Raw genomic sequence first — 72,089 nt, forward strand, 5'->3', positions numbered from 1 at the left:
TTTTTCCTTCAATTCCTGTTCCATACTGCTGATGCAAAGAGATCTCAAATAACAGTTTGATTATCTCATGCTCCTGTTCAACATTCTTCAGTGTCCATTAGTTCAACATTCAAATTCTTTAAACTATCATATTAAGATCCTGCATGAATTACCTTTTATCTAATTTTTCTCTTGCTACTAGCCTTCGGATTGCCATGTTCTAATCCCATTAGAATGCATAGAGTTTAGTAAACAAGATTTGTTTTACTTTTTAGGGGTTAGCTTATGCCTGATAATCCAACTCCCATCTTACTCAGCTTAATGCACCTAAATTTTTTTGGCTCTTAGGTAATTGCTTCTCTTAAAGCCTTCTCTGAAGGAAAAAAAAGCATCATACTTTCTTTATAGTAGTCACGCAGTAATTATTTTGAAAAGTGGGTGGATGGTTGAGTGGATGAATGAATGAATTTCACAGTTATTCTCTAAGCTTGTGGAAATGGGCGCTCATTCTACTCTATGCCCGTAGAATAAAATAGGCACTCATTTACTAAATAACTGTTCAATGAATAAATGAGTATTTTCCTGCAGGTATGAAAGACCATGGGCTAGAATAATGCCTTCTAAGACCAATATTTTTATGGTTCTTGTTTGAGGAATCAAGTAGATGATATTTGATAGTTTCTTCTTTAATAAGAATAACTCAGAGTTATTCTTTTTGCTGAAAGTTTGTGTTTGACATCCAAAGTAGACAACTTCTGCCAAAGTCAGTCTTTGGCCACTTCTCCCTCCTTCGAAGGAGTATATCTATCATATGTTTTTTTTCGTTTCATCATGGAAAAACAATATATTGAGTTAAATAAGCTCTAGGCAAAGAATTCCACAATGTAGACTACTTAGGCTTTTAAATCCTGCCTTTTTATATGTCTTGGAGCTGAGATTTACTTTACCTATAAGCAACTTCTGTCTAATGATGATAATTTTGCTTCTAAATCCAAGCTAAATGTTCTCCTAGGAGACAAAAGCTTTCTTCTTAGCCTCAGGTAATCTGCAGCAAACATTAAAGTGTGAGGGGGTAGAGAGGATGAAATCTAAGAAAGACAATAAACTGGCCCCCTCTGCGAAATCCAGTTTGAATCCGGAGAATCCTCGGTCAGATTCTCACAGTGAGCCACATATATATGAAAACCAAATTGTTATACTTATACTAATTAAACTCTTCTCAGGAATTCAAATTGTGCTTATTTAGTAGATTCTGGAAATTCCAAATAATATGCCAATCATTTTGCCTCTCATCTCTGCCTTCGAGGTATTTTAAAAGAGATTATCTCTTGTGAAACATGTTGGCACTCATATCGGAAAATATTTTGTATAAGTACATGGCGAGAGTTCGTTCAGAAGGAGAGATGGAAAAAAAGCCATCTGGGTGCAATTCTGAAAAGATCTTGCAAAATGTCTCCCTGTGTTCAGGTTCCCAAAGGCATAATTCTCTTCCCTGTCTTCACTTTTTGGATATATAACTCATGAAAGAAAATGAAATGTCTTCATTTTCAAATGAGTACATCCCCATTCTCCATATTTTTTGTCAAGATTTTGTTTTTAGCAGAAATTACAAGAAAAGTCAAAGTTAACCCAGCTGCAGGTGTGCATAGATAATCCTTTCACCATTTTGCTTGAAGACAAAGAAAAATGTGGTCCTTTTCAGTCAGTTAATGACTAGGCACTGCTTTATCTCTCCTTGAAGGGCTTTGGAAGAGAAGGGCTGCCATGGAGAGAATGTTGGTTTTGTTGGTTTCGTGGCTGGGCGGCTTATACTATGGCTGATTGGAAAATCTGTTCTTTCTTTTTCCTTTCATGTATCTCTGCATCAATAGTAATATGCAACTAATAAAGTAAATAGGACAGAGCAGAATGAAGATTAGAACAAGCCCCAAACAAGCTTTATAACTAATTCATCCTAATTAAAAGTTGGCCGTATTTGTACCACATGTGAAAATGCTGGTAATGAAAACAAATACATTTGCTACTCAGATATTGAGTTATTGTTTTACATTAGTTTTCTTTGACCAATGAATCTGTAGTATTTGGGAGGTTTTATTTTTAATTTTATTTTACTTCATTATTTTTCTTTTGGGTCATCTACAGCATAAATTTGTCAACCTACTATTGTGTGAGGGCTAAAACTACCAATTTTTTTTTTTAACTTCTTTCTCTTCCGTTGTTTCTTAGTTGTTTTCAACCCCTCTGTAGCACACAAAAACAAAAATAAAAGAAGGACTGAAGGGATATAAAGACAAATTAGTCAAATTTGTTATGTTTTTGCCTTGATGAAAGGAGTTTAGAGAAGGAAACTAATGAGAAGTTATCCCTTATTCATGCTTTTGCATTATTTACGTTATCATTTTCCTCCCTCACTTCTCTATTATTCCAGACCAAGTCCATTTCTATGTTGATTCCATATTATAAGTTTGGAAAGAAAAACAATTACTTTTCAATATGAGCTCTTCATTTTTGTGATTTAAATAAAATACACACAAACATAACTAAATATGTGTGACTTTTTTGGCTAGTTACAATCTGCCACATCTTTTGTTAATAGTCCCAGCCAACCTACCATCTGAATGCAGAGGCAAGAATGAGCCCACATAAGATTAGCCAAGACTAGCCCAGATCACCAGAAGCACACAGCTGACTCAAACGTTTGTGAAATAATAAACGGTTGTTGTTTTAAGCACTAATTTTAGGAAGTGGTTTGCTATGCAACATTATAGAGGCAAAAGATAAGTGATCTATATACCAACTAAGAGACTTCCATAGTGTAGGTTAACTAAATCCTTTTAATGTGGCATAGCAAAAATCGGTATCATGACTAACTGGCTTCATTTTCATATATAGAAATTGTTAAGATGTATAATTTCCTCCAAAGCAGAAAGAAATAACTATGTCTCCACAAGATATAATGCCAAAATATCTTCAAAAAGGGAGAGATGAGTAGAGGCTGAGATGATCAAGAAATATTTCATGAAATAGAATATATTTGGAAATCTTGTATTGATTAAAATTACCTTGATCAAATTTTTGAAAATTCATTTTGTATGCATGCAACACATCCTGACTCTTTGCTATTGGCATTTTTTTTTATATCTTCTAAATTAAATATCAGTATAAAGTCTGTTGGGTATAAAATGCTAATGAAAATGATAGCCGGATAGTTCACTCTGTTTATTTCTTCACTGGGACACACTTTTTAACATAGTATACTCTGAGAAGGACCAACAGCGGATTTCAAAGATATATGAAATATAACAGGTGATCTGAAATTAGTAGTAAATAAGAAAGAAAGAAAAAATAAGGATAGTGAATGAAACAGGAGATAGAAATGAAACAGACATTTAAAAATAGTACTAGTATATTCTTTACAGTTAATAAGAAGGGACCACAAGTTTAAATTTAAGCCTTTTTTAGCACCCAATTGAAACAGTCAAACCTGAACCAGTTACACAATTCACCACAACCATAGCTTAGCAGACATAGAATTATTCATCTATGGGACAGAATATTTAAATCTAAAAAAAAGGAAAAAAACCTGGTATATGTGGCATGTTTACTTGTTGAAAATATTAGAAGAAAGCAAAATGTAATATATGACTGCCTGAGAAAGATAATATTTTTACTGAAAAAAAAACAAGGAAAAAGGAAATGAAGTGCTGAAGAAAGAATTTCCAGAAAATAAGAAAGTGATCTTAGAAATTAAAAATGTGACTCTTCAAAGGAAAAGAAAAAATAATTCCCTAGAAGAAATGAAAAATAAACTTGAGCAAGTCTTCCAGTGTGTGTGTGTGTGTGTGTGTGTGTATGTGTATGTGTGTGTATGTGTATGTGTGTATGAGAGAGAGATAGAGAGGGAGAATATGACAAAAAGAGACAAAAATATGACATATCTAGGTGTTCTAACATGTGATAAAAGGAATCTCTGAAAAAGAAGATAGAACACAACATGGAGATGAAACAATAATTATCAAGAAAATTATTTTTAAAAACTAATCTGTCTAGAGCTAAATAACTGAATGGTATAAGCCTTAAGATTTAAGGTGCCTATGAACTGCTAAACAAAATATATATATTTTAAAATGCTTTATATAATTTATGAGTTTGGAGAACACCAAGGATAAGCAGAAGCTATTAAAATTTCCAGAAAGAAAGTAGTGACTTCTTATAAAGAAACAATAATCAGACTGAAACCATAATTGACTAGCAATTCTAGATCTCGGAAAGAAATGTTTCACTAGTCTTAGAAAAAAAGAAAATATTTTAATCTAAATTCTACAACCAGCCAAAGTGTCAATCAGGGCAAAATTAAAGAGATTTCTAGATATTCATGGACTCAGAAAGCATTACCTCCCATGCTCTCTGTTACATTCTGCATGTACCTGCCAGTAATAAAAGATGAAGAAAAAATGCACGCTAAAATGGGTTAATTTTTCCTGCCTTCTAAGTCTAACCTAACCTGATGCTTTTAGATTTACAGAAAAATACCCCAAACTTTCCATGTGGATTCATGAACATGGGTGATTTTATGTATCTGACATAATACTTCAGAATTCATAACATCTGGGGGAGAAATGTACTTTTTAAAGGAAATCTTGGTTTAAATAAGATTTGGAGGGCAGAAAAGGAGTGTTTAACTTACCTAATAAATGGCTGTTCTTAAGCACTTTTAAAACCAACTCAGCTGTACCATCAATAATTAACAGAGTTGTAAGCAAGTATTCTCCGCTCATTATAGTGGGCTCAGCAGGACCCCTGCGTAGGCACACTGTTGTGTAAGGGGGTTCCCATTACTGCCCCAGTTGAAAGTAAACATATAGCGCCTCTTTTAACATTTGTTTTGTTTCCAGATTCAAGCCAATCCTCCTTCTAATTATTTTGAATTGGTGGAATTGTAGTCCATTTGTTTCTTGAGTGTTTTATTAATTTTTTTCCTTATGGAAAATATTGTGACTGCACATATCCTGGGAGTAAAAATTCAAGGAAATAATCTCATCTAAGTTATTTCTGATGTCAAATCACACAATCCAGAAGTCGGGCTATAGTAAAACATAAAAAGAATAAGCTTTATTAAAAGCCACTCTAAGTTACAGGAAATTGCAATTAGGTGGGTGTATTACTAGACATTTCATAAGACATTTCCATGAGATGTAAAGGCAGATTTCCGGCCTTTTTATGAACCCAAGTACACTCTGAATACACTATATCTTAGTTAACAGATTTAAAGTTAAAATATGTTAATAGCAAATGTTATTAAAGTGTGTCCAGCCTGTTTTTACAGAAAATGATGAAGCAAAGCAGAGTGGAACGAAATCATGGGTCTGCCTTGGCCGATGGCTGGAGAAAAAAACATTGCACTACACAAGTGATGGCAAGAATCTGTCAATAAAATCTGTTAAAAGAATTAAGTGGCTTTGCAATGTCAAGGGTAAGGCAAAAAATATTTCTCTGAATTAATGTAACATTGCCTTTTGTAAAAATTCAAAGTAATTTGCAGCTAGAAGGAAGAACAGGGCACAATTCATTGTACATATGGTATGAATATAGGAAGGGTGTGCTATATATATTACATATACATGTATAATATAGACAGCATTTGTATGCCTATCCATGTGTGCATATGATAGCACGTACTTTCTATAATCATGTTGCATGTGTAGTAAATACAAACATATGCTCCCCCAGCCACATGCCTATTGTCCAGAAAAAAGTTAAAGCAACTGGAGGTTTTTCATATTTTTTTAATAGTTTGTTTGTGTGTTTTTATGACCATGCCAATAAACTAACAACAAACTGACAAAAATACAGAGACTAATATTGTCAACACCCTAAACCTACCACCCAGATTTCACAAATGGTGTTGACATTTGGCCATATTTGCTTGCACATCATCTTCTCTTCTCTTAAATAAATACAATGTGGCAGATACAGTTGATGCCACCCTCTCTCCATGTCTTTCCTGACTTTACTTTTACACTGAAATTTGTGAATATCAATTCCATCTAGCATTTTATACTTTACTACCTACATATGGTCTGTAAACAGTGGTATTTTCCACGTGTTTTTTATTTCAATATATGTTAGCATCCTTATGTATTCTTGTGCAACTCATTTTATTCACTCAATATTCCATTGCTCCATGGTATTCCATTATATAAGCAGAGTACAATTTATTCATCCATTGAATTACTGCTGGCATTAAGGTTGTTAGCAATTCTTTGGTCTTTTAAATAGTGATATAATGCATACCTTTAAAAAAGGCCTTCTAGGGGCCGGCCCGGTGGTGCAAGCAGTTAAGTGCATGCGCTCCACTGTGGTGGCCCAGGGTTCACTGGTTCAGACCCCAGGCGCTCACCGACACACTGCTTGGCAAGCCATGCTGTGGTGGCGTCCCATATAAAGTGGAGGAAGATGGGCACAGATGTTAGCACAGGGCCAGTCTTCCTCAACAAAAAAAAGAGGAGGATTGGCAGATATTAGCACAGGGCTGATCTTCTCACAAAAAAAGAAAAGAAAAAAAAAAGGGCCTTCTTGGGCACACGTTTGTTTTTCTACAACGCATAACGCAAAGTGAAATTTTGGCATCATGGGCTGTAAACATCTTTGTATTTTTTTAGAAATTGCCATACTCCTTTCCAAATAGTTATAACTATTTATATTCCCACAGAAAGAAAATATGAATGTTGCCATTTCTCCACATCTTCACCAACACTTGCTATTGGCGTTCCCAGTATATATAGAACAAATATAGGAAGAATATTATTTCTATCTCTCTCTCTCTTCGTGCGTGTGTGTGTGTGTGTGTGTGTGTGTGTAAATACGTACAGATATGCTTTTAAGTTTTGGGCAGTTGGATGGGTATAATACAAAAAGTTTTCACAAGAGAAAGAAAGAGAATTTAACAAGTATGAAATATGAGTCAACATTTGCACGCTCTATCAAATTTTATTCTCTATCTAGATTTTGAAAAGGTTTCATTACAACTGTTTATCAGTAAATAAATAAAATTTTAAGAAAAGTAAGAGATTTATCCAGGCTACACTGTTTTATGAGTATATTTGGGTCAGAATCTGTTTTAAGATCTCCTTTGTTTCCCACTATCTTAGTATGCGTGTCACACTTTAGTTTATGAAACGCTTTCACATATCATATTTACCTTGCGGGGAAGACATTCTACTTAGATTTAAATTATGTTTCTAGTATAAGGTTTACACATGTTATCTTTTAACCTAATTTTTCAGAATCTTAAGTATATAGTTATACATCACTTAATAATGGGGATACGTTCTTACAAATGTGTCGTTAGGCAATTTCGTCATTGCGTGAACACAATAGAGTGTATTTACACAAACCTAGATGGTACAGCTTACTACACACCTAGGTTATATGGTACTAATATTACGGGACCACCATGATCCATGCAGTTCGTCATTGACAGAAATGTTATGTGGTATATGACTGTATTAACTCATTTTTAAAAATTAGGAAAACAAAACTCAGAGATATGAAGTTACTGTGAAACATAATTGGAGAAACATAAGTGATGATACAAGATTTGAACATAGTTGTGCTTCCAAGTCTATTGCTGTGGGCTTTTAGCTCATTTGTTGGTTTTGTTTTGTTTTGACTGAGAAAACTAAGAGTAATCAGTAGCGACTTGTTACATCAGGGGAACATTGGTTAAAGGTGAGTTTAGGTTACTTTCTGAAAGGAAAGAGGACAGAGAATTATTGGCTTTCTAAGTCAGTGGCCGAGAAAAGTTGGGCCAGAGCTTCCGACTGGCCAAAAAATTCATAAGAGGCCCTATGGAACTGAAGAGTATGAGGAGGGAAACATAGCTCAAGGCATATTTCTGAGGTTAAAAGAAAAGGGCATTTGCTTATCTGGACATGATATCAGGAATTTTCCCAGATGAACAAAAGAAAAAGCAAGGCACTGTTTTTTCCTCATGAAAATCATTAGAAAATCATCCCAGTCACTAGCCACTATGGTAAATTTCCATGTGGCAATTAGCAATTAATTCTTCACTCTGAGTTACTGGAATTTTTCCCACATGCAATTTGCTTTGCCATTTAATGTTTGGCTATTCACTGCAGAAGTCTCCAAGAGTCTGTGTTTCTGCTCATTTTTTGATACTTGTGAGAACATGAGGTCTTAACTACGGCTTGGGTAAATAATTGCAAATGCACACGAACAGTAATATTACACAAGTGCTGGTTCTGGAATCCAAGTCCTGGGTGCAATTCTGGCTCCAATACTTACAAGCATAGAGACCCTGAACTATTTACTTAGACTCTCAGCTTTGGTTTCCCCATTTGTAAAATGAAGATTTTTGGTGGTTCATATTTCATGAAGATTAAAGAAAATTAAGCAGATAACGTAATTAGCAAAATGCCTGGCACCTAATAAGCATCTGACATGTTAAACATTATTATTATCATCATTTAGAACTACATATATACCTTGTGCAGCTTTAAGTAATAATCTAGTAGGCATACACACAGATGCAAATAGCTGCTAGAGTGCATGAAATCGCTACAGAGGGTAGAGCATGCAGAATTATGAACTGCACCTTGGCAAAACCCAGATGGCAGGTGCCTGGAGAAAGAGGACTGGGGGATGTGTCAAAAGTTTTCAGTGTCAAAGGAAGTCAAGAGGAAAGAGTTTCCAATAACAGTGAATTTTTTTGGAGCAAGATCATAAATTATGTCTCCTTACTCTCTCCCCATACTATTGAAATGACAGAAAAAAATGTAGAAGGGAAAATAAGTGAATAATAGGAATGGAAAAGAAAAAGGATACCTTCATTAGACCAGCAATTTTTTAGAAATTTCAAGTAGATGGAGGATGGCTTGAGAATGAAGGAAACAACCAAACAGGGAAAACACCCAAAATATAGGGAGTAGAGGTTTTTGAGGCAGTGAGAAGAGTTCTTGCTAACAAAGCCTCAGAGGAACCGGTAAAATTCAACAGGAACCAGAGGAGCCCAGGGGTAATCATCAAGAGAGTAATTAAAGGCTGAATTTGAAAGAGGTGTCTCTTTCTACTTAAACCAAGAAAGAGTGTTTAGAGGCAGCACTCTTTTCCCTCAGTACAAAGTCCCTCCTAAACAAGGATAAGAATCAGCCTAAGGCAGGCCTTCATCATGATTTTAGGGGCTGAAGTGCAGAGCAGAGCATGGAATAAATTACAGACTTCTTTCTTCCTTCAGAATATAGCTCTTCCTACCACTCTTTTTATATGATGGATCTGACCCAGAAGACTTACAGAGTGGGTGTTGGACTAGAGAGTAATTAATGTACAGCCATAGGGAAGGGTCAAGAGCGCCCACACCTAGAAACAAAGCTTCCTGCACCTAGTGTTCTACGGCAGGTCCTGCCTGTCCTGCATGAGCCCTGCTGAAATGAGAACCTGAATCCACCAACACACAGATAGGGACACTCATAGGGTTGAGAAAGAACAACCCTGCTACTTGTTTCATTTTAATCTTCAAACAGATATATGATCATATATCCAAGAATCACTAAACCTTAGAAGAAAACAAAGATACCATCCAAGAAAGGTATCAAATTCAAATAAGTTCACTACAAATTAGACTTCAGAGTTATTTAAAAGACTATTGCGTCCATTAATAGCAGATGAATGACGACAAAGAAAGAAACCATCAGCATTCTTAGACATACATATATTATTACAGAATAATCTATGGAGTGAGTTGCAGAAATGACAGCGGGTAGATCAGGAGGGGTATTCTTAAGGAGTGAAGTATGAAATTAAAAAAAATAGACTTTATGAGATAGAGTTAACAAACATGAAGAATAAGATCTTCCAACATCTATGGAGCAGAAAATTATTATTTTTAATAGGAAACAATTGCCAAGAGCTAAAGAAACATATCTCCAGATCAAATCTTTAGATTATAAGCATCTATCAAAACTGAAACAGAATAAATGGAGAAGAAGTGAAACTCTCACTGAAAACCATCCTATCGCAATAATTCTTGTCATGTGAGAAAAATAAAAACCTGATTTGTTTGAACCAATTTTTGACATTTGTTCCTAGCAGCCTCATGTAATTCCTATTACATACAAAGTCCAAGATATGTCAGTAATGACAATAAATGTGTGGGTTTTACCTAGCCAAGACAGGACTCCAAACTAAGCAAAACATCCCTCCAAATAAACAAGCAAGTAAAATATCTAAAAGTATCTATAGCTGTTGACAAGAAGCACATCTCAAAACTGAACACATGGATGAAGATATGCTAGTGAAAGCCTTTAAAAAAAGGTAATAGTGGTAATAGTAAGAAAATGAAATGGAAAGTTATTAAATAGGCTAAAAATGATATAATATAAGATACAAGTGAAATTAATATATTTACAACAGAAGAGCATATAATCCAAATTTTGAAAATCGAGATATTGATTTTTATGAAAAATATGTCACCCAAATGTACTCAAGAAGGAATAGAAAACATGAATAGAACACAGGAGGAGTTGCAAAAGTTGCCAAAGAGATATAAGGAGATTTGTACAAAGATTTCCATTACTGCTCTATGTGTAGTAGTAAAATATTGGTCCCTTAGGAAAATTGGGTAAATACACTTTGATACATTTAAATAATACCAATATGAATAGACAATAGATAAATGTATCACATGGATATGTGTGATGAAATATATTTCAGTAGAAGTAGCATACACATGATGTCATTTGTATAAAATGTCATAATGTATAAACAATTACACACATATCTGTACATTTTTTGCAATTATAACTCCCAATTTCTTGATAATGAATACTATCGACAAAGTGATGTAATTTAATTTTGATACACATGGGGCTTCACAACAATATTTTCTTTAAAAAAAATCTAAAGCAAAAGGATACAATGTTAAGATTGTATGAAGCTAATTAATAGACATTTTTATGTTATTTTCTATTAATTTTTGTATGTTTAAAATATTTCAAAATAAATAATATCTATCCAAAGGGCATCAGTTATAAATTATTAGAAGTAACAAGTAATTTAGTAAAGTGACCATACACACAACATACACACAAAATTAACAGCTTTCCCAGTAAGCAGAAACGATTAGAGAATGTAGTGAAAAAATAAATCCATTTGCAATGGAAAGAAAAACTTGAATTACTAGTAATTACTCAAACAGAAATTTACAACTAATAGGAAAAAATCTACATAGTTTTATGAAAAAACTTTTATTTCAAGATGGGAAAAAATTATATTGTAAAATCTTCAATTTTCATCCAAATAAATCTTTGAAAACAATGTAGCTGCAAAAGTTTTTTGTTTGTTTTTGTGAAATTCAGTATATTTTTCTAAAGTAAATAAAGAAAAGTAATGTGCAAGAATAAAAATCATATTTTCAAAAGAGTTTTATCCTTTTAGTATAATTGATAATCTCATTCCAAATTTAATCTAGAGGAAAAATATGCAATAACAAAGATATTTTTGATAAACATGCACAGTATAAGACCTGACTTACAATAAAAGGTATGCATTTTTAAAAACAACAGTAATTGAAAGAATGTTTATTGGAACACATAATAAGAATAGAATGCTGAAAAAAAGTAGCATCCAAAAAAGACCTACATACTTATTGGAAAGTTGCCTTTACCGTGGGAAAATAAATATCTCTTCTTGACACTATACTTAAAAATAAATTCCTAAGAGAGTAACTGTGGGAGCAAAATCTTTTGAGTAGATGAGAGAGGATATATGATATACAGTAAATGTGCAAGGATTCACCTTTGATTTTACAAGGTACCTTTCCATTGTAATGAGAGAAAAGAATAAGTTGCAAGAAAAATTTTAGATTTGGTGGTAGTGAAATGAAAAATCAAGCGGGCCCATTTTAAGCACAAATGTCCTCCTTTCCCTAATACCATATTGTATCTGGCCTCAAAGTTAGGAAACACATTAGGTCAAGATTCACAACTTTTCTCCTCAGTCATGTGCAGGTGACATAAGTCTGCACTACCATGGACCAAAGGTTAGAAGCCAAGGATATTGTTGATCCACAAGTTCATTTGTCAGCTCTAGAAGAACTAGTAGTTGACTACCTGTGACTCACAAGTTAATACCTGAATTGTGGTATCTTTTATTTTCCTTTTAGCCAAGTTTTCGTTTTGTTTTGTTCTCTCTCTCTCTCTCCTCCTCTTTCTTCTTTCTCAAGAGTAAAGTTTTTAGTTCATAGGCTTTGGCCTTGTAAGCTTGGTTAAAAATTATAACTGGTCTGAAAATTACTTCAAATCTGAATCTAAATCTTTTTTTTTAGGTTCAAATAAGTTCAATTGTGCTTCTTTGTTTAATTGAATGCCTTGGCATGTGGTGGTTTCAGCCTGGGACAGAAGCAGGGCTATCCAAATATGTGACGAGAGCTTGTTCCCTTGTTGTTTATGGCTGATGATGCTTTGGAAGGGCGAGGAGCCTTGCAGGAGAGTGGGATCGTGTGTGACTTTCAGACAGAGAGGTTTGGACACTTTTCAGAGAAGTATTCAAACCTTGTGATGTTTATCTGTCTTCATGGGTCAACCTTCATAGATCCATTCATCTGCAACGATGGCATTCATCCAACCCAGTTGCTCTATGGGATTTCTATGGAATAAGTTGTTCTCGGTAACATTTCTGAAATAAATACTCTGTGAATAAATATTTAGACAAAATCAAGGGTTAGGATTACATCAAAGAATTTTAAGGGAAGTTAGAAATATTTAAGAAAGAGGCCACCATCTTTTGAAACCATCAGGTTGATTTGCTAACATGATTGTATCAGTACCGCTGATGTCTAGCCATTTGCAAGCCCAGATACTGGATAGCAGATGGTCCAATCCAGTGGTTACTATATCTCTCTCCACTTTATGCGGATTGTGCTAAAGTGGTTTAGGCATATCATAAGTTATTTACTCCTACAGCTAACCCAGTGATGGGTTTTGATTTAGTCTTTTGGCTACTTTTCACTTTGAGTTCTATACTTTTCAAAGAACCAAGAGAACCAGACAAGTGATAACTTCCATGATCAAGAACGGAAAGTTAAAAGAAGCATCATTGGTTGAGGCATTTTGAAGACAAAATTCTAGAGATGTCAATCCAGGGAGTCATTTTATGAACTATCCAAGTAATATGTGATTTGAAAACTTCTGCTCTTCAGTCACAACAAAATAATGCAGCCAAAAGTTTCTGTAATGAATTAATATTTTCTTTTTTTTTGTGAGGATGATTAGCCCTGAGTTAACACCTGTTGCCAATCTTCCTCTCTTTGCTTGAGGAAGAGTGGCCCTGAGCTAAAATCTGGGCCAATCTTCCTCTATTTTGTGTGTGGGTTGCTGCCACAACATGGCTTGATGAATGGTGTAGGTCCACCTCTGGGATCTAGACCCATGAACCTAGGCCGCTGAAGTGGAGTGCACCAAACTTAACCACTATGCCACTGGGCTGGCCCAAAATTAATATTTTCTTTTTAATCAATTTAGTTCTGATAAATACTTGGGCAAAATAATACAGAAATATCCCATCACCAACAATCACAATAGAGTTTGAAATTATTGCTTTAAAAATTCTTATGATTACTAAGACACATTTAGTTCTCAAATTAGTTCCTTGAAAATTGTTTAATTTGAACCTCAAATTCATATCTTCTTCTCTGCTTTTCAAAATCCTACCTACTCTTAAAGGCAGAATTCATGATCTGTCTTTTCCATTGAATCCTGTCTAACTTCTTAAATCTACCGTAATTTCTCTCTTCTTTGAACTGTTAAAATGCCTTTTATTTTACTCTGCAAAGAATGTATTCAAGTACAATTTTCCTCATTTTTTTTTTTTTTGTGAGGCAGACTAGCCCTGAGCTAACATCCGATGCCAATCCTCCCCTTTTTTCCTGAGGAAGACTGGCCCTGGGCTAACATCAGTGCCCATCTGCCTCTACTTTATATGGGATGGCGCCACAGCATGGCTTAACAAGCGGTGCGCTGGTGCACGCCCCGGATCTGAACCTGCAAACCCCGGACCGCCGCAGCAGAGTGCCCGCACTTAACCACTGTGCCACTGGGCGGCCCCCTCATTATTTTTAGATAACCTTCCTCCAGAAGAATACTCCAGGAATAATTCTCCTTTTTCACCGAAAGAGCATCCTGGACAAAATCTGTGAAAACACATCTTTCTTCGTTGATTTCTGAGTAAATCTTCAAAACTTGACTTTAGAATTAGAATGCAAAATAGAAAATACTCTTTTCCCTTAGCAAATAGATATCAAATGATGCCCAAGGACATCTCAGTAATGCTCTGTCAATCCCTACATACAAAAAATTAGATGAATTCCACACCCTGCCTTGTGATTAAGTTATTAATTGGCTTCTAGTAATTAGTCCCCAACTAAAAGCAGACTCTGTTCTAAATGTTCATGTATGTATTCATTGTTTGACAATGGAAAATACTTTTTTCTTCTCTTCTGAAGAAATAATAGAAAATGCAATTAGGTTTTCTGCAGCCTTTAAAACTCTTAATTAGACCCTGTGTGTGTGTTGCATTTGCTGGATCAGTGTCCATCCCTCACCCATGAGGACAATGATGTCCTGTGGGGAACAACACTTCTTCCACCCTAAGACCACTTCAAGAAGAGACAATTGGTTGGATCTCCCTGACCACAGTGATTAATTCCTAAATTGACACATGATTCATTTTCAATAATTAGTGAAAATACCATGACTTTTTTTGGAAATATCAGGAAAGAGGCACTCCCTTTCCTTTGAGGTTACCAAGCAGGCAGGATACAAGCTCATTATTGTCTTGCCAAAACATCGGAAGCAACTGCTTGGAAACGAAGCCAACACGGAAGAAAGAGAACTGAGAAACAAAGATGGAGAGACACTGTGTCCTGAAAATACATAATCTCCTGGATCTAGATGTACCTGAAGTCAGTCCCAAGGCTTTGCCATTATGTGAACCAATGTTGTACCTTTTCTCCTTTAAGACTGAATGGGTTTGGTTTCCGTCACTTGAAACTAAAATTGTCTTAAGTTATAGAGATCATAGAGATATGAAATACTGAAACAATGTCAACTCTCAAGCTCTGGGTTGACATAGAGGATGCTCCCTCAGAAATCCTCATATTTCAAGGGGTGGAGACTTCAGCTTTGAATATTAAAAGACAGAATGATTCTGGAAATCTGGAGGACTTGGTGATGATTGTGGTGGGGAAGGCAACAGTTTGGCTAAAACCTAAACTTCTCTGTTTTCTTAATCTGGGTAACCCATGAAGGGTAGCACAATATGCCACCCTAAATATGCCAGTTTGGCATATGGATTATTTGGAGTTGAAGACGATTGAGAAGCAGCAAATATAAGAAAAGTTCTCTGCCCTCCTCCTATTTGCCTAAAAGCAAAATATAAATTTTTAAAGATGTCCTCCCTCTCCTCTCTATCAGGAAGGGCAAAAGTTAATCACTGGAGACAATTCCAGACTCTTATCAGTCCTGAGATGGCACCAGAGGAATTGGTGTAACAAACCTTGCTAAAACAACTCTATCTTCCATTACTTTCCCTACATATTTACCTTCTTACAGTTTTCTACCCCTAGATGCTCAAAGTCCTTTTCCTTTGTCTTGTCAGTTCTCTACAAATTATTCTTTGCTAAGATGGTATATGAGCTCAAGTTCTAACCACCTCTTTGAGTTATTCATCGAGTACTCCCATATTTATACATGATGCACATTTTAATAAACTTCTGTTTATTTTTCTCTTGTTAATCTGTCTTTTGTCAGTCTAACCTACAGGGCCCAAGCTGAAGAAAAAATATGGTTTCCTCACCTACATCCCCAAAGCAAGACTGAGATGAGCATTCTTATGCAAGTAGTTTATTTGAGAGTGATCTCAGGAAACCATGGCAAGGAGAGGGGAAGAGTGAGACAGAAAGGGAAGAAGACTAGTAAAGGGTGTGTTAATGAGCAGCCTGCCACCATGGACAACTGGGGATTGGTCCCTCTGAGGACCCTTTGAGAGAGACTGTAGAACACAGTCCCACAGAGATTCAGGAATCTAGGGAGCCTCCACCCCTTGTTGATGGAGGGCATCTCTTTGGGACATTAATGTCTTGCACTTTGGGTCCAGCACATGTGGGTCAGGCATGCTCCTGATGCCAGAAGCAGCCTTCAGGCAGAGATTCAAGCACTTAAAGGAAAACAAAAAAAAACTGGCCTCTGAGGGAATTGTTTACAACCTCCAGGAGCTCCAGGGGGCCGAGGAACATGCGGTAGAGGGCCATCAACAATATCTTTTCTGTCTGTTAATATTTCAAAATCATCAAAGAAATATTTTTTTCTATCATATATTTGTATTTGTAGAAATACTTAGCAGATAAAGGAGAAAATAATAGAAGAGCATGTGTGAACATTCAGAAGAAAACGTCTGTGTCACTCAGTGATTTTAGAAGGTAATGACAATCAACTTGGGGATTCTTCACAGCAACCTGCTTCTACGGACCTTCTCTTCGTTTTAGTTTAAAAAAAAATGTGTATAAGAGGCCGGCCCGGTAGCGTAGCGGTTATGTGCGCGCGCTCCACTGCAGCGGCCTGGGGTTCGCAGGTTTGGATCCCGGGTGTGCACCGATGAACTGCTTGTCAGGCCATGCTGTGGCGGCGTCCCATATAAAGTAGAGAAAGATGGATGCAGATGCTAGCCCAGGGCGAATCTTCCTCTGTTAAAAGAGGAGGATTGGCATGGGATATTAGCTCAGGGCTGATCTTCCTCACAAAAAAGAAAAAAAATGTGTATGAAGTATTAATTTAATTAAGAATTAAGAAACGTTTCAAATATACAGACAAGTGTAGTGAATATCCATAATACTGTCACCCAGATTTAACATTCTTTTCCAAAGAAACATGATAGTAGCATGTGTAGAATTACTTTAGTGTGTAGAGTAACAGTACATGGAGAATATGAACACGCTTATGCATTGCTACTAAGAGTGAATTTATACTTTTTAAAGAAAACTTGGGCAAGATCTAGTGAAGTGAAAGACCCATATGAAACTACTACCCAGCAATTGCATTTCCAGGTGTGTATCTTAGAGAAATTCTTGCAAATGCCTCTAAGGAAACACTTGAATGCACTTTTTGTAACAACAATAATGTGCAAAGTAATACAGCTGTCTCTCCACTGGTTAACAGATAAGTAAATTATTTTATTCATATAGTGGAAATTAAATAGCGCTTAAAGTGCTTGCACTAGCCTGTGGTATTATTCTCAAATGTTTGCTGTCAGTCCCTACAAGAGGTTCACGCTCCCTTATCCAGTGGCTACATGGATAAAATCCCTGTAATTTTACAGTGCCCTTCCCTATGGGGAGACTAAAACTCCCCATCCCACCGAAGTCAATTAAATTGATGAAAGACAGTGGCAACATTACTTGCTTTGGCCAATGAAATGTGGGCAGGAGTGATTTTGCCACTTCCAAGCAGTGGGGTGAAAATCCATTGTGTGATTCCCCCATTACCTGTTCTCTTGGCCATGAGCACAATGCCTTAGATAGAGGCTGATCATTCTTCCCAGGCCCAAAATAAAGAAAAATGAAACAGACTTACAGCTCACATGGCTTGTGAGTGAGACTTAAACTTGTTTATTTTGAGGCACTAAGATCCTCAGTATTTTTGTAGCATAATTCCAGAAATAATGGTTTCTCACTAGATGATTGGATACTTAGGGCTATGTGCAGATGGTAATAAGGGGGAAGGGGATGAATTATACATTTCATAATGGGAAATAGTGTAGTTCTCTATAATGAGGCCACAAAAGCTAAAGGATCAGGCTTTCTTCATTAGGATTGTAGTTATAGCAACTTCTTTTTCAGTCATCTCAACTTCTTATGGTAATATTGTCCATCTCCAGCTGATGGAAAATTAAATGTCTCTGATTAATAAACATGGGAAAATAGTTCCTTCCAGTAAATAAATGTAGGTTATCTATAAGTGTTTTATAAGATGTGGGCTTTGGAATCAGATCTGGGTATGGATACGAGGCCTGCCACTCAAGGCTCTGTTTCCTTGGGCTGAACCTCGCTGACCCTGAAATGACTCTGACATAGAGGAAGCTCTCAATGTTTTGTAGCTATTATTAAATAAAAGATATCAAACCATCAAGTCCTTGGTGTGGATGCTAAATCAATGAGCTTGAAAAAAATAGAAATAAAGATATTGTTCAATGCATACAATACTAAGAACCACAGACACATATGATGTTAAACCAGGCTCTGGACCTATATGTGTGCATCACTCCACAGTTATGCTTTTTAAAAAAATTGAAGTGTAGCACACATATAAAAAAGGAAATATTTGAGTTTGACGGTTTTTTACAAATTGAACCAGAGCAAGCATAGAGAAACAAAACATCACCAGCTCTCCAGAACTCCACCGTGTGCCTCCATCTATGCTTGACTATGCTTGACCCAGGGTCACTCACTATCTGACTTCTAGCAGCACACATTATTTCTGCCAGTTTTTGTACTTTATAGAAGTGGAAAAATATGGTATGCTCTCTGTGGCTGGTTTCTTTTCAACAACATCATGTTTGTGAGATTCATCCATATTGTTGTGAGTAATTGTAGATCATTCATTCCCATTGTAGTGTAATAATTCATTGATGGAATTTTTGTAATTTAGTTATCTATGCCATTGTTGTTGAATTTCGGGGTATTGTTCAGCTTTTGGCTATTACGAATAGCAGCTATTCTAATACGTGTCTTTTATTAAACACATGTACACATTTCTGTTGTGTGCACCCCTAGGAGTGCAATAGCTGCATCTGTCATACGGGACGCATATGCTCAGTACTAGTAACAGCCAAACAGTTTTCAAATGCAGCCGTGCCAATTTGCACTTCCAGCAGCTGTGTATGAAAGTTCTGATTGCTCTACATCCTAGCCAAAACTTGGTGTTTTTTATATTCTATTTTTAATTTATCTATTGTGGTGGATTTGTAGCGGCATCTCATTGTGGTTTGAATTTTATTTTCTGATGACTAATGAAGTTTCAATATTTAGTCTTTCTCAATCAGGATATGTCTTGATTTGTTTGTCAGGTATTTCTTAGCACTAACAAGTTAGTAGATATGGAAAAGTATCTAAAATCCCATGTGGAATAACATAAATTTTTTTCCAGGTGAAATGCAAAGGTTAAGGAAAATTTAAAATGTTTGACATGGTCACATAATCTTGGCATTATTTTCCAAAGACAAACATAAACAGCAGAACTATTATACACCAGGCACTTTTCTGGGAGTTAGGAATAAATAACTGAGTAATGCACAATATTTGTCCTCTGGCATCTCAGAGTATAGTTGGGAGATAATCAAGTAAAACCCAGTTATTGACTGTCTTAGTTCCAGCTACTATAACAAATTACTGTAGACTGGGTGGCTTAAACAACAAACATTTATTTCCTACGGTTCTGGAGGCTTGGGTAGTCCAAGATCAAGGTGCTGGCAGATCTGATGTTTGGTGAGGGCCACCTTCCTGATGTAGGGGAGGAAGAAATATTCATCTACCCTCTAGGTTCTTCTGCCTGGTCTAAGAATTAAATTGACATGGGACAGAATAACAAGAGAAAAATCAAACAAATTTAATAACACGCATACATGGGAAAAACCCAGGAAAACTGAGTAACTCACCATAATGGCCAAAGCCACCACCTTAAATACCATCTTCAGCTAAAGACAAAGGAAGATGTTGGGGGTACTACTTTGGGACTTCAAAGGGGAGGAAGACAATTCCTTTGGAGATGGAAAAGCAAACATTTGGGAAACAAATGTTTGCCATGCCTTGCAGAAACAATGGGACATGGAGAGGACTTGGATCAAATGGGCCTTGCGAGGTTCTTCCCTGCCTACCACACCTAGTTTATTATATTATAGTTATCTTATAGTATTAGCTCCTTCCTGGAACAGGCCTTCTATCTTCAATTCTTTTAGGCAGTTCGGGGGAAGGTCAAAGTTTCTTTCTGAGTCTTTTTTTAAAAAAATCAAGCCAAAGAGACACATTTGGGAATGGCAAATTCTGACCCCCCATACTACCATTTCTTGGTTGATCTACTCTACACTTTAGCTGTAGTCTCTCTCCTGTAAAGGATCATGATCTCATCTCTGTCTCCCAGCTTTGGTAGTTATTTCTGTTTGCTTGTTTTTTTTCAGTTGGTTACCCTTGGAACCTATAACTACACATTACTGTACCTGAAAAAAAAAAAGAGTTGAGAAGCTTTACCTTTATGGCCAATTTATTTTTCCAAGTCCTAACAATGTCTTTTCAATCTGTTGAAAATATCCCTCTCCATAACTGATATCTCTGAAGAAAATCTTTTCCATCATATAAAAAGGTGACCTGATCTGCCTTAATTATCATTTTCTATTTTTCTCCTCAAAACACTTCTCATCTACTATTTGTGAAGGAAAAACTGCATTCCTTAAAGTTATTTATCATATACCACAGAATAATTAAAACTAGTATACTTTTCCTTTTCATTCAACTAATATTTCTCAGCTACTTACTATGGAATATGCAGAAAATATTAAAATAAAATGAGCCTTTTAAAATAGAAATCAGAGTACAATGTGACAATGCCATAAGTACAAAGATAAATGCAAGTATGAAGTGTTGTGTGTGCACAGAAAAGAAAGCAATGAATTTTATCTGAGCAATAAAGTCAGGAAAGCAAGCCTTCACAGAAGAATTGATATTTATATTGTTTGTCAAACTAGCTAAGCAGAGTGGAGGTAGGATCTCCCAGGCAGGAAAAGCAGCAAGAGCAAAGTCAAGTCAACATGTGATTCCTCAGCAATTGTAATGAGCCCAGCGTGGGGTGTCTAAGGGAGCTAGAAAACTCTAGCAGGACGCTAGGACTGTGGTTACAGAAGGCTCTATTTGCATCTCTAAGAAATTAATGCTTTCTCTTGTAGGCAAAGGGAAATTCTCAAAGATTTTAAATAACAGAATTACATAGTAAGATATATATTTTTAGAAAGATAGCTTTAGTGACAGTATAAAGATAGAAAGGAAGATTTGGGGAAAGCTACTAGGGTGAAGGCAATTATGGTCAAAGAGAGGTAATGAGGCCACTGAACACGTGAGGGAAATTTTAGTAGTTTGAGGTAGCACACACTCCTCATTTCTTTCTTCTTTTTCCTGCCTGGTGTGTAGCTAGAAAGTCTCCATTGAGCTTCCATCATGCAATTATGCAGTAATATGAGAACAAAAGTAACAATTAAATTTGAGCAGAAAGATTGAAAGGGCCTGAGGCATTGATGACATCAGACAACTGCCCAGCCCTGGACTCTCTAAGAAAATTAAACTGTGATCTGATTTCACTATGTTAGCTGGATGGTTGTTATATGTAGCCAAACGCAACTGTTACAACACATAAGCCTCTCTTTAAGAAATCTTGTTTCAAAAAATGACAAGAGAATTATATCAAGGCCCAGACAAGACAAGTGGGAACATAACGCAAAATCAAATCGGCAATGAAGAGGGTAGTTGAATGCAATCAAGTGAAAGAGGTAGTTAGCAGCAATCTGGGAGATGAAACATTGAATTAGGATGTTCAATTAAAGATGTCCAAGTCATGAGGGAGGCAAACACAATCCTAGTGGAAGCACATGGACCTTGGGGGTTGTATTCATGGTAAGAGAAGGAAATTAACCAGAAGAAAGGGAATAGTATGTTTACCTGTGGCTCCTGTTAATTCATCCTGAAAGTGAGTAATTCCTGGGTCCTGTATCCTGGTCTGGAATCTCTTATCGATTAGCTACTGTCTCATTGTCTTAATATTTTACTCAATAACCTCAGAGATGGTAAAATTACGCCTCTTAATTATTTGAGTACATCACTTTACAATCACTTGGAATATTTAAAATTAAATAACAAGGTAATGAAATTAATCAGATTCTTATATTAAACTTTCTTGTTAAGTTTAGGGATGATGTGTGTGTCATAAAGGGGTTTGCAATTTTAAGAGAATCTCGCATATTAGAGCACTTGGCAGATTAACTTTACGATTTCAACATGAAATGAATAATTGATGTTAGGATTATAATTTTAAATTTAAAGGTGTAATAAAATTTAATTGTTTGTAAACCATAACAGAATGTTTAAGAGAACCTAATTTACCATATTTACAAATTTGAGCTCATAGATTCCAAAGAGTTACTTCAGAACTTAGAGCATTTTACTTTAGGTAGGCAAGTTTGTCCTGACATGTGTTAGAAGTGCTTAATTAAATTAAATGTCTTTAATTGAAGGCTGATTATAGTTTAAAATTTTGAAGGACATTTAATTAAATGAGGCTAATTATTATAGATATTTAATGTGATAAACTTTAGTTAATTGAATACTTGTAAATTAACAAGTGCAGACGATTGAATTTTTCACAAAAATAGCTTTATGAAAAAAATAAGCTTTGAAAGTTGAATTTGACATTTTAAAAATAATGTAGCTTTTAAATTTGCAACCTTAGTTAACGGACTATTATTTAGACCAAAATAATTATAATAAGCTATTTCCACACACAATAGGCTTCCCTCAAACTTAAAACAACTCCATTAACATTTTTCAATGAAGATACAGAGATAGACCAGAAGTCTCAGAACAGGGTTCAGGAGAGAAGTATTTTATTTTATCTTATTCTATTCTATTTTAATAGGATGGAGGCCACATAAACATATTTAAAGAAAGAAGGGAACAAAAAAAATGACAGAGAAAAAGAATTTGAAGCCACACACACACACACGCACACACCCTGTTTTCTTTCCTATATGATAAAAATATAAATTTTGAACCAAAAATCATTGTGTCTGCATATAACTTTTGAGGAAACATTGATCTATCTCTAACAGGAGGTGGCAACTTAAGTTTAAGTTCTGACTATTGTGTTTTTATGGCTGGAGCTTACTATACTGGATGCTGAAAAACAGTCAAATAGCTTTGATGCTCTGAGATGTTGCAGTATCTCAGGGTGAACATTCTGAGTCATTTCTTATATATTCTAGAGGTATAGAAGTATTAGGACAGATAATTTAACATTTATAGAGCAAGAATATAACTTCTAATAAAAATAAAAACGAATCTCTAATATCATCTTGATTATTATCACTCATTAAGTACAAAACATAGCAAAATTTATTTTACTGATTTTTGTTTATATAGAGGTATGTTTTCCCCATATGTGATATATCTGCTAAAAATAAAAAGATGTTAAATTAGATGGACTATATAATCTAATATCTCATCACATGGTGAGATCATATCTAAAAAGTAATTTTTTTTAATTGTCTATACTTCTTTTTTTTACTGGCCCTATCCCTTCCTTAGTCAGATGAAACCACACTATCTAAAGGAGGGTTAGGATTGTTTAAAAAAAGGAAAAAAGAGAAAGACTAAATTGTTTTGACTTCCAGTCTGGGCCCTGAAGCTTCCGTAGAGAAGGTCCTGGCAGGAACTGAGTATGGAAAATACAGAGAAGGAGAAGCTGAGAACCTGCTCCTAGTCCTTCCCCCAAACCCAGTCCACGGGGTTACTTGGGCTGACAGAAGGTCATGCATGATCTTAAGATGGTGGCGCTTTAGCATGTGCTAGAATTGTTTGGATGACTTGCCAAAACACAGACAGCTTGGACCCACCTCTAGAGGTTCTGAAGTGAATCTGGGGTAAGGCTTAAGAATTTGCATTTCTAACTAGTTCCCAGCTGATGCTGATGCTGCTAGTCTGCAGACCGGAGAACCAGCACCTAAGGAAATGGAGGAACAGCCGAGAGACAAGGGGATTTGATAAATCAGCTTCCAGATGAACCTTTCCTCATGGCTAGCTCTGGAAAGCCGCATGGAAATGCAGCCAATACATGCAGATCGTCCCACAGCCAATCAAATAAGAACTTCCATCATCCGGCCAGTGAAGATATTCTCCAGGTCCCTGGGAGTGAGGGCCCATCAAAGTTGCCAACTGCTAGTCTATGCTTCTTTTAGCAAAAGCACTTGGCCCTGTTCTAAATTTTGCCGAAACCCATGCAAACAGCCTCTTGGGAGCCCACTGTTTTTAAGGCCCAGTCATTTGTAAATACCTGAAAGCAGCAGATGGGGCTCCTGATGAAAAGAGTTGTTGATACTCATGTGGAAAAGAAAGTCTTAGCATGATACTCAGACGGGTCCAGGGATGGCAAATCCACTCCCATTACACTCAAAGACTCCTTCCATGTTTTAGATCCTATGATTCTATTTCTTATTTATAAATGCTCCAATTTTCTTCTTTTCCTCACTGATGTTTTTCCTTATGGTCTCTCCTGGGGCTTTTATGAGAACCACCCTCTCTGATATTAACCAGAACCATCCAAATATCCTTTGGGTGGAGGGTATTTAGCAGTGATTACTTCTAAAAATCATTGCCATTTTTTCCCACAAATACGTTTCTAGACTTCTCTGTATCCTACTGCATCTTCCTCTTCCATGATTGTGTTAGCATAGAGAGGATGCCCCTAAATATTTTTCAAGTCTAAGATATCCAAAATAGTCCTTTGATTTTTATCCAAACATCCTCACCAGTCTTGATCTCCAGGGAAGAGACAATCAACTCACTGCTGCTCCACAGATGTGAAAGAAGTTATGCCAGAGAAATCTCCATGCTGGTCCATATGGAGCTAAATGTAAACACAAAATCTATGTTTTATAACATCTCCTTCCAATCACATGACAACTTGGGTCTGGATGTAATATGTGGACGTCAGGCACTGAACAAATCCTGATGGCCTATTTGGCAATCTTCAGTCTGGATAAAGACTGGGAGGAAAAATAGGCCATGAGGAAGCTGTACTATGTCAGAGCTTAGCCACCCCTTAACCAAGGCCCTAGCTGTGCAACACAACCTGCATTCAAAGAGAGAGCCTTGTCCTGCAAAGAAACTGGGATGCCTTGATTTGTAAATGTATTTGCACCTTCTACACTGGGTAGGTTATCATTGATATGACTGAAAGTGAAACCATTTTGGAGGTGAGATAAGCCCTAAGATTTGCAATCCTCACACAGGCTTTTGGGGTCACTGACTGCAATCACCATATTAGCTGATCAGACCATACAACTGACAATGAGTCAAAGAAATGGGGCAATGTATAAGCTTTGAAATAGCTTTCTTTTGTGGAAGTGTAAGAAATATTGTAAGAATGAAAACCTCCTACATAGTAAATGTCAGCCATCTCCCTGTAAACACATTTTGTGTGTATATGTGTGTGTTTTACAGAAAAGGACTCTTCTGGCTAGTGTTGCTGCATAACAGACCACCCAAGAAAACAATAACCATATCTTTATACTCATGGATTCTGTGAGTCAGAAATTTGGAAAGAGCACACAGGGTACTGTGTTTCTGCTCTGTGATATCTGGGACCTCAATTGGGATCTTTAAAGGCTGGTGGTGACTTGATGGCTGGAGGCTTGATCATCTAAAGGTTTACTTATTCGCCTGCCTGGTGGCTAATGTGGTGAGTTTTCGGGTGGGGTTATCAACCTGAGCACCTACACAGGTGCTCTTCATGTGGCTACTTGGGTTTTCTCACATGGTGGTTGTGTTCCAAGAATAGATGCCCCAAAAGAACAAGGCAGGAGCTGTATCACCCCCTTTAAACTAGCATTGGAAGTCATATGGCTTCATTTTGGTCAAAGTCACAAGACACCCACATTCAAGAAGAAGGAACATAGAATTCCACCTCTCAGTGGAAGAGTGTTGAAGTCTCACTGTAAGAATGTGTGAAAGGGGAAATATTTTTCTGTGATCTTTGGAAAATACAGTCAGTTGTATTCTCTTCCCTGAATCAGATTTTTGCCATTTGGTTGATTTACTTCTTTTGTCTCAGAAGATTGGGACTGCCTTATGGCAGCATGACATGTCCCGCTCTGAAAATAGGATCCTTACGTCTGTGGGTTAAATTGCTTTGGAGGACACAGTTAAAATTCCACACGATACGCCCTGCATGTTGGAGGATGGATAATAATAGAAGAAGAGAAAAGCCTATTTTGAGTAGAAATAAAGGGGAAATTGACTCACTTCTGTGGCTCAAAAATGGAAAACCTGCATGATTTCTGTGGACCTGTAGCCTATCCACTTTACCTTAGGCTAGCTGGAAAAGTGTGGTTAACATAAAGAGGTCAAGTTTAAAATTGCTTTGACTGCTGCTAATGGTAGAAGGAAGACTATTTTATGATCAAAGCAGTTATAAAACTAGAAATGGATCCATTTCTGCCCAAGTCTGTACCATTATCCAATAAGACTGTGTATCTCATGGAAACTGAACAAATTGTCCATAAGAGGTTGCCTACTGCCTCTGGTGACCCTGGGTCAATCCACGGCTGTTCCCCATATGAAAAATACTCCTCAAAACCCCAAAGTTCTGACGACTTTGAACCTGGGGTTCCTGGGTACAGGCTTTGGGCCCAATTGCATCTCTGTCTCTTCCCCAACTCTGTGAATGATTCTAAGGCTCCTGACCTTTCTGTGAACTTTATTAAAATGAATGTGCGGGAGTGAGCTGGGTCCCTGTCCTGAGTAGCCCTCTCCTCTTTCAGCAGCCTTGGGGATGAGGCAATGGGTTAATTGAGGTAGCTACCTGCATTTGGGCTCTGCAAGAACCTATCTCTCTGTTGTTTTTGGACTATAGTCTAAGTAAACTGCCTCAAAAATATTTTTTCAGAAACTTTTTGCCAGTATTGCAATTTTCCACCAAAGCTTTTGAGGAAAAAGACCCCTTCAGTGGGTTGTTCATAAAAAAGCATAACTAATGTGCCAGGCCCTTTATATGTATTTTATAATATATTTATATTATGTTATATATAGTATTTATAATATTATACATGTAATATTTATAAATATGTTATACTTTTTCTCTTGTTCCATTAAGATACACCTTCTAATAGCCACTGTGTATTTTGTGGAATCTTAACTGTGTCCTCCAAAGCAATTTAACCAAGAAGTAATAGTTCTATCTTCATAGCGGGACATGTCATGCTACAATAAGTCAGGCCTAGTCTTTATATATATAAACATATATACATGCCATGAGGTGAGGTGAATAACACCCTCCTCTATGATGGGATTAAAGTCAATTCAAGAAGAGGCTCTGCAGTGAGAAAAACTGATTTCTTCCTTGCCCTGCAAAACAGCAATTTCAGAAGCATATATACATTAGACCTGAGATCTTTGCCTTCTTTCACATTTAGTAAAGGGTGAACATTTGGTTTGGGGTACTGAGGACATAAATGCTTCTCCCATCTAGAGCAGAGGTTTTCAAACTTGGGTGCATCAGAATCACCCCAGAGATTATTAAAATGCATATTTCTTCTGAGGACCCCACTTTCAGAACCACTGATCTGCAGTCTTACTACTCAAAGTGTGGTCTGCAGACCTGTAGTATTGGTAATCACCTGGGAACTAGAAGTAGAAGCACTGTTCCAGAATAGCAGTTTGTAGCCATTCTCTGCTGCTGCTATTTACAAGTGTAATATGCACCCTCAGTCATACCTAATGTTTTTAAGCAATTTCCAGGCAATTTCAACTGCAACCCTCTTAAAGAGGCAAAGACAGAATATCCTATAGCTAGGGATTTAGTGACATTATTATTAGGATAACTACTCTAATTTACAAAATTAGTTGTTTTAATATTAATAACGTATCCCACAATCATTTCCAATATCACAGTCAAAACCTATAAAAGGTCTGAGGCTTTCTTTTTTCCCCAGACAAGAATTGGAAAATGGTGTTGGACAGCACTGGTTCATAAGTTCTGCTCAGAATAAGAATTTACAAAAATAAGTGATTGATTAGGAAATTGCAGAAATGTCTGGACCAAAGAGTATGAATTCTATCTAGACCACATCAATCAAATCATGAAGAAAATGAGCATCATTGTCCCCATTCCATTAGATGGAATGTCCAACAATGTCACATGGCTACCTTACCTGAATGTACCAAAAAAAAAAAAAAAAAATCAAACTTTAGTTTACTGAGATAATTTGAAATATACAGTTAAAAATATAAAAGCTTTTTAAGGTGAAACTTCTTTTGCCTGAATATGTTTTCCATTTTTAAGGAGAGTTTCCATATAAATTCAACACAACTGACATTTTATAAATTTATGTAATAATGTGAGTTGATAGGATAACATATAATTCTAAATATTTTGCTTTGCTAACAAAAAATAACATTTGATTTCATCGACTTTTCTACTTGATTTTTTAAAAAAATGTGTTTAGAAGATTTCTGATTCCAGATGCTGCGGAGCTCCCATGCATAATAGTCTTTCTTTCACAAGTCCCATTAATATTATAGGGGAAAAAAAGCATAAATTAAAGTAAAGGTCTGGGAAACAGAGATTGTGAAATATTTAAGAAGTTGAGAAAATTTTATAACATACAGTACAGTTAAAATCAGGTTAGGAGCACAATCTCATAGAACTAAAAACTCTGCAATCCCATAGAGATTTAAAATGTGAGTTTCTCAGAAAAAGCTTTTGAAGGACATTCAAGAATAGGTCTAAGATATCAGGGAGTAGAGCAGAAGAGAAAGTGGTAGGGAACTATTGGACCACTGTGCCATTCTGCTATGGAAGGTATTTTTCTCCAAGAGAAAATTAAAAGAACTGTTCTCTAAGTCAAGTTTCTCTGTACTAATGTTTCTCAAGTTCTTTCTTAATTTTTTTTTTTTGAGGAAGATTGGCCCTGAGCTAACATCTATTGCCAATCTTCCTCTTTTTCTTTTTTCTCCCCAAAGCCCCAGTACATAGTTGTATATCCTAGTTGTAGGTCCTTCTAGTTCTTCTATGTGGGTTGTGGCCACAACATGGCTTGATGAGCAGTGAGTATGTCTGCGCCCAGGATCCGAACTGGCGAACCCCAGGCCGCCCAAGTGGAACGTGCAAACTTAACTGCTACTCCACTGGGCCAGCCCCTTGTTTCTCAACTTTTATGTCCATGTGACCCATCTGAGGATCTTGTTGAAAGAGAAATTCTGATTGACCAGATCTGAGGTGATGCCTAAGACTGACACTTTCTAACAATCTCCTTAGTGATGCCAATGCTGCTGGGCCCTGGACTGCAAAGGTCTACGCCAGCAATAACCAACTAGAAATTATAATGGCAATAACATCCTGTGCACAATAACAACAAAACCTCAGAGTATCTAGAATAAGTCTAAAAATAGAATTCACAAAAATAAAAATGTGAAATTTTATTTAATATTATAAAAGAAAATTTGAATAAATGGAGAGCAAACCATGTTGATGTGTGAGACAAGGAAAAAATGCTAATTTCATTGATAAGGCCCTTATACCCCATATTCAATGCCTTCAATTACTTGTTGGGGTTGAAAAATATTCTGGTTCTTTCTTTGGTCCTCACTAATAAAACAAAGAAATAGAAAGTTCTTAAGAGAAGAGTCACCAGGGAAAATGTAAATAATCATTTCCTCATAATTTTTGATTAGAATATAATTTCTTCCAGGCTGTGAGTTATGGGACATGATTGTGTTCTGTAAAACTCAGCCATTTTTACCCAAGATGTAGCTTTTTTTTTTTTTCTGAGGAAGATTCGCCCTGAGTTAACATCTGCTGCCAAGCAATCTTCCTCTTTTTGTATGTGAGTCACTGCCACAGCATGGCTGCTGACAGATGAGTGGTGTAGGTCCATGCCCGGGCTGAACCCAGGCTGCCCACGCAGAGCATGCTCAAGTAACCCACCAGGCCACTGGGGCTGGCCCAAGATGTAGCTTTTTTGATGCTAATTATCAGCAATCAATAGATATCTTAAGAACGTAGACCTGGTGCTTAGTAATATGGAAAAACATGTCAAAGGATGTCAAAAACATAGTTCAAAGGATGAATATTTGTAGAATTCATGAAATATTTTTGAAAGGGCTCTCATTCTTCTACTCAGGAACCTGTCCACATCTATCATTGAAGACTGCAAAGATTGATTCTACAAGTCCAGAAAGTCAAATAGTTTTCAAGTGCTCTTAATAAAAATGTGGAAAGTCAAGCAGAAGAGGGTAATTTAAGAAAAGAAGCATGACCAAGGCCTGTGAAAACCTTCTACAATATTATGTTATGTTTGTGTCCCCCCAAAATTCATATGTTGAAATCCTAACCCCCAGTGTGTTGGTATTAGAGGTGGGGCCTGTGGGAGATAGGTCATGAGAGTGGAGCCCCCATGCATGGAATTAGTGCCTTTATAAAAGGGACCCCAGAGAGCTCTCTTGTCCTCTTTCCACTCTTTCCAAAATGTGAGGATCTGATGAGAAGTTGGCAGTCTGCAACCTGGCAGAGGGCTCTCACCAGAACCTGACTGTTCTGGCACCCTCATCTTGGACTTCCAGCCTCCAGAACTGTGAGAAATACATTTCTGTTGTTTATAAGGCACTCAGTTTAGGTATTTTGTTATAGCAGCCCAAACTACTAGGAAACATGCAGTCCTACCTGCTTTTTCCCTGACAGGCTACAAAGAAATCAGCACCTTTTATTTGGATCCCCCTTATCTTTGTATCCGTAAGTTTCATATAAAGCAAAGGATTCACCATGAATGGAAATTCTGTTTGTTTGGAGGGACTCCACTGTGAAATCAAAATGGTGTCATTATCACTAGTCCTCTACTAGTCTTTACCTTCAGTTTATTATAAATCTAAAACTCAAAAGAAGTTGCCTCCAATCTAGTTACTGTGATCTCAGTAAGCCTTTAGAATGGTATATATAATTTGCAAAGCACTCATGTGTACATATATATTTTTCATTTGGTCAATAAATACAAAGTTTTTGGAGTTATATTATGAGGTACTGAGGAGAGGAAGTGAGACACTGAAATAGTGACTCAGTTCTTGTTTTCAAGGGCTTGTTCATTGCAGTAAGAAAGGCAAGTATTATTGTTTAGTGTCTTTGGCAGGGATTTCCGCTCCTACCATTCTTCTGAGATGGCTCTTGCAACTGAACTGGTCTCTCCACTGCATTTGCATTATTTGCTACCGCCACTCCTCCCACCCCCTGTTGCTGAACTTCTCTCCTCCAAGGGCTCCTACCTCAGTTCTCTCTCCTGACACCCATCCTATATGTGGATTTGCATGGGTGACTCACTTTTCTTTGCCCTGAATATAAATGTTTGTGTTTCCCAGGTCATCAAAGAAATTTGTCATGATCCAGTATTACAAAGACTGGTCAAGTTAAAGATTAAAAAATTAAAGATTTTATGTTTTAAATTCACAAAAATGCATTTTGACGCTTGGAAAAAAAGTGGTTACTAATATGTTGACTTGGGCCTCAAATGCCTCAAATAGGGATGCAAATAATATTGCTTACTTCATTTGAATGTTATGAGGATTGTAGAAGTTGGTATTTACTAGACACTTAAAAGAGTTCATGGCGTGTAAAAAGTGTGAGCAAGTGATCACAATTATTGTAAAGCATAACAGACCAGATTCAGCAGAGCGTACAGGCAGAATAGGTCAGCTGGAACTTTCAGACTCACAATGAGAGAAGAAAAAACATTGAATCTAATGCAAGCAAAAGTCACTCCCAATTCCAGGACAGATCATGGACACAGAATTTTAGCAATACAAATAAGAGAGTGAGCTTATCTGCCACTTCATTGGTATGGGGACTTATACTTCTGACTGTGTCCCTTTAACCAAGAACATACTGTCATACACATCCAGCTTATAAAAATCCATAAATAAGAACCCTTATAAGCTTATTCATGCCTGAAGGTTTTCCACTGACAATCTTGTTGTTTCTCTAGAATTGCCAGGAATATATCTTTCAAAGCAAATTTCCAGCTCCTACTAATAATTTTATGGTCTCTGGACTATATCCTCTGAAAGAAAATACAACACCTTGGGCTTAGTATCAGCTGTTACACAAATGTTCTCTTCACGTCCCAAGGACAGATTACTACACCTTGTCCCAGCAGATAATACACAGCTGTTGCGTGACTAGATGTGTGAATTCCTAACGGGAAGCTGAGAACAAGGACATGAGGTGTTGTGTAATAATAGCAGGTAGACGAGACACCTTAAGGGCAAATCATTGAAGAAAATTATTTTGAGGATATCTAAAATTAGGTTATATTGTAACATGCCATACTTATGTGTCTCGTTCCCTTCACCAAAATTCATTATGGCAGTGATGCTAAGCATGAAGATATATGAAGCATTCTCCTCCGATATTTGCATTATAATATATTGGAAATAACAGGTCATCTATGTGGGGAAGTAGGTATAACAAGTAAATTATTTTCTCTTTGGCTTGATGACCACATATCAAAATGCTAAAAAGACTTTTTGATTTGTGTGTAATTAAGAAAAAGTTCATAGGGCAGCTAGTCTAAGTTAGAAAGTCTTATAAATTTAATGAGTATATTTGTAAAATGTGCATACTGGGACAATCTTTTGTGGGAACGAGGACCCATCAAATAGTGGCCCCATGCAGACATGAAGAACAATGGGGTTTGAGAATCTGCTCCCACACCTGCTCAGGACCAAACCAAGGCCACAGGACATCTGTTTTATTTCCAGGACTGCACAGGTAACCTTCTTTTCGTGTAAGTGAGCTTTCTAAGAGCCAGCATATATTTGCTTTTTTATTTACCTTTTCCTTTTTCAAGTTGACTTGATTGTCAGCCTTCCTCTGATTTTATCTCATTATTATTAGGCTTATAAAGGAAAAAAAGATCTTTCAAAAAAATCCATCTGATATACACTCACTTTACCAAGAGAATATTTGGGATCAGGCATTTTATAAATGCTTGTCAATTCTTGTGGAAATAACATTTCAGAATTAGTTAGGAGACAATATAAAGGGAACCAAATAACAGATTTGAGCTGTATATTTGACAAAATGGGCACACAGCACACCTCTTCATAGGTGAGGCGTTCCCCATACATTATCTAAAAGGCTCACCGTACAAGCCAGAAATCAGGCCAGAGAATGTGGTTACAAGAAAAATAGATGAGAAAATGTCAGTGGATTTGTGGCACCAAGCTCCTTATCTAAGGGAGAAAAAAAATCAAAATAAAACCTTGAAATTGCATATCATGCTGCCGTTGTGTCAGGGGTAATGTTTATACATGATACACAGCCACAGGTAAACTACAGCAGGCAATAATGAAAACTAATAGGTCTCCCAAATTAAAAAAATAATCATCTCTATTACAGTTTCAACAGCTACTGACATTTCTGATTCTAAAATGAACAGGAATAATGCTTAGACTATTCGTATTTCATGAGCTGAGTTACAGATATATTATTCCTTTAGATTTCTGTGTGATATTTTCTAAAGAACTAGTTCAGAGAAAATAATTTTATCAACACTATTGTGTTTATACCAATTAAACCATGTACATATTTTAGTCATTCCTATTGGGAGAGGAAATGATAGAACCAACCAAAACCTGAAGGAGGCATTTCCAAGGGAACTTATTCTATCTACATTTGAAATGGATTTTGGGGAACATGAGCTATGAACAAACCAGATAGTCCATTCAAAAGTCTTTCAGTTTACCTCTTTCTCTGAGCCAGATGCTCTGTCCTCACCTAATCAAACTATATAAAGAAAAACAAAAGAGAATTCCCTCAGAGACCACCAGGTGAAGGCCCATTGGTTCCACCTTGAGTGTGGTTGCTGTAAACCTCCTGAGACATTGTCAGTCTTCCAGCGACATACTTAACCCTTGCTGGAGATTTTTCCTGACCTTATTCTAGGTTATTTACTAGAAATACTCTGGTTTTGTTCTTTGGACAAGTCAGTAAATCTCAGATTATATCATGGGACTCAGATTCACAAATTTCTCTAACACTTTGGTTATACAACTGTATGTCAAAGGGAAGCATTCTTCCATCTTTGGGGTTATTCTCCTTTCTGTTGTCTCAGAGATTTATTCTGCATGTACCATCTATCAAAGAACTTGACTGTTTTAAAATTATCAGGGACAAAAGAACTTAGACTTGGAAAGAACCATTCACTTCGGTTCAATTTATCTAAACAAATAATTTTTGTGTACCACATGTATGCCAAAAAAATCTAGGTTCTTGAGATCTAAGAGTGATCAAGCAGACGTGATCCTTCATAGATTTTAAAATGTGCTCAACTTAAATACGATCTTCAACATTATCATTATTTAGAGAAAAGACTAGAATTCAGAGCTTAATGACTATCTTTTTTTTTTTAATTCTCAACCATCAGGTACTTTTATTGCATATCATTAGAAAATAATTGTCTTAAGTAGGAAAGAATAGCAGAAATCAAAACCAGCCAATCAGAGATCCAGCTATACTGCATGGTAAAACATGAAACCAGACTCTATTTCCAGCCCTACTACTAACCATCCCATTTATCTTTTACAGCTTCACTTTCTTTTCTAGAAAATTGGTATAATAAAGTTTCATCTCTATATATCTTTCACAATGTTGTCGAAGGAAGATCATCATGACCTATGGTTGATCAAAACTATTAGACCTCTTAGATGAAAGATAACTTGTATAATTTTAAAGAAGAAATATTAGCTGTTATTTTACCATGTGTAGTGAGCACAAGATTGCATCATTTTCAATCTAAAATGATTTAGCACATAGGACATAGTTTATAGCTTCCCATTCTCTCCAAAGAATAAATAAGCAATTATTTAAATGTTATTGAAAGATTTTTCTGGGGGGTAAAATAAATAAAGTACTCTGCAACCATTCAGAATTTTTATACTCCACAAGAATGAATGACATGTTATAATTAATTCTTGCAGTGTACTTTCTAAAACTAGAAAGATTTTGGATTTTGGTTTAAAAGAAAAGAAAAATATGGTAGGAGAAATGACAGGAAAGGCAATACAGTGGACATATGTGGATAACTATATACTTTTAGATAAGCCTTGATTGTACTGGTATCTGATAATATCCTCGAGTAGCCACATACAGATACAGGTATCTTTGCTGCCCTGATATGTAGTCTATGTGGCTCTAGACCTAGAAGTAACTAGGAAAGGCCTAAGGATGTCTGGTGCCTCTGCCAAATGCCTCTGACTAAAATTTCCTTAGACCTAGAAGGAAGATAGCCATGCACAATTTCTTTGTAACTTCACTGTTCTGTCAAAGGTTGATTTTTACTATGCCTGAGGTCGTCAGTCAAGCTTTGTGCCTTGACTGTGTCCTCTTTTCTTCACTAATAATTGGCAATGACAGAAGAGGAAGCAAGTATCTGCCTTCCATCTAGGCTAGATCAATTCTGTCCTCTGCCAAATGTCTTCATCACCCTCCATCTAGTGTGAAGGTGTACTCTTCCTTTTTATTACTGGTTATAGATTTTTGCTTTTCGTTAGCACAGTAAACATTCTTTATTCTAATTTAATTACAAACCAGTGAGGCAGGTAAGACAATTAGTTGACTTCTCTCTTTATGGATGTGGAAACTAAAAGTCAGAGAGATTACCTGATATCTTTGAGGTCACTCCATCAGTTAGCAGTGTGTCTGATTTAGAACGCATACCTCTCTGTGCCTATCTTAATGCTTATTTTTCTCAACCAAGAATTGAGAATGCTCAACTGCAATTTCTCAATGTGTGGTCCCCAGACTGGCAGCATCAGCACCGCCTGGGAGCTTGTTAGATCCCACCCTCTGGTAGATAGGCTAATGGCCTCACAAAAATACCCACATCCTAATCCTATGAACCAGTGAATATGTTAATTTACATGACAAAAGGGACTTTGCAGATGTGATTAAATTAAAGATCTTGAGATGGGGAGATTATCCTGGGTTATCTGGGTTGTCCTAATGTAATCACAAGGGTCCTAATAAGAGGGAGGCAGGAGGATTATAGTGAGAGGAGATATGATGACAGAAGTTGGGGTCAGAATGATGCAAGAGATACAGGTTTCCTCTAGAAGATGGAAAAGTCAAGAAAACAGATTCTCACCTGGAGCCTCCAGAAAGAATACAGCCCTGCTGACCCACTTTGGACGTCTCACCTCCATAATGGTAAAATAATGCATTTATGTTGCTGTAAGCCACTAAATTTGTGGTCATTTCTTATAGAAGCAGTAGGAAATCAATACGCATGAGGGTGAGGCCCAGAATCCTGTGTTTTAATAAGCTTTATAGGTAATTCTGATGCATGGTAAAGTTTGAGAACCACTGTTCTAAACCATTCAGTAAAAATTTTAATGTGCCAATAAGGTTCATATTCCATTGAAAGAGTTTTACATTGGAATTACTACATGGTAAAAAAAAAAAAAGTGTAAATAGAAGTCTACAGAGGTCCAAGGGCAGTGAGAAGAGACTAGGAGCCCATTTAGCGAATAGAGACGGAATCCCAGTAGACGTGGAAGTGAAGAAAGTTGTGTGTGTCAATGCAGTGGTGGGATGCAGGAGAAATGGACTGAGTGAGGACAATTGTCTCTACTTAGTTGTGTGACCCTGCACACTTACTATGGGTCTTTATTTTGCCATCTGAAAGATGAAAGAAACCAAACTCATGGCCTCTAAGATCTCTAGTAGTCAAATGACTACTATTTCTTACTGGAAGTCCATGGAAAGAGGTCTGGAGACACGGATGAAAAAAAAAAATCTTTATTTTTCCTAAACTCTAATTGAAATGTAACATTTCCTTCAATTATGAATGTAAGTAATAAACCATAATAGTCATGGCAGAAACTGTTACTTAGTCATCAATAGAAACCACAGATTTTTTTATTACATTACAGTTGTTACAGATGTCTCTTAATATCATTTACACTCATCACTACTTTAAAATTATGGTCGTAATTCAATGCACCACTAGATCCTTATTATATAACGTGATAATACAGAAATATATGTTACTTTATCACAAATCTATCTTTTTACATTTAGATAACTGTCTTTCAAAAACTTGCTTTTTAAAATTATATATATTCATAAATACATATATACATATATATATAATATATTTAAAATCCTATTCTGAGAAACATTTTATAGGCTCCTCCACGCTGCCCAAAAGATTCATTGCAAGAAAACTAATGACAAACTCTTGACATCATGTGTGCCTCATAATGTGATGTGACGTAAGTAAGACAGGTATCCTTGTAACATATTTATTAATCATGAAACAGAGAAAGAGAAAGTAATGTCTTGTTTAACATCACGTAAATCAGACTAGATATATAAGCCCAGGGTCTTGGGTCTTCTTTTTCTCAGACATCCACTCAAGCATTTCCGACACTTTTAGATCCCAAACTGGTAGGATTTCTGCCTAGTCACAGATATTTAAAGTACACTGATCTGTACATCTCAAAAACTTCAGGAAGATACTCTAAATGCCTCGAGAATCAGGCTGTGCCCGTTTTCTATTCTCCTTCAGCTGCAGTGGCTTCAAAGACAATTAATGGTTTAGATATTCCCATAGAATGAGCTCAGCATTCAGCTAAGGACCAGGGAGAAAGGGAAATAGCAAATTCTGACGTAGGCAATACAACAGTTGAAAAGATGGCTTGGAAATAGGATACAATCCACCGAACAGCTTCCCAGGGTGTATTTTGTTCCTACCATACTATATGACTTGAAGGAACTTTGAAGTCCACATTCAAAACTGCAACTGTTTGAATGTGGTGCAACAAGATATTTTATGTAATTAGGATCGATAGATACATTAGCCTCATAGATACCAATGTTAGATGAACCATGCATGCTTGAGAGTTCAGAGTTAGATCAAATGATCCTTCTAAACGTTATCTGTTCATCCAGAGCTTATCCAAACGATCTGAATTTCTTCACCATCCAAAATCCAGTTGACATTCGTGTGAGGATTTACTTTCCCATGCAATTTCTCTTTCTAGTCTCAGCCAGAAATATTCCACATACTTTCTCAAGGTCTTACAGCTGACAGGTCCCAAATGGACTGGAAAACAAAAACAAACAAAAAAGTCAATGGCAATAAACTCAATGTGGAATCTAGTTATGGAGAATTCACTTTCTAAGTGAATGCTGCAGGTCTTTACATATCGCACTCTGTTAACATCTGTAGAGGATGCTATAGGTGTGGTTACATTAATGTACGAGTCCTGGAAAATAATAATGCCTTACTCATTCTTGCTGCATTGTGCAAAATCTAGGTCCTACCATGAAACAAAAAAATGGGAGAGTTGGAGAGGTTACCAGAAAGGGCTGCAGAGATGATTAAGGCCTGAGGATTTAAATCTAGAAGGAAAGACTCAAAGAACAAGGACTATGCATCATGGAGAAGAAAAAACTGAGGGTAACCGAGTAACATAATACGTAAGACTAAACGAAATAAAACAAAGATGAGAAAATATCCTAGGCAAGGATACAGATCAACTGTGGTTCATTTAGTCTGAGATCAAAACCAAAGGAAAACATTGTAAGCTGCTCTGAGAAATAGGCTGATCTTCAACTTGTTCAATTTCAAGGTGAATTACTATGGGAAAGTGTGTAATCTCCTCTCTGAAAATCTTGATTGAAATATTATTTTCTGTCTAATATCACTTAAATGTGCTCTATCTTGATTTAAGAGAATGAACAAGAAGATTTCTCAAGGTCCTTTCCTGTTAACAAATTCTTATATTCTGTGCATTATCCTATAATGAGAACAAATGCAGTTGTCAAGAAATCTTGCTTATAAAAACTGCCATGTTCATGGGCCGGCCCCGTGGCTTAGCGGTTAAGTGCGCGAGCTCCGCTGCTGGCGGCCCGGGTTCGGATCCCGGGCGTGCACCGAGGCACTGCTTCTCCAGCCATGCTGAGGCCGCGTCCCACATACAGCAACTAGAAGGATGTGCAGCTATGACATACAACTATCTACTGGGGCTTTGGTGGGAAAAAATATAAATAAATAAAATCTTTAAAAAAAAAAAAAACTGCCGTGTTCAAAGAAGTACTCTTTAGAGAAATTGTGATACATAATGGGTATCCCAAGTAGTAAAGGCTGGAAAACTCTGCACCAAGAAAGGGCCATAGTGGCCCCAAAATCATTTCTCAGATGTACCTTCCAATTCACAGACGTTGTGCATAACTTTTGGTTTTAATATAAACTTTGGTGACACACCCTCCATATGCCTGTCTTATGATACTTAATGCCATTTATGGAGAGACTTTAAAATGACACTGGGTATGGGATACGGCAGTGATATTTACTATTCAATTGTTCCCCAAATTTCCATGAGTTTCCACACATTTCATAGCTCACTTGCTCTTCCACGAAGCCATGTTAGTTTATTGGCTGGTTTGGCCAATAAACTAACAGAGGAAGTAACATGTCTCACTTCCAGATCTAAATATAGAAGATGAGGTGTAATTTCTTCATGTATCTCTTCCATATGACTGTGCTTTGCATAGGGCCAATGTGCTCAGTCAGCACCGTAAGAGGGATGCTCAAGGGATCACCTCAATGCCAGAACTGCACCATTCTTGGCGAGATGACTAAATAGAATTTGAAGAGTTCTAAGCATTTCCCACTTGTCCTAATAGTTGCAATAATGCTTGAGATAACAGTTGGGATAAAAACATTTCTAATGTACTCTCAATTCTCACAATAGCCACCCTTGAAATGAAGCAGCATCCCTGTGTTTTGGCTAAGGGCAAGGAGCTGCTGTTTTATATATCAATTCACGGAAATTTGAAATCATCTATCAGTCATAGCCCTACACACCGATTGTACTTACCGCAGAGATTTTTTTTTTATTATGAACACCACATGATCTATTTAAACAATTATAAAAAGTGGGTCCATATGAAAACACATACACATATACAGATTCCTAAATTTACCTAGTATTAAGGAAATGGTGATGCTATTTGTACATTTTTCCATTTTTTCTATTTACATAAACCCAATTAGGCACAGAATCAATGTATGTGTGCAAACATTAGTTAGGGATTTCATTATTTTATATAACAAACATTTGTATAGAGCATACTATAGAATTAAAGGATTGGATTTTTTTTTTTTTTTGGCCGTAGTGGAAAAATTATTTAAGCTCTCTGAGCCTCATTTTTCTGGAATAAATAATATCTAGGGAATTGTGAAACACTAAGATTCTGATTGAAGAAAATTAACCTGCACGTAGAGTTTTATAGAATAAACAAAGTACACCCCACGACAACCACCATTTTCTCTCTTTACTTCTCATAATACCTTGAGGAGGGGATCTTTATCCTCACTTTCTAACAGACAAGATAAATATTGCACAGCAAGAAACAGATGAAATTAGAACTCAAAACTAGATATAGATCCTTTTTTTATACTATATATCTACCATGCACTAAAGTGTTTTCCTAATGTGTCATTAGAGTTCTGGCAGAAAGTCATGGCAAGCTCAAATAGAGATAAGTGAATGGAGCTTAATGAATTGACTATTTCAAAGTATACAAATGTGGTTAAGGGAAACCACAGGGATGATGGAGCACCCAGAAGCTTGAAAGAGCAGGGGAACCCTGAGAACCATTAGACTTGAAGGGACAAAGGAGAAGAGCAGTCGTAGGGACCCAGCAAAAATCTCTAGCTATAAAGAGGACCATCCTACATCACTTGAGGCCCTTGACAAGGGAATGACCACCACCAACCTGTGTTCTCTCCTCCCCATTGAGGATTCTTACTTGTCACTTCTGTTGACCAAACCCAACCAAAGGCAGAGGGCAAAGGAGCCTGGCTTATGCTGACCATTCAGGTCAGCTTACTGGGACACAAAGTTGGGTAGAGAAGGGGAGAGAAAAGGGATCTAGAAAGGCAAAGAGAGATTACCTAGCCCAGGTGTCAATCACTTTAGTAGATAGAGAAGCCACTTGGACATATCTGTATTGGAAAGGCATTTATCATATTGAAAGGCAGCCTTGAAGTGTAATCAAAAATGAAATTGAGTCAGGGATAAACCATTTCCTAGGCAAGAGGTTTTCACATATTAGTCAGACACAGCTGGATGTGAAAGAAAACGTTTCTAAATGTGAGCAGGTATATGATTCTGGAGAGGATAGGGATGTGAGTCAAGAAAAATAGCTGAAAAAATAAAAATGACAGAAGAGGAGAGGTAGTGGGTCAGCATTCCTGATATAGAAAACTTGGGAAGGATTTGGGTAAAGCTGTGCTTTTTAGATGGGGTGCATGTTCTCTCCTTTACTATAGTCCCAACCCTGCCATATGAATGGTCTTACGCTGCTTGGATTCAGTTCTATTTCCTGCCTGGTTTCTGGTGGCATTTGATTTTGCCAACAGCGATTCAGTCCATTATGATGTGTGATATATCATAATCACTAATGTGGGGAATCAGAATTTACCACCCCAAAATATGTCTTTTTGGCTTGATTTTTTTTTTTGTTGGTGAGGAAGATCAGCACTGAGCTAACATCTGATGCCAATCCTCCTCTTCTTTTTGCTGAGGAAGATTGGCCCTGAGCTAACATTCATGCCGATCTTCCTCTACTTTATATGGGACGCTGCCACAGCATGGCTCTACAAGCAGTGTGTTGGTGCGCACCTGGGATCCAAACCGGGGAACCCTGGGCTGCTGCAGTGGAGCGCACGCACTTAACCGCTTGCACCACCAGGCCGCCCCTGGCTTGATTATTTTTAAGAGCAAAAGACTCAGAAAGAAACTTTGACCTTCCCCCTAACTGCCTAAAAGAATTTAAGATAGAAGGCCTGTCCTAGGAAGGAGATATCACCATCCATAACTCTGGGTGTGGTAGACTGGGAGGAACCTTTCTAGGCCCGTTTTTATCAAAGTTCTCTCTTGGGTCACATTATCTACAGATGGTCCAGCAAACATTTGTTTACCAAATATGTGCTTTTCCATCTCCATGTAAATTGCCTTCCTTCCCTTTGAAGTCCCAAACTACTTCCAACATCCTCCATTGTCTTTAACTGAAGATGGTATTTAAGGTGGTGGCTTCAGCCATTTTTGGAATTACTCAGATTTTTCTGAGTTTCTCCCATGTATACATGTTATTACTTTGATTTTCTCCTGTTATTCTGTCTCATGTCAAGTTAATTCTTAGATAAGCCAGAAGAACCTAGAGGGTAGAGGAATAGTTCTTTTTCCTCTACACTAATTTACATGGTGGATACACTCACACTTCTAGGGAATCCACAAAGTGGTCTGTACAGAGAATCCAAATGAGAGTTCTTTAAGGTTTCATTAAGACCTAAGTAAACAAATTGCAGTGTTGCCCAACAATCTAAAAGGCCCACTTAGGAAAAGGCATACACAGTGGCCTAAATTATTGTTATTGTGGTTTTTAAATTTTTATTCTTTACTAACACTTATGTTTGGTTCAATATATCACTGAAGTCATCTGGGCATGGAGTTGTTTCCTTTGAAATCAATGGATGATCCAAAGACAGAGGAATTTATGTGAGAAGTGGGCTAGTTTTTCCTATGTAAGCAGTATTACCAAATATTGTTTTCTGTTCCTGAGTAATTGCTACCCAATTAAACATCAAACAGACAACAGCCATTTGGCTGTCATTTGCTTTCCAGAATCATCTGGTTCTGTGTTTGTTGATTGTGTCTGGGTGTTCCTGTCACCCTGACATCGAGGCCTGTCCTGAAATTGCAGAATGCACGTTGAGGAAGCAAAAGAACCACTACTTAAATCGGTCCATTCGGATTTCTCCTGAGCCATTCTGGTTATTTGTTAGGATTTTCTATGGCCTGGGATCTCTTTGCTTTGACTTTACCAGGGGCCAGGGTTGTACAGTTGCCCTGTAAAACAAATTTAGTTTCGCTATCAGTACCACATTACAGGCTACCAAGAGTCCTTAACCCGTTTTGGTGTCATGGACCATGCCATTGGGTAAAGCCTATAGACTTATCTCAGAATAATGTTTTTAAGTGCACAAAATGTTATACTGAAATATAATCATCAAGATATTAAAATGTGATATATATGCCTATTTATTAATACATGGAAAACAAACACTTAAAATATATTATAATAATTATCATAACTGCAAAGTTTGGATGTGCTTAAATAATATTTTGAAATATTTGCAACAACTTTCCTATGGTATGACCGAATCAAGTGTCCTCTTAATATGTGGTTTGCTGCCTATGTTAATAACTGAAGGAAATGCTTAAATTTCAGTTAGAGTCTGGTGAAAATAAAGATGTAATTTTTTTTTATATTTAGGTTCACAGAACCCTTGAATTTCTTTCACAGACCCTTTGGAGGTCCACAGATCCCAGGTTAAGAATAGTCTGGTCTAGCCTAATGCTGTAAAATTTAAATACCTCTGCTGTACCAGTTCACTTCAGTGGTAAGAGAAGACTGGTATGGGGTAATCTTGGAAAACAGCTCAATCCACTGAGCCACCTAGGAGATTAAAACATAATACAATTTTTAAACTATAATGTCAAGCACACCTTTGTCTATTTAGGCAAGGACAAAGAACTACTTGAACTTATTATTTCCCAATTAATTGATCAATCTTCCTCTTGCTGAACTGACTAGTGTCTTGGTCTCAAGGAAATAGCCAGAAGCCTGCCTTTCTAAATAGGGCCCACTGATGGGCTGAAGGAATAAGTATAGACCTGGGGACAGATGGACCAAGGCTCCATCCATCTAGCAAGCAGGCTTCATAGGTTCATGAATGGATGACACTCAACCAGGTTTTCACTTTATAGAGATATATTTTAGTGATGCTGACGTGTGTTAGTGCTCTTTGCCTGATTTGGGAGAGACTGTCGTTCTCTCCAGCCTTGCTTACCCTCCACGAGCAGCCATGTCTTAGCTTTCTCATTTCTGAACTACTGTCTGACTCTAATCATGACAGACCAGACTAGGGGTAAGGTGAAGAGGCAGGAAGAGGCCTGGTGGGACAGCAATACTTTTTATTTTGCCTATGCCCCATATGAATAAATTGTACACTACTTAAAAGCCCATGAAAGAGTTAGAAACTCACCCTCTATGGAAAAGAAGAAACCTAAATAGATGTTTTGAATAAGATCCTCTCAGACAAAACATTTTTGGAACAGTTACTCACCATATCACAGCATTCAATAAATGTTTATTTTTTTTGTCAATAATAACAACTTGTTAAAATGCTGTCCAACCAATCTGAAAGCTAAGCCGGGGAGGAAGGGGATGCTTGTCATTGCCTCCTCTCCTTTCAAGCCACCACAAATATTATGCTCTTGCTATTTTGTTTAACTTGGGCCAAATTCACTTCATAGAGTAACAGGGAGGGAGAGTTGGGTCCATTAAGAATAAACTTCAAAAACCCTCTGGCTTTGCGTTTTCTTGTGTTATTCCACCTCAAACCCAGAGGATATGAAAGATGGGAAGATTAGTGAGGGTTTTGCCCTGGTTGTTCTTTTACTGAACGGCTTCATAAATGCCAGTTGAAATAATTATCAAGCCATTATGATGATTTGCATTAAAAATGGTAACTTAAGCAAGCAGTCCTTGTGCTTGGAAGAGGGAAGCTCGGGGGTAGCGTTTAATGTTATAAAAGGCCCATTGAAGCCATACTAGCTTTCTGGCTTTCTGAGGATTACCGCACAGTGGTTCACAAAAAGGTTATTCTTCCAGCTCTATTTATACTCACAGTACTTACAGTGCATGCTCTCAGCGCACCCATTCCTGGTATTGGTTTGTGCCTGTGCCCAAATTATCATCTGGCACAGATAAGGCAGCAGCTACTGGATGGTGATGCAATGCTTGGAGCGTGGCAGAACAAAGAAAGGGCCTCTTTTTATCAACAGTTCCCTTTGCTATTTAAGTGAAAACACCAGAGGCCCTGCATACCATTTCTTAATCCTCCCAACCCCCAACTGCCCAACTGTCTCATTAAATCCCGTGGCTTACCCTGGATCCCCTTTGAGAATCTACTTAAAAAAACAAAGCAGGATATTATGGGGATCAAATTCTCATTTCTCACCACTTTCTTCAGTGAAAGAAGCAGTTACCTTATAAAAGGTACCATCTTTGTTTTATAAACATCATAGACTCTAAAGGATCTGGTGGAGGAGGGGAGGGTGTAGTGTCTGCCAACTGCCAACACTATAGGTGGCGGTTCTGAAAGGTACAGGGGAGGGACACAGCCCAGATCCAGGACCATGTGGCCCTGGAAGCTATCTCACAGGGCAAAGGGTTCAGGATATGCTACCTCAAAATATGGCATCTTGGCATTGTAGGGGAGGAAGAAATTTTCCTCTACCCTTGTAGCTTCTTCTGGCTGGTCTAAGAAATAAATGGACATGAGACAGAATAACAGGAGAAAATCAAATGAAGTTAGTAACACGTATACATGGCGGAAACCCAGGAAAACTGAGTGACTCACCAAAATGGCCAAAGACAACACCTTAAATACCATTTTATGCTAAAGACAGAGGATATTGGCGGTAGTGGTTTGGGACTTCAAAGGGGAGGAAGGCAATTCACATGGAGATGGAAAAGCAAATGTTTGGTAAAAAAATGTCTGCCATTTCTTACAGAGACAATGGGACATGGAGAGGACTTTGATCAAATGGGCTTTGTTAGTTTCCTCCCTGTCTACCACACCTAGTTCATGTTATACCATAGTTACCTATGGTGATAGCTCCTTCCTGGAACAGGCCTTTTTCTTAAATCTGTGTAGGCAGTAAGGGGGATGGTCAAAGTTTCTTCCTGAGTCTTTTGTTCTTAAAAATAATCAAGCCAAAGAGACTCATTTTGGGGTAACAAATTATGCTCTCCTACAACATTCTTTGCCCTATCATGTCTTTTCACAACTTTCAACTCTTAATTGAACCTACCATAAAAACACTTAGGTTTAACCATTTCTTTGAGTCTTTATTTCATTATGAAGGCTGCTGTGTCATGTAAAACCTATATTAAATAAATTTGTATGTTTTTCTCCTGTTAATCTGTCTTTGTCAGTTTAATTTTCAGACCTAACCAGGGACCCTAAGAGAGTCAAGGAAAACTTTTTCCTCCCCTTCACAGACCATGCCTTAAACATTTGTTGAAGGCAACCAAAGATATGCCATGGAGCAGGTCAAGTAAATCAGCACCACTGAGTTCTCAAACTTTAGTGTGCCCAAAATTGTCCAAGGATATGGTTAATAATGTAGGTTAATACACTCCATCCCCAGAGAATCTGATTCAACAAATCTGTTGTGGACCCAGGAATCTGTACTTTTTGTTGTTGTTATTGTTGCTGAGGAAGATTGGCCCTGGGCTAACATCTGTGCCCATCTCCCTCTACTTTATATGTGGGATGCCTGCCACAGCATGGCTTGATAAGTGGCACATAGGTCCGCGCCTGAGATCCAAAACTGCAAACCCTGGGCCACTGAAGCAGAGTGCATGAACTTAACCACTACACCACTGGGCCTGCCCCAGGAATCTGCACTTTTAATAAGCACCAGGGTAATTCTGATGCAGGTGAAAGAATGAACACTACTCTTAAGGGTTAGCTGTAATACAATAATTGTTTGAACATTTCATAACAAACTTAAAAATGCACAAATTGCAAGTGTACAGCTTAATGAATTTTCACAAAGTAGACACTTCTGTCATCTAGAAACCTCATTAAGAAAGAGAATGTTATGAGCATCTCAGAAGCCCATCTAATGTTCATTTCTAGTAACTGCCCTCGTCAATGGTATTATGACTTCTAAGACCATAGATTATTTTGACCTGTTTCTGAACTTTATATAAATGGAATCATAAAGGATTTACTTTTTATATCTTCCTTTGTTCAAGATTGTATTTGTGAGATTCATCCATAATGTTGGGTGCAGTTATAATTCATCATTTCCTTTCTTAAAAAAAAGATATTTTCTCAGCATTCACTTTGTGGTAGGTGGGTCTTGCAAGGGTGAGCCCTTGAGAGCTTTTTAAATTATTATTTTTTAGCTTTTGATATTGTTATCTTTCCTTCCGGTAATGAGTCATTTGTTGATCCCAGGTGTTGATCGCAGAACCCCCTTGAGATGTGCCAAGATTAAGTTTTAGGCATTTATTTTTTGTTTTATTAAATCTTCTGCTGAAACAAATAAAACATGATGGGCTAGAAGACAGTGTGGAATAGAGTTAAGGAAATAGGTGAAAATTGAGGAAGTATCTATGTTTAAATGGTTGTTTTTAAGTTCACACTTGACATTGCTCCATGGAAAGTATGGTTTTTTTTGAGATTAAATTCCAAGTGGCTTTGGATGGCAGTTCTCTAAAGACAGGGCCTGCTGTTGGGCCTCAGAGTATCATGTGTGTGCTGCTCCACATGACCTGAGCTCACCAGCTTCATTTGCTGAAAACAGATGATCCAGGGATGATCTTCTATTTAAACCCCAAACTTACCATTTGGCATGGCAATTTCCTCTACTCCAGAAGCCACCCTCTTCCAGTAAGTCAGGTGTACTTGATGACCACACCAATGCTTGAGGTGCTAATTGTCCCAAGCAGCTTCTCCAAGTACCCAGGTGACCTCTGGGCTATAGCACACACAGTGGCACATCCTGACTTCTGGCTGCAATGTTCTTTAGATTGATTTTCCTATAAAATTTCTGAGACTGGGCTGGAAGGTCCCATTGATCAAGTGCTTGGTTTTCCTCATGACTGTTCTTTATTTGAAGGTATATTATAAACCAGATCCCCCTTTCCAATATTTTATAATTAGTTTTGGTATTAAGGCCTCACAGGGTGAGCCACACAGGTTGAAAGAAAGGAAGATGGACAAAGGACTGAAGTTCAAAAATCACAATTCTAAGACCACCCATACTAGAATCCATAGTAAATAAATGGATCATTTTATATTATTATTCTCTCATGAGATTTATATCCAATTAGAAGTACGTTAGGTACCAGATCGACTGTAAGTTCCCCAGACATTCTGTCAGCCATTTTCTGGATGGTGATGTTTAATATTGCACCAAAACACTGAAGATGAACTAATGTGCAATGTAAACACATGTACATGTTGGGTGTCAGTGACAGATCCCTTGTCAGAGTCACTTGACATATTTCTTCAATGGTTTTGGCTTTCATGATGATCCTCTATCATAGTCTGCATTCTCCCAGAAACAGTCCCTGAGCCAAGGATTTGTATGCATGTGATTTATTAATGAAAGCTCCCCAGAGAAACTAACAAGGGACTGAGGGGAGCAGGACAGGGATGGAGAAGAAACCAAGCAACTGCTTGATATTTCGGACACAGCCTGAGACTCTGGGAACTCTGGAGAGTAAGTAACATCTCAAGTACTTCTGTTTTCCAGTCTCATGAGGTGATTCTATTGCCCAAGGGCAGTCGTCTGAAGATTAAGCAGCAGAAGCTGGGAGATAGGTTTATAGAACCAGTCAGAGGAAAACAAGGGGATCTGAGCAGGACACCAAATTATCTGCTACATTATTTAATCATGGTTATTATTTCAATAGCAATAGCAAAACAACGGTATCTCTATAATTTCACCGGGATACCAGAGAGCAGAAATCCATTTTAGAATTAACACACAATATGGATGGGTCAGCCATGATATAGTCAAATAGCCCAGAAGTAAAGCTGATGTTACAGGGAATCTGCCATGTACTGTAGAATGGTATGCCATGGCATTTCTTGGAATTAAATTATAATCGAAGGATCTGAATACTAGAAAAAGAACAAATCTGTCAGAAAGAGGAAGCAGGAAAGATTTTAGCCAAACAGGGAGATCAGAACTCTAGTGGTGATGCTTTCTACTTCCGTCCTATAGTTGAATCTTCAATTGTTTGAAGAACTGAAAGGCATTTGAAAAGCATTATAGGACTGAAGACACTCTATGCAATTCCTCTACAGTCATGCACCACATAATGACGTTTCGGTCAATGACAGACCACATATAGGATTGTGGTCCCATAAGATTAGCACTATATAGCCTGAGTGTGTAGTAGGCCATCCCTTCCAGGTTGTGTAAGTACACTTGACAATGTTCGCACAACAATGAATCACCTAAGGATGTATTTCTCAGAATATACCCCCATCGTTAATCGATCCATGACTGTATTTCCACCTCAGTTCCTCTTCATAACATGACAGTTGGTATCCCCTGGAGATGTAGACCTTAAGTCACAAATAGTGGCATTGGACAAGCTACTTCGCTTCTCTTAACCTTAATGTCTTCATCAATGGCAAGGAGATAATGGAACTTAATTCCCAGGAATTGTGTTATAATTAGATGAGTTAGTAAAGTACACAGCAAAGTATTTGGCTTATGGTAGATAACAAAATATTGGTTACTAATACTAGTAAAAGTAAAGTATCAAGAATCTAATTTTATATGGCCAGTCTTCCAGTTACCACTGCAGACAGTAAAGCACACCAACACTTAGCAACGTGAAACAATCATTTTATGATGCTCATGGATTCTGTGGGTCAGAAATTCAGACAGCACAATGGGGATGGCTTCTTTCTGCTCCCTAATATCAGAAGCTCAGCTAGGAGCACGAGATTGCTTGGGATGAATCAAGAGCTGGGGCTGGAATCTTCTGGAGGCAACTTCACTCACATGTCTGCCTGTCATCTGATATGTCAGTTGGGGCTGTCTGCTGGAACGACTCACAAACCTCTCCATGTGGTTTGGGCTTCCTCAGAGCATGGTGAGTTCAGGACAGTCAGACTTCCCACATGGCCACTCTCAGATTGCTTGGGATGAATCAAGAGCTGGGGCTGGAATCTTCTGGAGGCAACTTCACTCACATATCTGCCTGTCATCTGATATGTCAGTTGGGGCTGTCTGCTGGAACGACTCACAAACCTCTCCATGTGGTTTGGGCTTCCTCAGAGCATGGTGAGTTCAGGACAGTCAGACTTCCCACATGGCCTCTCAAGGCTCCAAAGGAGGGTATCCCAGCTAGGAAGGCTTAAGGTGGATCACCTTTGCAGTCAAGCCTCGCAAGTCATACAGAGTCACTTATAGCTCATTCTGTTGCTACTGAGTCACGAACTCACCCAGATTAAATGGAAGAGGGTGAAACTCCACCTCTCAAAAGAAGGCATGCCAAATTATGTGAAGCTATTATTTTTTTAACCACCAGAGCCATAAGAAACTAAATGAAATTCATGGTCCTCTATATTGCACATATGTGAAGAATGCTTATTATATAATTTTAGGCTGTACCTAACATTTTCTAAAAATCCAAGGCAATCAAAGGAATTCAATGGCATACAGGCCCAGTATCCTGGCAGGCAACTCCACTCTTACTTAGTTCTCTTAGTTCATATATAAACTTGGCCACAGGGCATTTTACTCACTGATAAGATCTTGCCTAACATATAGAATTTCTGCTTTTCCCACTAATTTACAGCAGGGAAAGGTCTATAGCACACAGAAATTCTAAGTGAAAGATGTGCTTTAATGATTCTATTTCCCTGAACATTTATGCAAAAATGAATAAAAACTTAGGCTTTTAGAGGGCAGCATTTTCCACACTGCATTCCATAGAAAAATACTTTCTAATGACATGGCTATAGTTGCTCTTTGAAAAACATATGTATATCAAGTAGATTTAAAAATTTATGAAACTAAATTAAACAAAGCTAAATTGAATTCTTTATTGCAGGACTTTACAGAATCTTTATTTTGGTAATGGCTCTGTGAAATTCCAAGCGGCAGATGTAGTTGGTAGATTATTCCAAATTTATTTAACAAGAGTCAGAGCTATTGTTTAACAGAACAAGCTTTGTGAAATGCAAGATGAGACAATTGATATGTATCATAAACGAGTTGACTAAACAGAGGAGGGGAAGGCCTTTCCAAATAGAGAAACTGTATCATGAGCCCCTCCCACCCCCATCTAACGAGATCAAAGCTACTAATTGTGAAACAGGTTACCTGGTTGGCAAGGTTGACACAACGGGAAGCTTGCTGTGGTATTTTTTTAAGTGCATTTGTGTGTGTGTATGCATGTGTATGTGTCAGTCATCTTTATCAGCAAATATGTAGGATTTGTAAAATACAGTGATAAAAGTCCATTTTACGTTATTCAGTTCCCCATTTGTTTTTATCTCACATTAAATCCATTTCTATGTTTCCTGAGCCTCATTCTCTTTCCATTCCTTCTCTTTCCAATATATTAATAAGAATGAGCAAAGAGGTACAACAAAGATAGTACAACACTTAGGAACAGTTGGAAATTCAGATGCCAAATGATACAAATCATTATATAAATCACTGATAAGCACCTTGATTATTGAACAACTACAACCAAAAACAACAAATAAACAAAACAGTGGACTTCCTAGGAAAAAAACAGATTCATGCTCATAATTTGATAAGACTACTTTACAACTAAACTACAAAAACACGAGGTTTGAGAATAGTGCTGGGAAAAAAATGGAAGACTGTTCTTTTCTTTCCATTTCTATTTTACACAGCCTTGTCTTGGCCCAATTACTTGTGGGGCACATACGTGTGTGTGTGTGTGTGTGTGTGTGTCAATGTGCAAATTGAAACTAAAAAACAAAACTATTCAATTACATATTAGTCCAATCATAATATTCCAATACCTGAAGGGATCTGTGGTAGATTGAAAAAATGGCCAAGTCTTCTCCTCACCCTATAATCATACTTTCATCATGTAACCTGTTAAGGCCCTCGCACCTCAAATCTGGTGGCAGCCACGTGACTTGATTTGACCACTGAGATGTTAACAAGCATGACATAAGCAGAGTCTGGAAAAGCACTTGTGAAATGGGATTGCTCTTTTTTCCCTCTCTTTTGCCTCTGTCATCACCCCGAAAACATGCTCAGGCTAGTCCACTTAACAGTGAGAGACATGAGGGGCAGAGCTGAGTCATCCCAGTCCCCTCTGCCAAAACCAGCTTAAACTAGCTGACAGCCAGCCATCCCCAGACAGGAGTGAGCCCAGCCAAGATGAGCAGACCTGCCTAGCTATCTTTATATGTGTGAATAACACACACCACTGAGGCTTTGTGTTGCCAGTTATCCATCAATACTGAGGTAATAGACAACTGATATAGGATATTGAAAATTATTCTGACTATCCCCATTATTTTACACAGACTTACTCAATTAAGGAAATTCTCCTTGAAGATCTGAATTTATGTTCCAGCTCTTTGTACATTAACTGTACATTGCTATAATTTATATAACAGATTTAAATAAAATAATCCTTTTATAAGATCAAATAGTCATTATTTTAGCAGTACTGTTAAGGTCTCTGGCAGGCACACTAAATTATATCATTCTACTGGTACTTTCCAATGATACCACATTCATACAATCTTAATATTTTAAATAGATATATTGTAATATATATACTCTTTTCTCTTTTATACTGAAAATTTGGCTTGGAGACATTTTTATATCAGAACATATAAATCTACCTCATTCCTTTTAACTGTTGACCAGTATTCTGTAGTAAGAATCTACCATTTATTCATTCATTCACTAAGGAACAATTTATTAAACATCTACTAGGTGCCAGGCCTGATTCTGGATGATGGAAATACAAAACAAATGTTCCATCTTCAAGAGCTTATTCTGGGGGGAGTGGGAAATAGATAATAAGCAAATAAACACTCAATACAATTTCTGATAATGATAATTGTCATGTAGCTATAAAAGCTGCACCAGGGACCATAGGCGCATGAAAAGATGCTCAACATCACTAATCATCAGGGAAATGCAAATCAAAACTACAATGAGATACCACCTCACACCTGTTAGAATGGCTATTATCAAAAAGACAAGAAGTAAGTGTTGGTGAGGAGGTGGAGAAAAGGAAACCCTTGAGCACTGTTGGTGGGAATGTAAATTGGTACAGCCACTATGGAAAACAGTATGGAGGTTCCTCAAAAAATTAAAAAAAGAACTACATATGATCCAGCAATTCCACTTCTGGGTATTTATCCGAAGAAAACAAAAACACTAATTTGAAAAGATATATGCACCCCCATGCTCATTGCTGAATTATTTACAACAATAGCCAAGGTATGGAAACAATCTAAGTGTCCATCAATGAATAAATGGATAAAGAAAATGTGGTGTATATATAGATATATACACACACAATAGAATATTATTCAGCCATAAAAAAGAATGAAATCTTGCCATTTGCAACAACATGGATGGACCTTGAGGGCATTATGCTAAGTGGCATAAGTCATAGAAAGATAAATACCATATGATCTCACCTATATGAGGAATCTAAAAACAAAACAAAACAAAACAAAACACTAACCTCATAGATATGGAGAACAGATTGGTGATTGCCAGAGGCACAGGTTGGGGGTGGGCAAAAAATGAAGAGAGGCAGAAGGTACAAACTTCCAGTTATAAAATAAATGAGTCATGGGGATGTAATGTACAGCATGTTGACTACAGTTAATAATATTGTACTGCATATTTGAAACTTACTAAGAGAGTAGATCTTAAAATTTCTCATCACAAGAAAAATTCTGTAACTATGTATGGTGATGGACGTTAACTAGACTTATTGTGGCAATCATCTTGCAATATATGTAAATATCAAATCACTATGTTGTACACCTGAAACTAATATAATGTCGCTGAGAGTGGGGACAACGCTTTCGAGCTCCCCACTAGGTGTCAAGCACTGTCTAAGGGCTGTGTATTTACTCCTATAATCCTTACCATGTCTTTGTGAAAGGAGGTACTGCTATTACTTCCAGCATCATCCCCTCTGTCCAAATGAAGAAAGAGAGGCTTAGCCAGGTAACTTACTCAGCACAGCACGTGAGGGGCAGAGTTGACATTGAAACTCTTGCATCCTGGTTCCAGGCTCCATCCTCTTAGCCATCACTCTATATCACCTCCAGCTCTAAGTGAGGTCCGGCCTGGCTTGGTTAAGGCCAGTGTGGCTGGACCACAATTAGCAACAGGGATCCTCCTAAGATGGAAAATTATGTTAATTTATAAAAATCACTCAAAACATTATCTTTGCTCTCTTCTTCACTTCCCTGCTATAGACTTGGAGTGATTCCATACTGACAGATTGGCAGCCCTCCTTGACAGAAATGAAAAGAGTCATTTTGTTTTAAGGAAGTTGACCTTTCCTCAGCATCCCCAGGATGCCTGCCAGTTTATCAAATGCAGTGTGTGAGGTTTAAACCACCAGGTGGTATGTTGGGTGGTAAGATGCTTGTTCTTAGTCATCAACCTGGTTTCCGGGCCCAGGAGAGGAACTGTACATAGATTGATTCTTGACTATATTTTAAATCTTGGTGGTAGGAAGATGTTAGCAAAGCTTCAGAGGTCCTTCATCCAAAGCATTGCCAGTCCATTTGCAGGTGGCTGATGCTGAAAGTACAAGCTTCCAAATCCCCAGACACTGTTAAGAGGTGGGCCTCTCCTAGAAGATCCAACAGAGACTACACTGATTTTCATTTTTCATTCTTCTGGGATGAATCTGCATGAGGTTCAGGGGAGGAAAAAAAGCCATTTTTCTAGTGTGTGAGCCACTATCTAGAATACAAGAAACACCCCATCACCCAGTCATTTAGGACTCCTTTTTAGAATCAAGAGACCCCTGCTTGGAATCACAATGTGTCAAATGACCCTACTGGGACCTCTTTGGAGAGCGGCATTCCTTCTTCTGATGTTCCCAACTAAGTATAATTTCAAGCTTTTACACGGAGAGAATTCTTTTCCCTAAAAACATGATGAAAATCTCTGCTGATAGTCAGCCTTTCTGTGACAAATTCCTTCCAGAATTCTCCGCCTTCCTCATTTTTTAGACCCCTGCTGGTTTGATCTGTTAAATAATTTTGCTTCCATTGTCTTTATGACAAGTATATTACCAAAATACATTTCACTGTGTTAAACAATATTGCAATGCATATTTTTGGAAGCATTTTTTGTACTTGTGGAAATGCTTCTCTAGGTTGGACAGCCAGAAGTGAAATTGATTGAATCAAGGAACTTGCACATTATTTTTTAATTTAACAATGTCAAATTCCCTTTGATAAAGACTTTACTGACTTATAGTCACACCACCATTGTATAACACTTCCTATTTCCCCAGAAATTGCCAAAAATATGCAAAAAATTATTACTAAATATTAGTGCAGTTGAACAATTTTTCATATGCTTACTAGCTATTTATAGTTCTTCTGTAAATTGCTTGTATATATTTTGATCATTTATTATTTAGAGTATAATAGAACTCTTCTACAAAACCAATAAGGTATGATACTTTTATTAGGAAATAATAATTGAGTATATTTTAATTCCTTGTATGATTGTTAGTGTATCAATGTTTTCTATGTCTTCTAAAGACAGCTTTGCTTTTTATATTTTCCTAGAAAAATCATTGAATACTTATTCGGTGTTAATCAACTGATAGGAATCCTGGACACCAGCACCCTAACTCAACAGGCTATGCTAACGTTATAGCTTTAAGAATGTGCTATTCTATGTGTACAGGATCTGCTTAACCCCAATTGTTAAAAATTTTGAAGTTGGTCTCAGTCTTTCTGTGTTCCTAGGTTGTTTACTCTTAGAAAAGAAACAAAACAAAACAAAAAATAAAACAAAGAACAATTTCCTGTTTCTAAGAAAAATGGCTTTAAAAGACATCTTGGACATCAAATAGCCCTTACAAAACATTTTAATGAGTTAAGTGTAAACGATTCTGAAACACATGGATTAAATTTCCCTAGGAATCACTTGGGTTTAAAAATTGAGGAAAAAACACTCAATCAAACTAGATTTTGGGTGTGCCAACCCCAAGGATTTGGTAAATCGTTCAAGACAAATTATAAATCCCAATTATGGCCAAATTGGTCCTCCTTTAATAAAAGAATTTGGGCAAGCCCCTTTATAAGCTTCATTCTGCCTCATCTCCCACTGTAATAGACACAAGTATCCCAAACGTCTCTAGCTCTAGACATTTTGGGTGGAATTATGTCTGCTTCTGAAAGATATTGTTAAAGACAATGAAGATTAATTAAATATGATTTATAATAATAATTCTTATTACTTTTTATAGAACAGTGTTCAGGGTCACCTTCTCTGAGGAAGAGGTCCACCACCATATTTCTTGAACATAATTAAATCTTCCTGGCTGAAATTTTACTCATTTTAATGAAATGCATTGCCTGTCACCTGATCTCATGGGACAGTTCTGAAGTTAATTGAAAAGTCATTGTTTTGCCACTTAGATCTAAATCTCATTGACTTGAGCATCTTTCCAGATCTTGCAACCTGGGTCACTCATTTGGGCAGTTTTCATTATACTTATGCAAGAAAATGGAAAGATAAACTAGATCTTCTAGTGTTGACTCTCAGAGAGTAAACAAAGTCTCTTCCATCTGCATAAACTCTTCCAGACCAAGATATTAGTAGTAGTAAAATTCAAGACATAAAATATACACATTGCTTAATATGTTCAGCATATTCTGGGAAAGTAATGCAATGTAAGAGATGGGACTCTGTAAGACAGCATTGTACTAATTAATGTTTATTTTACAGGGCGCTAGAGTGGGACGGTAACATAATACAAATGCAGTTGTCCTCAGGGTTAGTCAATGGAGATCCCCAAGCAGATAGTTTGGAGAGTGATTATTTGTACTAAAATAATTTTTCTTTAGAAATTGAATTGACCCACATGAGAGTTTTCCTCCAAATATATTTTCTAAATGATACATTTCATAAATATTTTAGAGAAACTGCTGGTGGTTTTTATGTTAATGTTTTCTTGCTTCAAACAAATCATGTCTAAAACGAAATCCCTTATATTTGCCTCCAAATCAGTACCACTTCTTTCCTTCCAAACCATTTTCCTCTTCCAAGGTGCATGGAGCAGTGGAAAGGACATAGAATTTAGGGTCAGAGCATCAGGTTTGTGTCCTGGCTCTGATTATGTTTGCTATGCACCCTCGGACAAGTGACATCTCTGATTCTCATTTTCCACTTCTGAAAAAAATAAAAAACAGAAGCAACAACTACAGCCTATAAAGTGAAACACTAATGTCATCCTCATGCTTACGTTTATTCTCCGATTCTGGTAATAACATCCCTATTTTCCAATGCCCTAGACTTCAATCATTGTCTCCCTTCTCAAAGGTACATCTTCTCCCTCCTTCAGGCCATAGTAGGTTACCATAGTTACCTCTTCTTAATTCATCCTGCACACCACCTCAGGATATAGCTCTATCTTTTTGAAACATAACCTTGGAGGAGGATGACATCTACTTATAAACCTTTCTTGACTCTCTGTGATTTCAAATCCTGTAGCTTAATAATCTAAACCAGAGATGGGATAAATACATGTGAATTTCCAGGATACCTAAAAATACTTAAGCTTCTAAACTGCTGAAATTTGAATGATAGATTTACTAAGTTCGTATACATATAAATATATATACACACACTCATGCATACACATATGTGTATATATATGCACATGTGCATATATACATATATATTAACATAATATATATTATTATACATATATATCAGACAAATATTGTTACACATATATATTATTATACATATATATTAATATATATACTAATATATATTAATACATATAAATTTATTTATAAAATAAGAATAAGGGGTTCTTAAATGCTTTCCAAAGAATAAAGTCATAGAAACTTGGAGCAATGGCAATTGTTTGAACTACTTAGAAATCTTGACCAATTATCAAAACAATCAACATTTATGAAGCAACTATATGTGTTAGGTATTGTTTTAAGTTCTGGGGATAAATTAGTGAGCATTGCCTCCATGGAGTTTACAGTGTAGGAGACTGAAAGATATTAATCCAATAGCCATATAAGTAAATGCAAATTACAATTGAGAAAAGTAACATCAGTACATGAAAGATATTCATAGGGAAATTTAATGTAGTCAGGGAGATCAGACAAATTTCAGAACAAGTAATGACTGAGGTGAGATGCATAACAATAGCAGAAACTAAACAATGCCTTGCGTTTGGGAATGGGAGGTGAGAGTAGAGAAAAGTATTCCGGACAGAGGGAAGAGCAGGCACAAAAGTCCTGTGTTTGTCAGAATGAGAAGTTCAAGGAACCATAAAAAGTTGAATATAGCTGAAGCACAAAGAGGGAGGTAAACTATGGCATGAAAAAGGGTGGAGAAGAAATCTGGGGCTTATATCAATGAAGATTCAGTTATAGGTAACAGAAACCACTCTAGCTAGTTTAAAGAGAAGACACTTATTACATGGGCTTTAATTAGTTGCCAGAATTTCTGGAAGTTGGGGCGCCAACCTTGAATGCCCCTCAGTTAAGAGAAACCCAGCCAGGGAAAATTTCAGAGAAAATCCCATGGTTTCCACCACTGATTGCTTAATATCCACCCAGCCAGAAGCTGAACATCAGAACCTCTGTTATCTGGTCCACCACCTTGTTGAGCAGAACAACTGCACAACCTTACAATATTCCCAGGCACCTTCAAATACCATGAGGAAGGATCCGCTTGGTGGGAGCCAACCACATGCCTATAAACCAGCCACACGGAGACACGGGAAATATTGGTTTGGAATTCTACCTTAGGAAGTCAGGATTGACAAAAGGAAGAATCATTATAATTGAATGGGGAGAAGGTGTTCAAAAGGCTTAGGGCATTGAAAAATGACAGATGTCACAGAGAGATGAAGTCTGGCTGGAGATACGTATTTGTGAATCGTTGATGTTATTGTAATTAAAGCTGAGGACATGGATGAGGATACATGGTGAGATCACAAGTGGAAGTTGGTAGAGTACTCTTTCTGTAGACATTTGACAAGCACTGTGTTAAGTGCTATGAGTAAATAGTTCCTTGTCAAGTTTGAGAAATAGCTTCCAAGCAGATAATTATGACATAATATAACAAGGCTATGATAAAGTTGTGCACAGAATACTGTAGAAGAATAATGGAGCGTTGCTCAGGTAGAGAGCACCTCATAACAAAGGAAACTCAAAAGAACTCAAATCTATATCTCTCTTCTTATTCATTTTTCTAACTGTCAACTGCAGATCAGCCCTGGGGAATTTCATCAGCACTTCACTCTCAACGTGTCCAAAATTATACTGATTATTTATTCCCCTCCCTCTCTCATCTATTTGTTCCTTTTATTGCATTTCCTATCACGATAAACTACCCAAGTCATTGTGCGAGTTGAAATCTGGAAATCACACTTAGCCTCCCTCCCTCTCTCCCCACATCCAGCACTCAACAGGGATTTTAAATTCCATCACAGAAAGATCTCCCAAATCTGGTACCTCCCTCAATCCTTATACTAGAGCCCTGGGTCAGCCACTCATTCCTCATGTCAACAGCCTTTGCAGAAGCTGAGATTTGGTATCTCAGCAACAAAACCTCTCCCTCCTCTAGTGCAGAGATCCACAAACTTTTTTCTATACAGGACCAAATGGTAAATATTTTCAGCTTTGTGAGCCATAAGGTTTCTGTTATGGGAACTCAACTCTGTCGTTGTGTTGAGAGAGCAGGCGTAGCAAGGTATAAATGAATGGGTGTGGTTGTGTTCAATAAAAGTTTATTTTTCAAGTTTGCTGATGCCCTGCTGACTCTAGAAAGAACATCAGAGTCGTCATCCTGAAAACGAATCAACTTCCATGCCTTTGCTCTTCCCATTTTCTGTGGAAGAACGTCTACATGCCTTTGCCCCTCGAAAAGACCCTGATGATCCGTTCCGAAGCTGTTCTGCTTTCATCTCCTGCCTTCTCCTCATGGTATCCAGTGCTATTGATCATTTTTATGTTTCTGAGCCGTTGCACATGCTATCTGGGCCTCCCTCCTATTCTTTTCCTGGCAAAATCCTACTCATCTTTCTAGACCCTGCTCAAGTGTGAGTACTGTCTGCCTTAGCAGTGCTCCCCATTATTCTCTAGGATTCTATACGAAGCTCTAGCGTAGCTGTGTCATATTATGCTGCGATTATCTGCTTCGAAGCTGTTTCTCACACTAGACTGAGATATTTACTCACAGCACTTAATGCAGCGCCTGTCAAATGTCCACTGAAAAAAATCAATGATAAATACAAATGTTGAATGAAGGAGTGAGTGAGAGAGTGGCCAGAAAGGGGAAACAAAGAGTGCACAATTCTTTTGAAAATTTGGGTATTATAAAATAAGTGGAGGAGAGATATTTTAGTCTCATAATCATGGTATAAGACTAGCCATAATAAGCTATGCCTGCCCTGCCCCCTTGCCTCAAAGTGGGTGCAACTCCAGAGCTCCCTCTGGGACCAGGCTGAAGCCAGACTCCACGTTAGATCACCTCTTTGCTCAGCTCCTTCCCTGACCCCCCCTGCTTCCCTTGCTCCCTTTCCCTGAGGCTGCTGCTTTAACAAACCACATGCACAGGAATCTCCAGCTCAGGCTCCTCCACTTCCAGGACTCCAGACCTAGGACAGTTGTGGATAAAGTGGGGAATCCTATGAGAGAAGCTGGATGAGCAGGGATCATACGGAGAACCTAGTCCACAAGGAAATTCATGAGAAAATAGAGGTATTATGTTAAGAAATGAAATCATTTGTGTCTGTAAATTTTCATTCATCAATATTAAATACTATTAAAGTCTCATTAATCTTTGGATTTTAAAACTAAACATGAGATTTCTAAAATTAAATTCAAATAATTATATCAAAAAATACAGCATGCACTCACAATAAAGGCATCATGAAGATTTAGAATATTCTGGAACTCTTTCATCTTTCCTTTTTTCTCTCTTATTTTAAAAACTTTACATAGCCAGAACACTGGCTAATCCTATAAGGCTAACCCTGGCACTGGCAGACCAAAAGAGGCAGAATCCCCTCTACACAATTTCGCCCTCCAAGGATTTTAAAGCACCCAATTGTATGGCTTCTTATTACTTATAAAATCTTGTACTTATGAAATAAGTTTTAAAGAATCTGGTTCATCTCTTTGCATTGAAAGAGCTGCTGTAAGTAAAGAGAGAAACCACTCCTGTCAAAACTTTGGGTCTACTCAGGACTAATGGAGTTTCTTTGTTTCTCAGCAAAACCTTTCCCCCTCAGACCAGCTGCTAAAGTTGAACACTACAAACGATTCATTCAAAGCGATTCTGAAAAGCGATTCTGATTCCATATGCTGGAATCTGAATTTCTTCAACTTTACATGCAAGATCAGAGCTCCCCATCTTAATAGCCATAGAACTCTAGAAAGAATTATCCTTGATTTCTCTGATAGATCATCACCGCAGAAGGAACTAAAAAAAGACTTCATGAAAGCATTCCACCTGTATTGCTGGCAGATGACTTATAAATGTCACACAGACACGGGCCTACTACTGGCTCATAGAAGAAGTATGAAATAAACGGCTGAACATCTGCTGGTAAATACACAGCAAACAAAAAATGCAATCCAGTGCCAAACATGTGCACAGTGTGGGCCTCATCTCTGCTCATAAACCAAGCAATGTGTTCTGCTAATCATTAGCAGAGTTATTGATTTTAGATGTGTATCACACAGCTATAATTTTGTCAGAGAGTAGACCACATAAGTTGTTCTTTTTCTGGTTGTTTCATTTTGTCTTATTCCAAGAGTCCGTAAATTGACGACCGGGACAAAAATTATAATTGACATCATCTGTGGGAAATATTTCATAAAACAACAGGCCCAGATGTAGGATTAAAGCCATGTGGTAGTAAAATACCCACTGAAAAAGGGCCAGGTTCCATGATTTCTTACGAAAACAGATGTGCTCTTACTCCCCTCTGCTTGTTTTTCAATGCTTTTTTTTTTTTACTCCAAATAATTCCTCCCCCCAACGTTTTTTTTTGTCCTCTCTCTCTCCACAATTGCACTGGAGAGAGTTCATAAATGGATTACAGATGCAGGCTTGTACTTCAAAATTCAAACTGTCACAGTCTCTGAAATAAAATAAATGAAACATTTGGGGAAATTACATTGAACTACGGTAAAGGTAATGAAGATTATGCAAACATGTCTGCGTGTCGTTTACCTAGCATCTTTGGGCATGAACACAGGATCTCCTGGACAATGCAAACTGCAGACTAGGGAGTAGGAAGTGAGTTATCTCCTTCTGAAAGCCTCCTGTTCTGTGGGGAAGTCTTCACCTTTGGGGTTTAGATGAGCTGGTGGAAGGCCTCCCATGGACTTTCTATCTTCCTTAAGTGAGATTTCTGGATGAAGACAGGCACAGGAAAATAAGAGCCCATCATATCTCTCAGCCTCTATGGGTTCAAGTTCCTTTTCGCTACATTATTGCTCTACAGTTTCGCCTTTGAAAATGTTGGGAACCAAAAGGGTGGGATTCTAGGGGACAAACACAGGCTATAATGTTTGGAGACTAATCTATGAGTGCTGTGAAGAGCTGCACACAGCCAAGTTTCTGCCAAAGACTTCAGTGTCATATGGAATCCATTGCAATATCACTGATTATAATTAATTAATTCAGCATTTATACTGCATCTCAGCCTCGACCTCCAGTAATGTGCCAAGACGGCATAGTGTTAGGAGGCTATAATACGGTGTAAAGGAAACTAAATTCCCATCATGTGTGACAGCTAAGATTTCAACACAATATCTACACTTTCCAGCTCTCCCCTTTCAGCCCCTCAAATATTGAAGCAAACAGCACATAAATTTGTTTAGAATCAGAGGGACCAAACTGCAATTTTCCTGCATTCCTGCATTATTTCTTTAATCTGTCTTCTTGGGGTTGACTGAAGATTAGAACTCAAAGTACCAGCTGGACTCTAGGAGACCAGAGCTGAGTAATAACTCAAGAAGATCATTTTGATGCTCCCTTTTTAGCATCCTCCCCTCTGCCAGTTCCTCACATGCCCAGCTCAGGGCTGAACATCTTTGTGTCCCATGAGAATCCAGTAAAGGAGAAATGAAAAAGGGCTAGGCATACAGCATGAGGTGAGAGTGGGGGGCAAGGGGAAAATGCAGGGTCTATGAGTCTTCCCCAGGCACCAAAGACAAATCAGAACATTTTTTCTGAGTCTTTATGGCTTTTTTTATTTCATTACTGCAAAGATGAAATGAGAAGTAAGACCACTGTAGGGAAGCTGCAGAAGTCAATGATTGATTCATCCCAAAGAAAGTTTGGTGTATTGCCTAAGGGGTGGCTAGAGGGGAGGGAATAAATGCACAAATCAAACCAAGTGCACTATAAATGTAATTTATTTACTACTTGTCATATAACTGGCAACATGGTGGATGTGTTTACATTTCTAGCACATTTAATCCTCAAAACAGCCCTATGAGGGGGATATTATTATAGACTTTACAAATGAGAAAACTGAAGCCCAGAAAGAGTAAATTGCTCGCTCAAAGTCACACAGTGAATAAAGAGCCAGCTCTGCTGAATGCCCAAACCCTATCCTGAACTGTTTGGTTCACATCCACATTCTTACCTTCTATACTACACTGCTTCTCAGCTCTGGCTTCAGATGCTTCTCTTAGCACAGGCCAGTATGACACTAAATTATCCAGAAACCTCAAACTCGCTCTCTGTATGTGGGAGAACGACTAGATACAGTAGTGATTGGGTTCTAACCTTTTGGGTGAAATGCTGCTGGACACCTCTGAGTTTGTTCTGAGAGTACATTTGTAAATTTTTAAATTTTATTGTGATAAAATATATATAACAAAAAAAGCCAGTTTTATGCCATTTTAACCATTTTTAAATATGCAATTCACTGGCATTAATTATATTCACAATGTGGTACAACGACCACCACTATCTATTTCTAAAACTCTTCCACCAGCCCAAACGGAGACTCTGGACCCATTAAGCAGTAACTCCCCCTTTCCTCCTCCTTCCAGCCCCGAGTAACCTCTGATCTACTTTTTGTCTCTATGAATTTATCTATTCTAGATATTTCATATAAATGAAATGACTTTTTTGTGGGGGGAGTCTGGCTTATTTCACTTATCATAGTTTAGCCAAGTCATGTATCAGAATTTCATTCCTTCTTACGTGTGAATAATATTCCATTTATGCATATGACATGTTTTGTTTATCCATTCATCTGCTGATAGACATTGGGCTGGTTCCACCTTTTGGCTATTGTGAATAATGCTGCAACGAACATTGGCACACATATCTGTTTCAGTCCATTTTCAATTCTTGTGGGTATACACTTAGGAGTAGAATTGCTGGGTTATATAGTAATACTATGTTTAACTTTTTGAGGAACTGCCAAATTATTTTCCACAGCAGCTACACCATTTTACATTCCCACCAGTTTCTCCACATCCTTGCCAACACTTATTTCCCTTTTTAAAAATTATTATAACCTTCCTAGTAGGTGTGAAGTGCTATCTCATTTTTTCGGTTTTGATTTGCATTTCCCTAATGACTAATGATGTTGAGCATCTTCTCATATGCTTGTTGGGGACTTGTATATCTTCTTTGGAGAAATGTGTATTCAACCTCTTTGTCTAGTTTTTGTTTTGAGTTGTCTGTCTTTTTGTTGAGTTGTAAGAATTATTTTTATATTTTAGATATTAAATCCTGTTCAAGTATATGACTTGCAAATATTTTCTCCCTTTCTTTAGATTCTCTTTTCACTTTCTTGATAATATCCTTCAATGCACAAATTTTTTTTAATTTTGATGAAATCTAATTTACCTATTTTTTCTTTTGGGATCATATGTAAGAATCCATTGCCAAATCCAAGGTCATGAAGACTTACCCCTATGTTTTCTTCTTAAGAGTTTTATGATTTTGACTCTTATGTATAGATTGCTGATCCATTTTGAGTTAATTTTTGTATATGGTGTGAGCTAAGAGTCCAAGTTCATTCTCTTGCAAGTGGATATCCAGTTGTTCCAGCACTAATTGTTGAGAGTGCATTTTGATTCAGTTCCCAAATCAGAGTTTGAGCACCAAAGTTAGGGGATCAAAGATTCAAGTCATTATGTCTCTAAGGAGTTCTTTATTCACCAAGTGGGCTGTGTTGACAGACCCATATTCAATACAAAACTACTAAATTCAATACCTGTTCTATTTAAGCATGCAATTTTACTGATTTTCCCTCGAAAGATCACTGGAGAGCTTTGTAATTATAGAATCATACCCGCAAAGTCTTTCTGTAGTCGTAAATACTTCATTATTAGGGAGTTAGAAAATGAGAAAAACATCTATAAGGAAGAGAGAAAATAACCCATTAGTGACTATATAGGGACATGGTCACTTCTATGAGCTCACTGGCTGGGACCTCAGTAGCAGAGCAGGAGAGATGGGGAAGAAGTTCCAGTGGGGACCTTTGGTAGGGAAAGCCCTCCCAGGTGTCAATGGGCTCCAATTCTTATTTTATAAGAAGAGCATATAAAATTGGGCTTGACTTGGGCTGGTGAAAAGTTGACCTGGTCATTAGGGAAGAACAGCCAATGTGATCAGATATATCACTGAGTTCCTAATAATCAATCAATTTGGGAGGAAAATTACAGCCTTGGGTGGGAGGATGGAGAGAGGCATCTCACCCTACCTGATAGAGAGATGAAGAGAAAGGCCATATCTCAGTGAAATCTTTCACACCATGTCTGTATTTCCAGTGTAGCACTGAAGCAGCAAGTCAAGAAACTGAGGCAGGAAGCAACACACAGATTTGAAAAACGGTCTCCAGGGATCATTCCAGGAATATGGACTATCAGATCTTGAACAGCAAGACTCACTCAGACCATATCTGATGATGGGAATTGGGCCTTCCCTACAATTGGCTCAGAGTTACAAGTTCTTGAGCTTGAATGTGAAGGGAGGCAGGTCTGGCAGCCATGCTGGGCTGGCATAGCAGAAGCAAATAGAGGAGGGTATAGCCCTGTTGGAAAGAAGGCCAGAAACACCTTGATCCCTGCAGCCACAGCAACTCCTTATCTCATCTCTCTGTGGAAAGGGAAATCAGGTCAAAGCTTTTATTTATGAAGTCAGCCTGACATAACATTAATAACTTCTGTTTTCCTAGAGTTAGGGAGTTCAAAACCATATAACAGGAGTGTAAAAACAGAGCCAAGAATTAAACTACTACAGATTTTGGTGGCACTTTATTTCATGAGACAGTGCCATAGAGAGAATAGTTTAAAATTCTATCTGTAGTGTGGTGGTCATCCTACATGGTCATCTATTTATGTCACCCTTACAGCAAAAAATAATTTGAAGCAATGAAGAATCAAGAAATCTCATGATGTGATCCTTTTAGACAAAAAGATGAGTTTGATGCCCTAGGACATGTTCTTCCAATCCATGCTATATCTGAACCAAGGCAATAGCTGTTCTGGGAAAAATAAAATCTATTAGAAATACAAAGAAGAGTTGATAGAGTTGTCAGAAAGAGAAAGGCTTTCAGGACAAGAAGTGGCTAAACTAATATCTTTGCATCAGACTGTAATATTCCATTCCTGGTATTTAATTGGTCTGGACCCTCCTTGAAGGTTCCTTGTCAGCTTCAGATTTTCACCAAGTCTTTGCAGTGCTTGGGGAGCTACATTTGGTGAGGCAATCTGATGAAATCCATTGATATTTCATCTAACATCCACAGGAACAAATTGTCTTAAATACTGCTCGTGTGTTAGTGGGGCTTCATTTCTCCAAGGAATACAGGCCTTCATTTAAAAACCAAACTGCAAAGGAAAAAAAAATATGTGCAAGAAGCAGGGCTACTTTGGTATCTGCTATTTCAAAATGTGATGGGAGGTGACCTCAGAGGAAATATTTTTATTTTCTCTTCACCAACGGCTAAAACGATAAATACGGTTGGAAGAATTGTTGAGCCCTGATTCATAGCTCCTTTGTACCAGGCTCTCTGTATTCACAAACCCAGCAGAGTAAGACAAGATTTACTTTCTTGAAATGCTATCTTCATCTCATTACTTCCCAATTCAAAACTCTTAATTACCTCTCTATTGGTCACTGGAGAATGTATGAACAATACAACTTCAGTCTCCAAAAGAAATCTTAATATATATCTAATCCAGCGACCCTTCTCTTCAACAAAAAGGAAAAACTAATGCTCAGAGAGACTAAGTGAATTACTACAGGTCACATAGTTAGTTAGTGAAGGATCTAGGTCCAGAACTAGTCCTGGCTTCCATTCTCATACTGTTATGGAATTGAATCACCTCAGGCTATGCAGAGCCCCACAAGGAGCCTCAGGGTTTCTTTTCCAGCTTCAGTGTCAGTGCTGATCTCTAAATTGCCCTCCTTGTAATTCTTCAAAAACCCCATATGTGTGAAATCTCCCCCTTCATTTTATTTCTTTATTTAAATCTTTTCCCACATAAAGATAAGGCTACATTTCCTGGGAATTCTTCCTGAGCAACTCTAGTCTCAGAAACAGTTAATGTCAGTTACACTCATTTGTCATGTTTTCTTATCTACTTTTATTTATATTTAAAAGCTTATGACAAACATAACACTCTAAGCTTTCAGAAGTTGTAACTTTTTTCATGTATATCTCTATATCCACTAATCACTCCATCACATTATTTAAAAATTTAAAATACACTTATGTTTGCCAAATGACACAAATAGACGGATAATATTGTGGATTCCGTCTGTTGTATATGCATAAGAAGTCTCAAAATTCCATAAAATGCAAAGTTGTGATATATATAAACAATAGAACTCTACATTTTGGGCTAAAATTAAGATGATTATACATTTGCTGTTGGAACTTTTCTTTATAAAAAGTTGAGATGAGTATAATCAAAGAGCACTTTTAAGAGAAAAGATCTGAGATTGAAAGGTTAAGAGACGCAGCCAGGTTCAAGTTTGCTGGATAGCAAAAGCAAAATAGAAATCTGAGGCTCTTGGGTCTTTCAGATTGTTCTCCCCAACCTTCCAAACTTACTTTTATAAGTTCTTCTCTCACAGAATTAGGCTCAGAGTATCCTGAAATCCAATGGTTATGTGGCAACCAGCTCACTCTCACCATGTGTTCTGTTGATACCTCACCAGTGTCCTCTACTTGAACTGAGGCTGTGCACACAGACAGATTCTAAATGAATGAGGATTTCGCTAGTTTCACTGGTTTGGCCAAAGTTCTTAGCATCAGTCTTGCACTTTAATCTGGCACTATGTTTCAGTTCCTATAGTTACCAAAGATGAAATTCCCATCATTACATAAGATGAAAATCAGCTGGACACATAGTACACATTTTCAGCAGACCATTTATACGAACTAGAGCCAATGTACGCATTAAAATCTCCTTATAAGTTGCCCATTGCTTTATTCAGCAAAGTGGTTTCATCTCTGGGAAAAAAAGAGAACAGGTTTTGCAGAAGAATAGGAAATGTTGGTGACCGAATGAATTCTACAGAAGAGAGAACTAGGAAAGTGACAAGTCTGTAAAATAGTTTTCAAAATAAGTCCTATCAAAGGAAAGCACAATAGAGCCTTCTTCAGCAGAAAAATGGAAAAATGGATAGGGGAATTCATGGGAATATCTGCAGGATTTAGACAAAAGCAAAAAGATCAGCTCCTTAATGATTAACAAATATATTTATATCTATGTCATCTACATCTACATCTCTATTGGTATTGCATCTTTATCTAGCTATAATAATTAGGGCTATTTCAACAATTCAAAAATTTGGGCAGGGTTTCCCCAGGAATGGTTTACTAATATTTCTCCCATGATCCATGTGATCTTCACATGATTAAGTTAGTCAATGATTACATGGGAACCAGCTTAACTTTGAAGAAAGAGACCTAGGCATGTATACAGTGACAGATTTATTGGAGGATATTAACTAATATGCTTTTCTTCACTTCCTGTTTGCATATGACCAACACCAACTTGAACTGCTGGACATTACCTTCAATTGCCCCAAAGAGAAACAGAGGAAAAAAACAAATCAATCTCTTGGTAGATCGGTCAGGTTCCCAGCAGGAAACAAATATTTGAAGAGAGTTTTATGAAGGAACTAATTACACAGGTCTGGGTAGGGCTAAGGAGACCAACAACGGATGTGAAAGTACCAGGAACAAATGTGGGGAGACTTTACGGGCCCTAGCTTGTTACTTCCCTATGTAAGAGCAGTGAGTGGGGTTACTGGTACCAGAAGGTCTGGTGACCACGGGTAGAAGAATGGAGTCACTAAATTGTGGCCTGGTAGGGAGTTAGCAAGGAAAATAATTACCCCAACAGCTTCCTTATATGAACTTCCAGTCTTTTGCAGATGTATTCCATGGCTAAACCCAGTGGGAAGCCAGAGGGCATGGAAGCACAGATGTCGCCATTTGTAGGGGACAACTTTCTGGGGCAAAGATTAGTACAGATAATTTTTCAGGAGGGGCAAATGGAGCATAAACAGCATACCTGGCTTTTAAGTTTTACAATTTCTTCTAAAAATGTAATTCAGACTTCAGCTTCTGGGAAAATGGAATAGACATACTTTTCCCTGTTCTTCCCACTAAGTACAATTTTAAAGCCTGGACACACTGTACACATGCGTGCATGCACACACACACATGCACATGAAGACTCTGAAAGGTTGAGAGAAGAAGGTAAATTATTTAGGGAACACAGGACACAAGAAATTCCAAATTTTCTTAGCCAAGCTCTTTTATAATAGTCTTTACTTATCAGTAACCAATGAAGAAAGGCAAAGTCACATAGAAACATGTGTAACTGGTTTATTGGTAAGTCTGAATTTATTGGGACATAAACATAAAGTGATTTTTTTTCCTCCCAGTCTCTGCATGGTAACAACGCAACATCTTGAACACATCCCATACCTTTCTGGTTAAGGCAAATAATTGAGAATCCAGTCTACTTTAATTAAACACTTTGTTCTCATGTTTTATTTACATGCTTTCTACCCCTCCAGGATGGTAGAACTATGTCTTTACTTTTCTTCCAATCCAACAGTTTGGAGTAAAAGAGAGAGTAAAAAAGAGAGTCTAACTTTTCATTCTTCTTTCCCCTCTCCCATTTTGGAACAATTTCTCCAGTGTTGACAGAAGGGAGGAGGGATAGAAGACAACATATACCTAAAGAGGGGTGGGCATGTCTACTTGCAGCTTCTGCAGGTGATTAATACCACTATCTACCTCTAGGTAGGAAGATCAGATTGAGTATCTCTTAACCAGGTTGGTAACTTCCTTGGTAGTCCTATGGTTCATATGTTACCCCTTACCATCTGTGTTCTATGTAGAGTCATAAGAACTATAGAAATCCTCTTCTATGCCATCTGAACCAAGGGGATCTGGTGTGTGAGTTGTTGGTAGTGGAGATCCTCTTCTCCTCAGGCACAACACACATGGTCTTTCGCCATCCCTCTGCTTATGGCTAACCACATAAGCCTTCTGCTTATCTAGAGATCTAAAAATGAGACACAAGCACACATCTCTATGTTCATGTACTCCTGAAAATTGCTAGGCCATATATGCCAAACTCTCCCTAGAATTTTCTCACCATGACTCATTCTAATGGCAATACCAGAGTATACCAGCATAGGATATATTTCCTAATCTGGGAAAAGGGAGGTCAGTTCATGCAGATGCACTCTATTCCTAGAGTGATTCCTTTGAAGTCCTCTCTTATTGGGTTTGGTGGAATTCAGCAAGAAAATTCTATTCTTGCATAAACATTGACCTCTTTGCAATTCTAACACCTTCATCTCCCTTCTTCAGTAGATGGATTGGAGGGGACATAGAAGGAGATTAGAGAATAAGGATCGAAGAGAAAGGGTGCTGGGGTCAAATTTGGGATAGCAGGGAAGATCTAGCTGCCTCTTACTAAGATCTAAGGAACATGTCCAGTGCAATTATTTGTGGATCTTTTTAGAAAGTGAAGTATTTAATGTCTTCCTGATTTCAGCTTTGGGACCTAGGCACCAATTCATTCTACAGGGAAAGTTCCATTTAACTTCCTTTTCTACTAGATAGATCCAAGTTTTAGAAGCAAAAAATATGATTATATACTCATATTCTATGCTCCTTCCTCCAATTCATTACCTCTTCCCAGCCCAAGAGAACCTGTCACTCTATTCCTCTATAATCTCACCCTATGTTCTGAATTGCCTTTGTGCACTTATTTTGGAGCTGATCGGTCATATATTGCTTAAAAGTCAAAGGATTTGTGGCACTTGTGAATGATATCAGATGACTTTACAGGGAACTTAATTTAAAAAGTGTGCTTCTGTGAGTGAATGGGTAGGAATCAATTCAATCCTAAATAAAGGTCTTATCAAAGAAGGGAAAGAGAAGAATCTGTCAATCGATGTCTTTCTTTGGTCTTAATTTTTCTTTTCTTCCTTTTTTTTTTTTTTTGGCCATTTTCTCTTCAAATATTTCTTCTGTCATGTTTTCTCTCTCCTCTCCTTCTAGGACTCTATATAGTCACAGCTGGAGGAGAAAAGAGAGAAAGAAAGAATTATTCACTATATCCCACAAATCTTTTATGCTCTTTTCTGTATTCTCTATTTTATGCTCTCTTGAACATATTAAGTTTAGCTATTTTAAAATCTTTGTCCGCTAATGATAATTTCTGGATCACCTCTGGATCTGTTTCTATTGTTTGTTTTTCCTTTGATTTTTGCTCATAAAGTATTATTAATGTTTTCAGAAATATAGAGGAAAAGGTGAATAATATGAAAGTAAAGATGGAGTATTTAATGAGTATTGGAATCCACAAAAATCAAATTGAAATTTTAAAACTGAAATACATAATATCTAAAATTAAGAAATCAACATAAAAGTATAAGAACAGATCAGACATAGCTAAGGATAACATAAATAACCGAGAAAATCTCCAACCAATGCTAGGAATAAGCACTACACTTCTAAATAGCCTGTGGATCAAAGAAAAACAAAAACAAAACAGAAATTAGAGAATATTTATACTGAAAGAAAATAAAAGTTGATAGGTCAAACTATAAGATGTAGCAAAGTTTGAAATGCAGATATTAGAGAGAAACTTCAGTTTCAAGACGCTTGAAGACAAAAACAAACAAACAACTCAGCAAAGTAAAATAAAAGAAGGGGATGATTAAGGTAAGAGTATATATAAAACCAAATATTCACTAAACAAAATTAGCAAATCCAAAAGTTGTTTCTCTGGAAAAACTAATAAAACTGGTAAACCTCTATAAAACTGATTACGAGAGAGAGGAG

This window comes from Diceros bicornis, chromosome 19, assembly GCF_020826845.1.
Source record: "Diceros bicornis minor isolate mBicDic1 chromosome 19, mDicBic1.mat.cur, whole genome shotgun sequence".
NCBI classification, from domain to species: Eukaryota; Metazoa; Chordata; class Mammalia; order Perissodactyla; family Rhinocerotidae; genus Diceros; species Diceros bicornis.